This window comes from Colias croceus, chromosome 22 (genome assembly GCF_905220415.1).
Source record: "Colias croceus chromosome 22, ilColCroc2.1".
In the NCBI taxonomy this organism is placed as follows: domain Eukaryota; kingdom Metazoa; phylum Arthropoda; class Insecta; order Lepidoptera; family Pieridae; genus Colias; species Colias croceus.
Window position 1 is genome coordinate 1,960,155 of NC_059558.1, and position 65,841 is coordinate 2,025,995.

At 32.6% G+C, this 65,841-nt stretch overlaps 3 protein-coding genes and 2 non-coding genes across 6 annotated transcripts; 4 read left to right on the plus strand and 1 right to left on the minus strand.

The window, feature by feature from the left end:
* Positions 1-20,637: 20,637 nt before the first annotated feature.
* On the plus strand, positions 20,638-45,934 carry LOC123701745 (zinc finger protein 568-like). Of its 2 annotated transcripts, XM_045649262.1 has the most exons (16): positions 20,638-20,823; positions 21,478-21,609; positions 32,961-33,231; positions 33,268-33,599; positions 33,932-34,054; positions 35,183-35,310; positions 35,952-36,026; positions 37,463-37,592; positions 39,026-39,144; positions 39,519-39,567; positions 40,244-40,266; positions 40,358-40,463; positions 44,093-44,215; positions 44,876-44,986; positions 45,564-45,679; positions 45,826-45,934. In XM_045649262.1, the coding sequence occupies exons 1-16, from the start codon at positions 20,716-20,718 to the stop codon at positions 45,926-45,928; spliced, it is 2,049 nt and encodes a 682-aa protein (XP_045505218.1). In that variant the 5' UTR covers positions 20,638-20,715; the 3' UTR covers positions 45,929-45,934. The 2 variants fall into 2 exon arrangements, with proteins under 2 accessions (XP_045505218.1, XP_045505217.1); XM_045649261.1 differs by having other exon boundaries at positions 32,961-33,599.
* Positions 45,935-48,460: 2,526 nt separating this feature from the next.
* LOC123701707 (PSME3-interacting protein) lies at positions 48,461-53,650 on the minus strand. Its single transcript, XM_045649214.1, has 7 exons — positions 53,383-53,650; positions 52,783-52,881; positions 52,058-52,178; positions 51,310-51,418; positions 50,863-50,957; positions 49,751-49,871; positions 48,461-48,640 (listed from the first exon to the last, which is right to left on the minus strand). The coding sequence occupies exons 1-7, from the start codon at positions 53,477-53,479 to the stop codon at positions 48,557-48,559; spliced, it is 726 nt and encodes a 241-aa protein (XP_045505170.1). The 5' UTR covers positions 53,480-53,650; the 3' UTR covers positions 48,461-48,556.
* A 685-nt stretch (positions 53,651-54,335) lies between these two features.
* Positions 54,336-55,373, plus strand: LOC123701708 (guanine nucleotide exchange factor MSS4 homolog). Its single transcript, XM_045649215.1, has 2 exons — positions 54,336-54,568; positions 54,922-55,373. Exons 1-2 carry the CDS (start codon positions 54,428-54,430, stop codon positions 55,156-55,158), a joined length of 378 nt encoding a protein of 125 aa, XP_045505171.1. The 5' UTR covers positions 54,336-54,427; the 3' UTR covers positions 55,159-55,373.
* A 2,230-nt stretch (positions 55,374-57,603) lies between these two features.
* Positions 57,604-57,676, plus strand: Trnav-aac. Its single transcript has one exon. It is a non-coding gene; the product is annotated as a tRNA-Val (tRNA).
* Positions 57,677-60,443: 2,767 nt separating this feature from the next.
* On the plus strand, positions 60,444-60,516 carry Trnav-aac. Its single transcript has one exon. It is a non-coding gene; the product is annotated as a tRNA-Val (tRNA).
* The last annotated feature ends 5,325 nt before the right edge of the window (positions 60,517-65,841 follow it).

Below are 65,841 nucleotides of genomic sequence, written 5' to 3' on the forward strand. Positions count from 1 at the left end.
GTATATGGGCTGATGATGATGATGATGATGATTTTTTAGTTTTTTAAACTATTTGTATTTACTGACACTGGTGTTAAAAAAACATAGAAATAAATAAAAAGTATTACCACGCATTACGACAGACTCAAATATTAGCTTGTGCGTGATGAAGCATCAATGCCATCATAATTAAGTCGAGTGTTTAATTAAATCAAAGCTTATCAAAATATACATTTGTTTACTTAATAAAATAATTGCGCAAGCAATCACATTAAATCCTACTAATATTATAAATGCGAAAGTTTGTATGGATGTATGGAAGTTTGTTACTCTTTCACGTAAAAACTACTGAACCGATTACAATGAAATTTAGCACACATACAGAGGGTAACTTAGATTAACACATAGGATAGTTTTTATCCCGGAAATCCCACGGGAACGGGAACTATGCGGGTTTTCCTTTGCAAACGCGGGCGAAGCCGCGGGCGGAAATCTAGTTAATAATAATCAATGAGCGAACGCCTCGTTGCGACATCGAATTGTGATGTTTGAATTAATGTACCTAGGTAGATAGAGTAAATACAAGTTTTTATAAGACAATCATAAATAAATAATAAATCAAAATAAAAAAATACAATTCAAAGTGACCCATGCTCCTAAGATAGTAAGATCTGTTTTTCTGTCTTCCATTTATTATTATCTATACTTTGTAAATTGTAATCTATACTAATATTATAAAGCTGAAGAGTTTATTTGTTTGTTTGTTTGAACGCGCTAATCTCGGGAACTACTGGTCCGATTTGAAAAATTCTTTCGGTGTTAGATAGCCCATTTATCGAGGAAGGTTAAAGGCTATATTATTATCATCACGCTACCACCAACAGGAGTGGAGCCACGGGGGTGAAACCGCGCGGAGCAGCTAGTAATATTACAAAGCTGAAGCATTTGTTTGTTTGAACGCGCTAATATTAGGAATTACTGGTACGATTTCAAAAATTCTTTCGGATTTAGATAGCCCATTTATCGAGGAAGGCTATTATATATGTATATAATAAGACTAACAGGAGCAGAACAATTCGGGTAAAACCGTGGGGCACTGTTACCCGCGGTTTCACTCGCGCGGTATAGTCTATATAAACTATATAAACTAAACATTCATACTGGATGTTTTTGCATTGAAGACTAACAAACATCCATTCATATATCTTCACAATAATTCGTGGTATTATATTAGTAGGATTTCACATTAGTGCTGATTTACACAGGGTCAGTAGACGAGTCAGTCGCGGCGCCGAATTTCGGCGCCGCGACTGCCTTTGACTGTTTACATAGACTTCAAGCCTCTGTACTGACTTCAAATCTGTTTACACAGGGTTTTTTTTCGGGTCAGCACTGATTTGCCTCGAATTTGTAGTCAGTTACTGACCCTGTGTAAATCAGCACTTAGATTCAATACTCAAGAATTATTACAACTGTTTTTCAGAAGCTCCTTAACTACATTACATACATAGGAATATTACCTACATATAAGAACGTAACCCTCAAATTCCTAAGTACGTAATTCGCTTTAAAATCATCTTTAAAACATTAGGCTATAGGTACACAATAATAATAATATATAAAAAACTTGTGAAAAACAAGAGCAAATTAAAAAAACTCAATCTTTGTTTCAAATAAAATTCGTTAACATTAATTATCCAAAATCCATTGGACATCCAAATTGAATTACATAACTGAAATATTTATGGCATTAATATTCCAAAGAGAAAATGAGATTATAATTTTATTAATCGCAAAAGATACGGATTAAAGGTTGGTTCTGAAATGTTGTGGACGCTTTGACCGTGGAAATATAATTATATTTTAAGTGTATTTATAAGTATGTACTATAGTTTTATTGTAAAACTGTGATCTACGAGTATGTATGGTTCTAATAAATATTAAGTTATTTTAAGAATGACTTAATATTTCAGTTTATGGTCATCACTATCACTACATAGTATAAAACAAAGTCGCTTTCTCTGTCCCTATGTCCATTTGTATGCTTAAATCTTTAAAACTACACAACAGATTTTGATCTGGTTTTGTTTTTATGGATAGAGTGATTCAAAAGGAAGGTTTTAATATATAATTTATTAATTTTAGACAAAGCGGGCGAAGCCGCGGGCCGAAAGCTAGTTCTTAATATTTCAGTTTATGGTCATCACTATCACTACATAGTACCTATAAAACAAAGTCGCTGTCTCTGTCCCTATGTACCTTTATATGCTTAAATCTTTAAAACTACGCAACGGATTTTGATTTGTTTTTTTTTAATGGATAAAGTGATTCAATAGGAAGGTTTTAATATATAATTTATTAAGTTTTAAACGAAGCGGGTAAACGCGCGGGTGGGAAGTTCATATTATACAATAGAGTCAGTAAAATGTTTGATAATAAGACGCCTCTGGATATCCTACTACTATTATAAAGGCGAAAGTTTGTAAGAATGGATGTATGACTATGGATGTTTGTTACTTTTTCACGCAAATACTACTGAACCGATTACAATGAAATTTAGCACAAATATAGAGGGTAACTCGGATTAACACATAGGATAGGTTTTATCCTGGAAATCCCACGGGAACGGGAACTATGCGGGTTTTATTTGAAAGCGCGGGCGAAGCCGCGGGCGGTAAGCTAGTATTATATAAAGAAAGAAGTCAGATAGGTAAGTCAATTGAAATTTGAAATTAAGGCTTCCTCTGCTATAAATAATTTAAGCAATTTAATTTAATTTTCACACAGCTCTCTTGTTACATTTTTAAATCAATATCTATAATATAAAAATGAATCCCAAAATGTGTTGGTAAGCGCATAACTTAAGAACGCCTAAACCGATTTTGTTAATTGTGTTTTTTATTATATTCCTTGAAGTACGAGGATGGTTCTTATGTAGAGAAAACGTAAATATGTACCACGGGCGAAGCCGGGGCAGACTGCTAGTATTAAATAGTTTTATACGTAGCAACTATTTTGTAATATTACATGTGCTGACTGCTGAGAGCTGCAACTTATCATGATATAGAACATGATATATAACAATATATATACAACATATAGTCTAGAGTGAATAGGCTTCTTCTAGGCAGGCGTGCTCCTTCATAGATCACATCACCGCTTTACATCAGGCAGGATAGTGGTCAAACGCCTGCCTATCATGTATAAAAAAAAAAATATAGAACAAGAAAATTCGTTGATATAAAAGAAAATCAAAGTACATCACTTTCCGTCGCAAGAAAACTGATCAAACGTCTATCTAATAACCGAACTAACCTAGATCATTTAAGGAAAAGTCAAGAAAAACCTGTCAATTTCACAGTTTAGGTACTTTACGCGGGTCAAAATGTCAGTCAGTAAGAATGTTACAGGTAAATAAATAAAGAATAAGCGGGTTCTGTACAAAGATCGAATCAATCAGTATCCCTGTTAAAATTGTTTTTGTACAGTAATCACGTGTTTGTGGGTTGTGGTTCGTCTTTCATTGCAGTTTCATGATTTGATACAATTAAACAATTACATTCATTGAAAATGCGTATGTATTAATAAATAAATATCAGTAATTACTTACCTATTTATTGCCAATGAAGGCATATTCTGTTTCAAAGTACAGCTATCTTCCACTGAATGAGTTTTAGTCAAACTTAGCAGTGTTGTAGCTCATGTACCAATGTAACAGCTAAGCTACAGAAATAGTAGATTGAGCCAGTGGTTTTGTACGCGTGAATTTTGTGCCGCAAAACACAGCTAGTACCTATGTGAAATGTCGGAACATATAGATAGGGAGGCGAGGTAGCTAAATGGCGTAATTCAACGGCGACGTCGAGACTTATCAAAATCGAAAGAGAAAATAATTTCGAAAAGAAAAGCTTCTATGGTAAAAACCATTTTAGCGGTGGGTTTGGCGTGTACGGATTTTCAAAAATGTAAAAAAAAAAACAGTTACTTGGGCATTCTCGAGCGCGTCAGATATTCATACTACGTATGCCCCAAGTGCCTCTGATAACAACGGTATACTAATCTGCCGGTTTGCGTGGTGGGGCTAGGCATATAAATTCGTCAAAAATGCACAAAAAAAAAATTTACTCGAGCGCGTCAGATTTTCGGAAGGGGTGTTAATTAGGCCCCAAGAAAGCTCCCCTTAAAAAAACTGACGATTACGGCATGACGATAAGTTACGATGAATTTTTGAAAATGCAGAAAAAAAAAGTCCTTTTGAAATACTCGAGCGCGTCAGATTTTCATGGGGGAGGTTTATCTAGGTATCCTGAAAGCATATTTTCTTAATATGATAAAAATGTTGGTGGGTTCTCTTAATCTGACCGAAAAAGGTTTGTGGGTTTCTTTTTTTTAATCATCGTTATTTCATATCAATTTTTCTTACCACCCTCAGTTTTCGAGATATACTCAAAAAAACGGGAGTTTGAGTTTTTATGATGCTTCAAGTAAAAAAAAATTAAACTTTGGACAAAAATGAAAAGAGACCTTTTTTGTAAAATAAAATTAAGTACCTTTTTTGTTTATTTAAACTTTTTTTTTTGAAAAAGTAAAGTTCGCGACTTATATGCTGCAACGCGTTTTTCGGAAGACGAAATGGCTCCTCCAGACTTCCGGTCATGCGGAAACCGGCAGATTTTGTGTTTTTAGTAAGTTTTAGATTATATTCTTCATCATAAAAATAAAAAAAATCGCGCTCGAGAATGCCGGGTTAACGTTTTTTTTTACAAGTTCGCGACCCTATAACTCGGCGGCGTCAAGGACTTATGGTCAGATTAATTAAATTTAGTCTTAAAACACTAAAATCAACCCCCAATATCTTAATCTGACGCGCTCGAGTATTTCAGACTATCGATTTTTTTTTACTAATCTGATCGTCTATCCTAGGCGCGCGTCACTACATATAGAGCTAAATAGTGAAAAAGTTTGTTCTATTAATCTCTCATATCTTAAACTGCCACGCTCGAGTATTGCAGAAAATTCCCCTCTTCGCCTCCCTATCTAATAATATTTAGCTAAATAAAGAACAATAAAGTCGAAATACTCAAAAATATCTAATAATTTATTATAGTTATCGTAAATCCACAAATAGCACCATAATACATAATATGTTTGGTGTGAATACTTACAAAACGTTGATCAAAACAAAAACGAACTCAAACGCGTAAATAAATTAGGGATTAATGTACGCCAAATATATTATCGTCGTTATGAACTATTTCAAGATCTTTAGTCTATTTTATGATAAATATCTGATCAACCGAATTCAAGTCTACGGTAATGAATAAAAATAAAACTTTAAAATCTCTGATAATGCTGCGTTTATACTAGTGCACAACACGAAATTGTTATCAAAATCTTTTTCAATTAAATAAAATATAATAATTGGATCCACATCTAGACTTGGACAACTTTATTTGACTAATTAACTTCACGTATTAGTAATCATTGAAGAATATCTAATCGAATCCATATACCTATAACCTAGCAATACCATAGCAATACAGACTATTTTCAAAATACCTAACTACTTAATATGCATTAGGTACCTACTTCAAACTTCTTCCCTTGCATAATTAGTTAAAAGACTTGTACCTACTTAATAAAAACAGCAAATTGAGTATACCGATGTTTTCGTGGCTTTAATGATACCTTTACACCAGCTTTACGTGTTCGTTATTCGAACGAAAAATTCATAATAGTATGAATGTTGTTAGTATTATCACAAGTAGTTATATTACTAACCACTGCTCACACATTCGAATTTCACTTGATTAAGTCTGAAAAATCGCCTCTATAGGTAATAATTATTATGACACTCAACTCTCAAGTCAAAGAGCGAATGTGCACAACATTCGCTCGTTGTTATTCGCGTGTACGTGATTCGCTTCGCTATTTTCACGAATATGTAAATGCACCACAACCTAAATACAACAACGAAGTACGACTTCCCGTGTTCTTAGTGCGATCAAAGCATTGATCGACAGGTTTAATTTTAGCCGCACAAACAAGCTGAGGAATGCTAGTTTCACTTCCTTCCTCTTCTATTTGGCGGTCATTCAAATGGATTGTGATTTAAATATTGTTTTGTGTTATTCCACATTATAATTGTTTGTGAATCGATTAACAATTGCCCGCGGCTTCGCCCGCGTTTTCACAGAAAAACCCACATAGTTCCCGTTCCCGTGGGATTTCCGGGATAAAATCTATCCTATGTGTGGTTTTTTCGTTACGGAATTTCTCGATTCGGTCTCCGCGCTCAAGGCAAGCGATAGAAGCTATGCAATAGCTTAAAAATATATAACGACATGCTTCATCGATGACATATTGTATACCTTCATGGGCCCTCTTCACATTGGGCAGCATTGCAATAAATAATTGTCGATGTTTGCCACCATTACGGCGATTATCAATAAAAACCTACAATGACGGACGATCATAAGCATTTAGGTTCTATACCATAGAGGAAAGTAATATATCGGCTCTATTCTATACTATCGTGATTGCCTCTACTCGCCCAATGCTGCAAGGAATTTTACATGATGATCTATGATGTTCTAGAAACTACTGATAAATCTCTTAAATTGTCTCTTCCTTGGATTACCTTTAAAGTATAAACACAATAAATAAGGAAACGAATTTGAAGATTAATTAGAACCTTATACACATGTAACTAGCTGCGCTCCGCGGTTTCACCTGCATTGCTCCGCTGACCGCTCTTGTTGGTCTTAGGGTGATAGAGAGGGTGGTATAGCCTCTCACCTTCCTCGATAAATGGGCTATCTAACGCCGAAAGAATTTTTCAAATGGGACCAGTAGTTCCTGAGATTAGCGCGTTCAAACAAACAAACTCTTCAGCTTCATAATCATAACATTAGTATAGTTAGAGTGTACCTACCTTATAAAAATCAGCATTGAAAAAATTGTTTTTGCAATAATTATAAAAACAAAAATTTTCATACATCCACAATCATTGGATTATTCGTTACCTACATTTCGACCTCGATGTTGATAAAATTAACCTCGCATAAAATTGAAAAACGAAATATTTTCACATACATACAATTCCCGCCCAGTTTGACCCGCGTAAATTTGATTATTCGTTTATTATGCAGATTTATGGTCAGCTAATAACTTCGTAGCACGCAATTTTGTTACCTTTCACCTTTGTTTATATAAAAGACCATGTAAGGAGTGAGGCCTAATGAACCGTTGTAAAAAGTGTTCAGGCTTAATTACTTACTTATGGTCACCAACACAACATCAGAAACGGCACACTATCGCACACACGATTTCTGATTATACGTTAATATAATATTTTATTGTATTTATTTATATGGCATGATTTAACTATCGTGAGGGAAAAAGAAGTATATTTTACGTATAATATAATAGACTACGTAGTCTAAAGCAAAATTTGTCCCTATAATATGATTAAAACGTTGATAGTTTAAAACTATGCAACTAAATTTTATGCGTTGTTTTTAACAGATAGAGTTAGGCAACGTGGGCAAAGCCATGGACGCAAACCTAATTTATATAAAAAAAACAATATGTTATGTACTACAAGCACTATAATGCAGATGATATTATGGTGATATTTAAGTCTTACTGCGTACTGGGATTTCTTCTCGTACCTGTCGTCCTATCGTACTGATTTCACGTATCACGATGATACTAATTAACGTTGTTTTCTTATCACAATACAAATTTTTCAATTTTTTTTTCTACACAAAGCCAGAGTTTACTTGCTGCAAAATTACAAATAACTACGCAGAATGTAAAAAGGATCACCCCTCGGTCATTCGAATTTCGAACCTCTCTTCATTGTTTATTTTTTTTCTTCGTGGCCAGTCCAGATAGATTTTATATCGAACACAATACCTACTCACTAAATAAAAGCATATTTTCCTTCCCGCGCAAACTGACTTATACCTTACCATTACTTATACTTGACCATAAAAGTATTTCATATTGTCACATTACCGCCTACATATTATAGCAATGAATGCTTCAGCCGTTCATGATAAATGCCCTGAATCTTTTATACGGTTAAATTTAATAATCCATAATTTTCCTGGCAACTTTTAACAGATAACAGATATTACACATTCTATTTGGCAATTTTAAAAATAAACGCCTAGTTACTTACATAACTACTATTAAGATTTGAAAATTTAAGTACCTACAATAATCTAGAAAGGTATGTAGGTTCACATCTACATGTCAAACATCTTAAGTGCATTATTTACCCAATCCATTTACTCCATATTTACTCTGTCCCGTTCAAAACTTTGTTTGTTCTTTACTTGTTCCAGAAAGAGGTAACATAATTTACCGTCAACATTCGAATTTCGAATCGTCTTGAAATCTTGTACCTATTTCATTCAGCCAATGAAAATCTTTTACAGTTTAGTATTTTTTTATTAAAACTTAAAATCACGATTAAAATCAAATTAAGTATACAGGTTGCATTTTAATACGAAATGTTATTTTAATGTATACCCAATGTTTTAAAACCACTATAAAATTATTCTGGAGATTTCTAGACTTAGCGATGACATTTGACAGCATTCCCGCAACAGAACGCAAGGGAATTTAAAAATATCATACGACCTGGATTTTAAGTGAAAATCCTGCATAGAGCTCGTTTTCTGTCACCTACAATATGATAATTCTGATATTTTCACTATATTTTCGCTTTATGAACAATGATATTATAATATTATATACAAACAAGATTTATGAAGCAAAGTTTTTATCGTACATGAGTGTGCAAATTGAGATAAAAAATGCTTTATTCTTTTTTCATACCGCTTAAATATTTAACAATCAATGTGAAAATTGCGGAAATTATACCTATACTCTCACTTAGTAGTACCTAGTGTGCTGTGTGTGTATATGTTTTGGGCACGCCGAGTTTCTTACGATTCCTTAATCGGAGCAGTGTTGATATTCATAGGGAATTTATTAATTGAAATATTCATATAATTGTGAAACTGTCGTCTAGTCTCATTTTTTACTAAAGACAAAGCACCGTTGAGCCACCAATGTACCAGAACTCTATAGGAAATTAATTTCTAAGTACCTATGTATGTACAAAAAGCTTTGTGAAATAAGGCCGCAGTGCTATTCCTTCTACATGCTAAATTTTGTTTAATAGCTTATAATCTTTTACTGTGTCTATGTTTAAAACAGAATAAATAAACTGTTATATTACCCATTTACTCTATCATCTATGGTCACATAACATTATTTAATCCGTGCAACAATGCATTCCACGAGGCACTGGCTCATTAAGGGCTTCGTGTGACAGCATTAGTTGTAACTTGCAACGTCTGGCCGCAGCTAACATATTTTAACTAGATTGTTTTATTTTTATAGTAAAGTGTAGGTATGTTTTAAAAGTAATTTTAACGCACTATCACACACTTAACACTTAATATTTTTTTTTTTTGTACCATTTTTCGTAATGGTATTTTTATGAATGAAATTAAAAAATGCGATTTTGTTAGTTCAGTAGTTTTTGATGTATTCGTAGCGGCTTGATTAATTTTCAATCATTTTATAGTTCGTTAAATACCAGTTGATAATTTGAACCATTAAGGTTAATAAGAGAATTAGATTGTACCTACCAAAAGTGCTCCGAAAAACAATAATTTCACTAGACATGGTACCATCAAGTCAATCCATCATACAGATTACCTGAATTTAAGCAGTCCATTCATTGTATAAACTGACATTTGGTAGAATGTTTTAACATTTATACACTGGCAATAAAAGAAATTGTTACAGATAATTTATGCTTCTAGCCCACAGTTATAACCCGTTTTATATTCTACTATTTGGTTAATAAAATTTCAGATTGTGGAGTGAGGAGTGGCAACACTGATTTACTTTTTAATTTATGTTTAAAAAGAGAACATGTTTGAATTTTGTAATCTTATTGATTAGAGTATATATATAGGCTTTGGTTTCACTTATAGAACGTTAGTTCAATTTTTAATGGCACATTTACATATTCGTGCGAATGTCGAGGCGACACAAATGCACATAATATTATGTAAAAAGTGCACTCGCTAGTTATAATTCCCTTTGACATTCCCATGAGCAGTTTTTCGAGCACAATTATCTAGGAAAAGTCGAATGTGAACACTCGTATACGCATGTTAACATTTTGAATGGATTTAACCACTGAGCCATACCACCATCTTCGCAAATTTTCATTTTACTTAGTTCAAAATCTATTAAATTCGCTTATTCAATGCATATCTAATTTTAATTTTAATACATGGCTCAGTAGGTATTGTGTGAACGAAGGGTGCATTTACAGTGTCTTAGTTGCTATCTTTCATTAGCACTTCCTTACAATAGTAGAATAGGCCGCATGTTAGACGGGATACCCTTTTCCAAAATAACTCTTCTATCTGCTACTAACATTATATAAACCCATTTTTGTAGATGATCTGAAAGAAATACATATATAAATTATAGTTATAATACAAATAATTACAAAACTTTTAAAACGTAATGTTAACTCTCGGAAGCTCTTAATAAAATACTTTATATTTATCACAAATATAGATTGAACCAAGTATATATAATATTATGTGAGTCAGAAAAAAAAAGCAAAAACAAAACTAACGAATGAGTATGAAACGTTTTTCGCTCTTCGCTCTGTTCTGGCTTAGCTCAAAAGCATATATTTAATAGTAGCTAACGCTAACAAAAGCTAACTGTTTGTTAAACTTTCACGAAACCACGAACTACTTATAAATAAATAATTAAATCAAAGCCAGTGACTAAACTAATGATACCAACGTTTAAAGCCAGTGACTAACGTAATGCAAACGTTCCGAGATAATCGATTAACTAATTCAACATCTTACGGGATTTCAGGAAATCTCTATGGATTTGATGAAATCCTCATTTCTCACGAGAAAATATACAATGAAAACTGAATTAGATAGATGGAAAACAGATATAAAAAGACTTTTATTGCTGTATGGAAATTTTAAGATTTACACGCTTTTATTTGGTTGAGCTGATTCATTTCTTATTCTTTTAGACTGGGTGATTTTAGAACTGATGATATGAATCTAATATTTTTTTTTACACAACAGTAAGTGATAAGAGACATAATTACGCAGTACTGCCATAAATTAACAAAACATTAAAACATTGAAACTTAGTTTGAGTAATTACTATTTTTAACGTCGGAACAGAATGGCTGAAAGTAATTAATATAAGTTAGAAACGATGATGAATCATAATGTTCCTTTAAAATAGTGCATGAAGAACTGTATTAGATTAAAAGTGCAGATAAATAAAAACAAATTACCATTTCAGTCCATTTGTTACACTAGAACACTCGTTAAAAATGAAAATAGTTAACTACCGTATAAAACGGGAAAAGCTATTTAAAATTGTTGACATTTGCATCATAAAAAATATACAAAACATTTGGTTCCACCATATTTTAGTAATAGTTAAAGTTAATGTCAAATTAAACAATAACAGTAACGGTAACTTCAGTGACTGCGAAATGGATTGCACCAGCGTATTTTTTTATCAGTCTCAAGTCAAATGTTATTTCATTTTGTATTTGACGACTCTGACAGTTATTTAACGTTAGGTAACAAGATTTCTATGGGTAACAATCATGTGCACGAGCGGTTACCTATAGTATGAAAATTATGAAGTTATTGTCAAATGGTGCAATTCATATTTTAACTAACCGTTACTTTAACTTGTTTGTTATTGCTAAAGTATCATTGTACAACCCAGCCTAAAACTGCCACATAAGCTACATTTAATTAGCGAGGATGTGTATGTGTGTGTTTGTTACTCTTTCACGCAAATAATATCTACTGAACCGATTACAATAAAATTTAGCACAAATATAGAGGGGTAGCTTGGATTAACACATAGGATAGGTTTTATCCCACGGGATCGGGAACTATGCGAGTTTTTCTCTGAAAACGCAGGCAAAGCCGCGGGCGGAAAGCCGTTTATATTACCTAATTAACAATATCAATATCTGAAGTACAAAATCTAGGATTAGAATAAGCCATCTTGTTATAATAATATTATCTGTGGATTGTGACGATTTTATTGTCCTTGTTTAACCGACTGCTGTCAAAACTTTGGCTAACGAAGTTGCCAATGTACAGGTATGGATCAAATTTTGTATAACAGGGCCTGTGACTACGCTTAAATAACGGTTTAAGCGTAGTCACAGGGAACTCAAACTCAAACATTTATTTATTCAATTAGACTTCTTTTAGGAGCACTTTCGAATCGTCAATACCTACATATTTTTAACAATTACCACCGATTCGGAAAGCAGTGTCTATGGAGATGAACCGGCAAGAAACTCCATACACTGACTGCAGATTTACAAAATCAATTGTAAAATTTAGCTTTCAATCAATTTCAATTAAGTACAAGATTGGAAATAACAATGAATTCCGGAATGGCGCGAAAGGATGCGGGTTCGAGTCCCGCCTCGTGATCGAATTTTTTCTATTCTTTATAAATTTATATTTATAAAGCATTTGAATGCCATAAAACCAAAAAATATAAATTCAACAATGAATTGGTAAAAAATTGGTAACAAAAAGTTTATCCATATTTCACGCTTATAGTACGAGTACGAGTAGTATTTTACTAAAACCTCTTTTATTTACAAAATTTATTCGTAACGAAATCCGATAACATTATTGAGTCTACTTAAATTTTTGTTTTCTTGTGGTATGAATGAAGCTTAAATATAAAATATTATAATTTGGGGCCCTAAAATATTAATGATACAATCCGCCCCGTGTCGTCTAAAGTTAACTAGTGGAAATTGCCTAACTTCAGACGCTGTTTTAATCAATACGGTAGACATTCATGGGTTTTGTTCATGTGTGTTTAAATAGTTATGTATTTAATTAATAAACAGTGGTTTCAATAATATGGCCTCTTTGGTAAAATAGTTGCGTTATTAGGGTAATTCAGAGAACTTAGGTTAAATAACTTGTGAAGAATAACAAATATAGTTATTTTGGCCTATCAGGACACGCCACCTTTTTTATTGTAAAGAAAAATGATCAGTTCATTCTCAATGAAAACATACCTAATATGAAATTCATCAGCCTCCCACTAAAAGAAAAATACTTATAAAGTATTAGGTAGGTATAAACAGTAGTAGGTATAAACATGGTCTTATAGTTTTAAATAAATATAACCTTATATTAAAGGTAGTTAACTTTTGGAAATATTTTAATATTAACGAATAGTTAGATACCTATGTATTTACAACATTTTTGTTTACCTTGAAATATAGTCCAATATAAACAGATATGAGATAACATCATGCTATCAACTAATATAGAGAATTGGGATTTATTTATTTGTTCTATATAATCATTTCGAACACTTTACATTCGGTTTTATGAATTGTTCGTAGTGTATTGATAAGCGAATTAATGAATTTATTGCAAAATGCAATTTTATCTATCTACGTTATTAGCAATAGAAAATGAAAAGTATACTATAAGTAATTAAAATAAAGGCTTATAACTGATATGTATCGATGATTATAAATATAGAAATAAATATATTATGTATGTAGTTTCACTAATAGGTACTAGAATATGTACCTACTAATAACAAGCTACCTATGGGAACTGTTTCCTTGGTTAGGCATCCGCCCCGGAATGGCGCGAAGGATGCGGGTTCGAGTCCCGCCTCGTGATCGAATTTTTTCTATTCTTTATAAATTTATATTTATAAAGCATTTGAATGCCATAAAAACCAAAAATATAAATAAGTTATTATTATTAATACAAATTGGTGGTAAAAATTATTTTTTTATTATGGTGGTAAACATAGCTTATAAATTCCTTATTGCCTTTATAAATTCCTTTAAATTCACAAAATTACTAGAAAAATTTAATATTTTTAGTTTTAACCCAGTGTGATTGACAAGAACTTTTAGCGTGAATGTATTTTAAAACTAGTAAAAAAAAGTCCAACGTAATATTTTATAGTGTCTGTCAATCATTTTTTCTAATAAATTAATGATAGGTATTCAGTTTGTATGTTTATGTAACGATTTATTAATTACCTATTGTTTTTCCATTAGAAGAAAAAAATGTTTATTCAACACCACGCAAACACAGACAAATAAGAGAAAACAATAGTATAAACAGATGAATCTAGACTAGAACCACATTAGTAGGTACTAAACGTAACAAAACCATCTGTTTTAAGAAGAAAGGTATCAAAATATTATTATTCAAAATGAAAAGCTGAAGTCGAGGTTTTTAAAATTTTAAGAGAAATTGCATATGGAATACCTACACAGAATAGGTACCTAATAAGTTCTAACGTACCCAAAACATAATCTATGAAAATTTAATCTATCAAAGGTAAATTCAAAATGCGCGTGAAAATCAACGTCTTACCGTCTCCCACGCATAGATATGTCGAAAGAGCATTTCTGTTTATTTGAAAATGTCCGTACTCACCTTTGTGTGTTGATACCTAGGTATCATCCAATAAACAAATAAAATTTGTTTTAACAACTTACGTTTCCTTTTGGTTATTTTTACTATTTTTTTGAATCTTCTTGTGTTGTTAGGCTAGCCAAGGTTGTATAAGGATTTCCAAGTAACTTATACCTAATATTAGGTCTGTAACTTAACTCATCAATAACCTTTAAAAGTCTTCTTCTTCTCATAATTAATAGGTAAATTTCAGTCTAAAAAATCTTCCTTGACATTATCAAAACTTAGAAAGTTGATAACAGATTCAAATTAGGTACTCCAATAGTTATTACAGTTTTGTGGATGCTTATCGGCGGTGCTGATCTTTTTTTGGCTACCCTCGTTTGGCCGGTTAATTATGAAAAGAAAACTTAATAATTCTGAAACATTAAAATTGCCACTTATAAACCACTAGACGAACAATTTTTTTTTAAATAATTATTAAATACTAGCTTCCGCCCGCGACTCCGTCCGCGCGGATGTCCGTCTTCGCGTGGATGGTTGATTTCTCCATTTTGAGTAACTCTGACAGATATCTTATAAATATCTATTGGACCCAAATACGCCTATAATACGCAACGTGTGTTCGCTGATAAACAGAACAACGTCTATGGATAAAACTGAAAAATTAAGATTAATTTTTTTTTTACGTATTTTTCCAGAATAAAAAGTATCCTATTTTACGCCCAGGATAATAAGGTATAATTATACCAAGTTTCATCGAAATCGAACCGTTAGTTTTCACGTGATGTCTTCACATACAGACAGACAGACAGACAGACAAAAAAAATTTTAATCACATATTTGGGTTTGCTATTTATTTTTTCAATATTTTCAATGTTCAGAATTGACCCTTCTACAGATTTATTATATGTATAGATATTAGATGGCACGTCTATGAAGCAAATTATAATATTATAATTATCATACTAAGATTATTACATGAAACACGTAGTATCTTTTAACTTTGTAGCGTCTGTTGTAATATTGAATTAAAATGGCCGATTGTTGTGGTTTGTGTCACTGATTTCTCTAATTAAACTTTCAACCTGATAAAGGAATGCTTCGTTAAATCAGGTTTATATATTTTGAATTAAGTTTTACATAAAAATAAATATTGTTTAAACCAAGATGTTCTGGCTTTTTATTCGTAAAGAAGAAAATCGATCAGAGAAAAAAAATGCATCTTCTATTTTATCCGTTATTTCCTATATAAATTGTTTTTATTTTTTATAATACGTCACTTGAACTATTTTTATACCTACTAAATATTTCCTATATTTTCTCAAATAAGTGGACATAATTTTTGTAATAAAATAAAGTTGTAATATGTTACAAAAGTTAAACCATTACTCATTTCACGAACACCCCATATTCGCGCGTACATTCCATACGTCATGTTGACTGTTGTAGGTAAATCATTTCATGCAATTGCGATAATCCATTTTCATAATTCAATATTAAAATAATCGTGTAAATACAGATAGAGCTAAAAATTTAATCTCATTAGGTACAGTCACGTCGAAAAATCGTTCATAAATTACACTATCGTTTTGTACGTGATTGTACTTATCTTACTTCGTTTTCTCGCAGAGTAATGTATTTAGTAAATTTTGCTTTTGAGAATACACGAAAAAAGATCAATTATTATTAAAGTATTTGCCTATACGCATATTATATATTTTATCGTTTCGATTCCCGGATGTGGCAAGTATGTGACGCGCAATTTTCGAAAACCTTTGAATGTAATTTTTTTTTCAACAATTTGAGCTTTCCCTCCAGGAGGCTTTATAAAGTTCACTTCTATACATATACATACACTTACTAAACATAAAACACACTAAATAATAATAATTATAACAAGTCCATATGAAATCCACATTCCACTGAGCCAAGTGATCTTGCAATCTTGTAATCGAATAAAACGGTCGACTGGCCACTATGAGCGTTAATGTGTCGAAATTAAACGCTTTCAGGATTTTACTGTGTGAACTGGGAAGCATATTAACTAAAAATTAAGCCAATTAGAGAAACTGGACTGGATGGAACTGGAACATGTGATGAGATAATACTTATTAGACTTAGTTTAAGGAAAGACATCAAATAGGTAGATGGTTGGTTATTTTTCCTTCTGTAGGTATTGAAACTTCACTTAAATTTTCAGTACCTAACCGCCGATACAATTTTCCCATTCTGGAAGCAAAAAATATTATCAATCTATCCTTACAAAATATATGATTCAACTTTTTTATATAAAGTATCTTCAGTTTCACCATTTTTTTTTATTGCAGTTATTTCTATTTTATATATTAATTATCAAAAACTAAACTAAAAAATATATTGAAGGTACCTACCTATGTTACAATTTATAAATACGTTACGTATGGTCGGTCTATCACAATATTACCTACCCATAGGAAAATAACAAGCAAAGTGGACAATATAATATCCTTCAAGCTCAAGGTACCCTTTCGATAAACAGATCCCTCAAATCGGTCAGCTTGTGGTCATATCATTAACATTTAAATTAAATAGGTACTAACTTTGGACCAAAAGGCAGAGACGTCACTTTACTGTTGGAGCCCCTTACTGAATAGTACAGGTAAAGGTACTATTTTATATTGTGCTCATGACTTGAATGAATAAAGTCTTGTAGTAGTTTAGCAAAGAGTTTTTATATTATGATTAATGGACATGAGTAAATTCCATTGACATAGCAGATCTCACTTTATAAAAAGGGGACAGTTGAAGATTATTCAATCATGGCACGAGATGTCTCTTTTTGTGCAAGATGAGCTGTTAGAAAGTATCAACAATCATTAGCGTAACAACTTACAAATTACAATAAAGTTTTTGGTGATTACTGAATACAGTATAATATTATTACCACATACTTTCCATAAAGATATTCGTAGAATTACACACATGTCAAAATATGGACAGATTCAGACGAATAATTCTGAGCCCCTGCAAATTCGGGGCCCCCAGCTTTTTGGCAGTTTGTCAACTTAGTGTTACGTGACTGACCAAAGGGTCGGACATAAAGGGGATTCTTAACCTAATCGTATTGGGAACCAATTATGCTTTTGCGATACAAAATCGATCAATTGAAACGACGGTCTTGGGTATTGTAATTAAGTAACGTTAAGAAATTATATGTTTACGTTTCCTATAAATATTTAGAATCGTACAAATAAACCGTACAAATAAGTTTGTACATTATGTGTTTCTTGAAAATATGAAAATATTTTCATAGACACACAGCAAAATCAAAATTCAAAACAATATTGTGTAAGTAGATTTTTGAAGTGAAACTTCTTTAGCCGCGTTGAGAATAAAATTTCAAGGTCGCGTAATGGCAATACCGTCACGTCACGTCATGGAATAAGTTGAAGATTTTAGTATTTTTTAATCTTGGCAAAAAAGTTTCACTTCTGACACGTGTGCTTGGTACGGTAAGCTCTAAGTATGTGTTTCAACGCGTACCCATTGCACAAAAACTGCTAAATTGAATGCAGTAAGATACCTGCAACTGACCTTTTACGGTGTCACTTAAAATAAAAGGGTATGCGATCGGAATTGCGGGCAAAAGCTATAGCACATAAAACTATCATAACTTTATATACAAACCATATACCAAATAGGTTCAGCAAAGGTCACTGCGGGCCCCTAAACACGAGTTATTAAACAAAACCCGATAAATTCCCCTCACCTACACTTACGGGCGTCAAATATCGTCCGATCAAAGAACTTGTGAAAGCTTCCGCCCTTTCAGAAGTGATTTACAGGATATTGCTACGTGCGGTGTTATTCTGATCACTGAATAATTCCATAAAATGTTTGTAGGTAATACTTTGCTGGAAATCTTATGATGATAATATTTTCATCGTGACAATGCCACCTTTTTTTTAAAGTGGGGAAATCTTCCCCGGGGAAGGCGCCGTGGGTTATGTTGCATTCTTACCGACGAAAACCCCACTGTGTTCCGTCGAGCCGCTATATGTAATGATGGGGCCGCGCGTATATTGGTTGGAATTCTTCCGCGACCGAGACAATTCCACCTAGTGGCTACCTATTTTTGATTTCATTACAGGAGATTGGTTACCTAGTACATTGTATTATTGGTTATATTATATTGGTATTTGGTACCTATTTGAATATAAAATATAGAATCTGTAGACTAGTGATATTATAAACTGTAGGTATTGAGTATTGACTCTCATCGTTTTTATTTACGCAGGGTATGGTATCACCTCTTTTAAATTATCTTCATAGAATATATAAAATTCCCGTGTCACAATGTTGAACACAAATTCTCATGTTTTCTGTGCATGTCCGGTAAGTCTGAGAATCAGCCCACATCTATTTTTCATATGTACCATGGGCGAAGCCGGGGCGGACCGCTAGTAATATTATAACATACATTAATTTAAACCACGATACAATATATACTTTCGTTTTGTAAGCGTTTTAGTATAGTCACAGAAAAATAACTAGTAGCTAGGTATAGTCTTATTATTATGTTTTAGTCTGTGGTTTTAGTATATCATACCAATCATCAGAATAAGGCGCCATAAATGTATTGTACATCCATTAATCATCAACTTGATGCCGATCAAGCATGACTTGTTGTTTTACTAGGAACAGGGTTAATCAACTAAAAATAGCGAAAGAAAATTAATTGGAGTTTTTCATTCGCTTTGCGGTTCAAATTTCATAATTTTATACACGTCAGCGCTTTTATATCAGCTCATAATTTAACCTATTGAAATATTCATAATATAACCTGCTGAAGTATTATTTGTATTGATTGTATCTCAATTCCATAATAAACGGGTACCATCATAAGGAAGGTACCCGGTCCTTTGGAAGGCTTACGTGGGGACACGGATCCAACACGCAGAGGCCCTTTAGAGAACTTTACTGTGTTGTGGGACACCAGCCGCAGCCTGCCCATGACTGCACTATAGAGATACAGTCCTAGGCAGTCCGCGGCCGATGTAGGACTATTTCAAGATATGGAAAAACAAAATAAACTGGACTATGGAGTGGGATGTTAAATTGGCCGGTATTTGGGGACTATTGGAAACTATGGCACCTGCCTTTCTACTAAAAGAAAGTAAAAATACGTTGGCAGGTGGTGACTCGCCCTCTCACTGTATGGGCCCCCGAAATAAGTCGCTGCAATAGTGCGACAAGGGGGCAACATATTGTGAGCAGCTAAGGGTGGAGAGGCGTCCTTGGACTTTAAACGACGATCAAGCGCTCCCTGAGGGTCCAGCATTATTATTATGTTATAATATGTTATGTATTATTAATTATAATAAAATATGCATGAAATAAAATTATTATGCGTGCATATTAGGTACTGTTTGGTACGGCCTTTATTTGAATGTATATTATTATTATCAGTTGTAAAAACTAACTTGTCGTGATGCTAAAAATGCGAAATATCAACGTTGAAAAATTTATATTAGCATTTTAAAATTACTTAGAGCCTAAGCTTATAATATTAAGGACATTAATATAGAATAACTATTGTATTGTATATTAAGGTATATTATTACATACACCCAAGAAGCTTATATCTAATACACTGGAGATTGCACTATGAACGTTGACTTGTCACGGGAAGGTATGACCTTGAATGACGCCTGGTTGTTCATCTCATCTCCAGTGTATTAGATTTAAGCTTCTTGCATACACCAAGACATACACAGATTACATAGAATAACTATAAAACTAGCTAAGAAAACTAGGTACAACTTCCATCAAAGTCATTTTCTAATTTCTTGATCACTTGATGCAAGTAACTTTCTATTAATACTTTTTATTAAAATTAAAAGAGTCAGGTTTGAATTTCAACTCATGATTTCTATAAACATACATAATATTATGTATATTTTTTAATTCAATTTCAATTAAACCACCTTAGTTTGTACTTTGATAATATTAAAATGGCATTATAAACTACCGTGAAATGGAATATTATAAATTATCTATGGATTGTTCATGTCAAAATGTGACATTGCATGGACATAACTATTTCTTCGCTCAAAGCTTTATTTACTTATATTTTCGGCATAAAGTAATAATTCAAAATAATAGAAAAAGCGAAACATTCATGTTAAATCAAATATAATAAAATACATTCTGATTTCTAAGAATGGCTAGTCTTAATATTTGTCGGATATGCCTTAGAACTGATATGAAAATGTACAACTATGATCAATACCTGTTAAAATCACATTACGAAGAAGTTATGCATTTAAAAGTAAGTATTGTTGTATTACTTTTAAAAAATAAATTATTAAAATTGTATTAATGAAGAAAAATTAAGGATTTCTTTCGAGAATGCTATTAAAAACATAATGTACATGATAAATACAAAGCCACCAACATGTTATAAAACAATGTTCTAAAAGTAAATATTGTAACAAGACCGTATGATTACAAATTGTTAAATAAGTATAATTTATCCTATATTAATAATATTATTAACATGTAAGGTTGTGGACATATTATAATGACTAGCTGCTCCGCGTGGGGGTGAACCCGTGGCTCCACTGCTGTTGGTCGTAGCGTGACGATATTATATAGCCTATAGCCTTCCTCGATAAATGACCTACCTAACATTAATAGTTTTATATATACCTAAAATAATTTTTCAAATCGGACCAGTAGTTCCCGAGATTAGCGCGTTCAAACAAACTCTTTCGCTTTATAATATTAGTATAGATTACGTTAGTTCCTCTTTCACAAGAAAAAAAAAATGAATTGATATAAAATATAAATACTTTAAAGCCACTGCCATGTACATTACATAACACATAAGCTATAGAAATTAGAAATACTTGCATTTACTCCCTGATTAGTCCAGGGGTGTAATGACATAGCATAGTTAATTTAATAATAATTAACATTCTAGTTAAAAGAAGAGGATGCGTTACCAAGGTGCTTCTGCTATGAATGTGCATCATTACTGCAAAAATTTCACAAATTCAAGGAGAAATGCTTCAAAGGGAAAAAGGTTCTCGAGGATATTCTATGTAGAGGCAGTGTAAGTTAAAATACAAACTAGTAAAAAATATATAAATCTATTAATAATATTATTAACATGCGTATATTGTTAGCTATACCTGTATGTTTATATATTATGTTACCAAGTTCTTTGAATTCTATTTTGATGGACCGATTTAATTCAAACTTTAGACACATATTCAGGATCTGTGACAATACTATAATTTTATGAGTTGTTTTTTAGTTTTTCTAAAGTAACTAATTTATTTCAAATTGCCTCTAAATTGATTATTGCAATAAGAACAGTTAAAATAATATGCATATTTTAATTGGTATTGTATTGTAACTGTTAACCAAATTGACTCCAATGATTTGAAAAAGAATACAGTTAATTATTAATCTACTGAATATACTTATTTCTAACAATAATTTTATAAGTGAAAAGCTGTAGGTATGTTATCAAATACCAACACAACATTCTATGTTTAATGGCACATGCATAAGAGAAAGTAAGATGGCATGATTAGTGTGAGTGAGAAAGAGACAATTGAAGTAGGATGTAGCTTATTGGCCACATTTCGACAAGCCCTCCACGAGCGCTAAAAACCTATCTACACATTTTTTAAGGTGATTGCTACGATCTGTTCCCAGCCAATGTTCCGCTAGATGGCGCTGAATTCTACATTTCTAGTTTATTTGAGTTTTTGCGTAATTGGAAAACCTTAAAGTCGTAGGAATAGTCATGGCGGTTACTGAATATTATATTTTATTGAAATATGTCATATCATTGCCTTAAAATCCACCCGATTCGGTAAAAAAATGCATTATAACATCTGTCATTGCATACAGGGTCGTTTACACACACAGACGTATACAAAAATGATAAAGATTTAAGTCTAGATGGCGTGAATCGTGAAACACAGACGTATACAAAAATTATAAAGATTTAACTCTAGATGGCGTGAATCTAAAACAAGTTTTCCATTTTTCTGTATGGGTAGACAAAACTTCAAAACGCCACCTGCTACGGTCTATATTAGGAACGATTAGCTTTCCGCCCGCATTAAAAAAAAAAACCCGCATAGTTCCCGTTTCCGTGGGATTTCCGGGATAAAACCCATTCAATGTGTCCAAGTTACGTTCTATATTATGTGTGCTAAATTTCATTGTTATCGGTTCAGTAGTATTTGCGTGAAACACACACATGATACACATCCTCACAAACTTTCGCATTAGTAGGAAGTAGGATTGTTATAAAAATAAAAGTTATATTTGTTGACGTAAACTATTTTGTTGTAATTTTGGGAAATAAATAATGTCAAAATTGATTACAATAAAACGCAGTTTTATTTTATTACATTACACTATTGTTTTTTTTATCAAAACATGTATTTGAAGTAGCATATACCTATGATATAATATTATGCTGATCCAAGCATTTTCACTCAAAACTTATATCACTAATGATTTGTAAAAGTAAATTATTTCAATATACATTTCATAACCAACAAGTAAGAATAATTATTCATACAACAACAAATCTAAAACACTATTTACTATGGAAAAAAACCAGGAAGGTGAAAAAGATATTTACGATTTCGACGCACTCGACTTTTAGTAAAATATAGTAGGTAAAAATTAAACAATGGTAATGTAAATTCTAAACAAACTACTACCAAAATACAATTAGAACAAAAATCATTTGACTTGTTTATTTCACCCAGAGGCCAGAGGCAGCTCGTGACAAAATTGTATAGGTGTTCACTTGAAATAAAACAACGAAAATACAATAGCGTTAGCGGGATGATTCATTACAAAAAAATGAGCACCACATTTTATAAATGTCTATAACACTAAAAATTACAAAGTACAGGCTATTTCAAAACGAATTCAATGATTATCAATAATTAGCAAAACACCGAATTTGCATTCGCGAGCGTAGGTATCCATAGTGTTTGTCACTGACGGTCACTGACCTCTATAACTTATAGTTACTTATACGTGAGAATCAAAACGCTACTTGCTACGGTTTATTATGAACGATTGTTATAAAAATAAAAGTTATACAATATACATATTTGTTGGCGTAAACTATTTTGTTCATCATTAATTTTGGAAAATAAATAATGTCTAAATTGATTACAGTAAAACGCAGTTTTATTTTATTACATTACACTATTGTTTTTTTTTTATCAAAACATGTATGTATTTGAATAGTTAGTAGCATATTATATTCTGAATTTCTGATCCATGCCTATTCACTCAAAACTAATAACACTAATGATTTGTAACAGTAAATTATTTCAATAGGTGTAGGTATTTGAACATTTCCCAACAAGACGTAAGAATAATTATTCGTAGGTATACAAGATACAATAACAAATCTAATACACTATTTATTATTTTATAATTTATTATTTACTAGCGGTCCGCCCCGGCTTCGCCCGTGGTACATGTTTACGTTTTCTCTCCATAAGAAATAAGAACCATCCTCGTACTTCAAGGAATATAATAAAAAACGCTACAATAAACGCTAAAAAATCGCTACAATAATTATATTTCAATTTTATCTTTTTATACCTAGTAGAACTGGCCGACGAATAAAAAAAATCGTATTAGAATAAATTTAAACAATAAATTACGGAACAAAAAAAGGATTGTAACTAACTGAATTAGGTATGTTTGTTTCTTGGCGCACCGTTTTCGACGACGCGACGCGCGACGTAAGCGTATAGGTATAGGTACCTACTTTGCTAAAACAAACTAATAAAATTGTGTGTCTGTCTGAAAATTCGGAAAAGCGTATTTTGCAAGTTTGTGATTACTTTGATAGTTTACCGATTTATAATAATTGTAATTGTAATTGTATAATATATCATTTGCAATGTGGTGAAATTTCATAAAAATCACGGGCCAATTTTTTGTTTTGAATCCCACCGAAAATATAATTGCGTTATTAGAATAATTAATTACTATACCTACCCACGATCAATTATTACATTTAACAATATAGTCACAGAATACATAATAGTAGAAATAGTCTCAAATGCATACTAGAGAAATATTGCAATTTGATTCAATTAAAATGCATAGCATACAAAAATAGATTCACAACACAAGAAATTCCGCGCGCAAATCATAGCGCGTGTCAATGAAATCAAGAATGTTTTATATCAAGCCGAAGACGACGCGACGCCGAACAAAAGTACCTACGACGGACGACCACGCTTCGAGTTGCCAAGTTACAACAATAATGAGTAATAAATTGTTTACAAAAAAAAACAAGTTTTCCATTTTTCTGTATGAGTAGACAGAACTTCAAAACGCCACCTGCACCTGCCGTTTGTAACGATTGTTATAAAAATAAAAGTTATATTTGTTGGTGTAAACTATTTTATTGATCAATAATTTTGGAATTTAAAATTGTCAACATTGATTACAATAAAACGCAGTTTTATTTTATTACACTATTGTTTTTTTATCAAAACATGTATTTGAAGTACCATATAATATTATGCTGATCCAAGCATTTTCACTCAAAACTAATATCACTAATGATTAGTAAAAGTAAATTATTTCAATATACATTTCATATCCAACAAGTAAAAATAATTATTATTATTCCTACCTACAACAACAAACCTAAAACACTATTTACTATGGGAAAATAACCAGGAAGGTGAAAAACATATTATTATTATTTACGATTTCGACGCACTCGTCTTTTAGTAAAATATAGTACTTAGGTAAAAATATTATTATGGTTTTGATCACAGACATATGTCTGTGGTTTTGATTTTAGCTACTAGTATCAGAAAGCTGCGTGTTCAATGCACGTCGGGGTCACACAACTGTGGAGGAAGGAAGGTGGAATACCTCCATCGAATAAGTGAAGTTTCTCGACATACCTAGGTACTCGATTGGCCGGCCGGCCTCTGAGCACCACATTTTATAAATGTCTATAACACTAAAAATTACAAAGTACAGGCTATTTAAAAACGAATTCAATGATTATCAATAATTAGTAAATCACCGAATTTGCATTCGCGAGCGTAGGTATCCATAGTGTTCGTCACTGACCTCTATAACTATAAGTTAGTCAGTGGTGTTTGTTTATAATATAGGAGTGGCAACTGGCAACGTCGCGCCGCGCGCGCAATTGCTGCTGTCATGCGATGCGGCAACGTTGCATGAGAATCAAAGTTACGCTACCTGCTACGGCTTATTATGAACGATTGTTATAAAAATAAAGTTATACAATATACATACATATTTGTTGGCGTAAACTATTTTATTCATCATTAATTTTGGAAAATAAATAATGTCTAAATTGATTACAATAAAACGCAGTTTTATTTTATTACATTACACTATTGTTTTTTTTATCAAAACATGTATTTGAAGTAGCATATACCTATGATATAATATTATGCTGATCCAAGCATTTTCACTCAAAACTTATATCACTAATGATTTGTAAAAGTAAATTATTTCAATATACATTTCATAACCAACAAGTAAGAATAATTATTCATACAACAACAAATCTAAAACACTATTTACTATGGAAAAAAACCAGGAAGGTGAAAAAGATATTTACGATTTCGACGCACTCGACTTTTAGTAAAATATAGTAGGTAAAAATTAAACAATGGTAATGTAAATTCTAAACAAACTACTACCAAAATACAATTAGAACAAAAATCATTTGACTTGTTTATTTCACCCAGAGGCCAGAGGCAGCTCGTGACAAAATTGTATAGGTGTTCACTTGAAATAAAACAACGAAAATACAATAGCGTTAGCGGGATGATTCATTACAAAAAAATGAGCACCACATTTTATAAATGTCTATAACACTAAAAATTACAAAGTACAGGCTATTTCAAAACGAATTCAATGATTATCAATAATTAGCAAAACACCGAATTTGCATTCGCGAGCGTAGGTATCCATAGTGTTTGTCACTGACGGTCACTGACCTCTATAACTTATAGTTACTTATACGTGAGAATCAAAACGCTACTTGCTACGGTTTATTATGAACGATTGTTATAAAAATAAAAGTTATACAATATACATATTTGTTGGCGTAAACTATTTTGTTCATCATTAATTTTGGAAAATAAATAATGTCTAAATTGATTACAGTAAAACGCAGTTTTATTTTATTACATTACACTATTGTTTTTTTTTTATCAAAACATGTATGTATTTGAATAGTTAGTAGCATATTATATTCTGAATTTCTGATCCATGCCTATTCACTCAAAACTAATAACACTAATGATTTGTAACAGTAAATTATTTCAATAGGTGTAGGTATTTGAACATTTCCCAACAAGACGTAAGAATAATTATTCGTAGGTATACAAGATACAATAACAAATCTAATACACTATTTATTATTTTATAATTTATTATTTACTAGCGGTCCGCCCCGGCTTCGCCCGTGGTACATGTTTACGTTTTCTCTCCATAAGAAATAAGAACCATCCTCGTACTTCAAGGAATATAATAAAAAACGCTACAATAAACGCTAAAAAATCGCTACAATAATTATATTTCAATTTTATCTTTTTATACCTAGTAGAACTGGCCGACGAATAAAAAAAATCGTATTAGAATAAATTTAAACAATAAATTACGGAACAAAAAAAGGATTGTAACTAACTGAATTAGGTATGTTTGTTTCTTGGCGCACCGTTTTCGACGACGCGACGCGCGACGTAAGCGTATAGGTATAGGTACCTACTTTGCTAAAACAAACTAATAAAATTGTGTGTCTGTCTGAAAATTCGGAAAAGCGTATTTTGCAAGTTTGTGATTACTTTGATAGTTTACCGATTTATAATAATTGTAATTGTAATTGTATAATATATCATTTGCAATGTGGTGAAATTTCATAAAAATCACGGGCCAATTTTTTGTTTTGAATCCCACCGAAAATATAATTGCGTTATTAGAATAATTAATTACTATACCTACCCACGATCAATTATTACATTTAACAATATAGTCACAGAATACATAATAGTAGAAATAGTCTCAAATGCATACTAGAGAAATATTGCAATTTGATTCAATTAAAATGCATAGCATACAAAAATAGATTCACAACACAAGAAATTCCGCGCGCAAATCATAGCGCGTGTCAATGAAATCAAGAATGTTTTATATCAAGCCGAAGACGACGCGACGCCGAACAAAAGTACCTACGACGGACGACCACGCTTCGAGTTGCCAAGTTACAACAATAATGAGTAATAAATTGTTTACAAAAAAAAACAAGTTTTCCATTTTTCTGTATGAGTAGACAGAACTTCAAAACGCCACCTGCACCTGCCGTTTGTAACGATTGTTATAAAAATAAAAGTTATATTTGTTGGTGTAAACTATTTTATTGATCAATAATTTTGGAATTTAAAATTGTCAACATTGATTACAATAAAACGCAGTTTTATTTTATTACACTATTGTTTTTTTATCAAAACATGTATTTGAAGTACCATATAATATTATGCTGATCCAAGCATTTTCACTCAAAACTAATATCACTAATGATTAGTAAAAGTAAATTATTTCAATATACATTTCATATCCAACAAGTAAAAATAATTATTATTATTCCTACCTACAACAACAAACCTAAAACACTATTTACTATGGGAAAATAACCAGGAAGGTGAAAAACATATTATTATTATTTACGATTTCGACGCACTCGTCTTTTAGTAAAATATAGTACTTAGGTAAAAATATTATTATGGTTTTGATCACAGACATATGTCTGTGGTTTTGATTTTAGCTACTAGTATCAGAAAGCTGCGTGTTCAATGCACGTCGGGGTCACACAACTGTGGAGGAAGGAAGGTGGAATACCTCCATCGAATAAGTGAAGTTTCTCGACATACCTAGGTACTCGATTGGCCGGCCGGCCTCTGAGCACCACATTTTATAAATGTCTATAACACTAAAAATTACAAAGTACAGGCTATTTAAAAACGAATTCAATGATTATCAATAATTAGTAAATCACCGAATTTGCATTCGCGAGCGTAGGTATCCATAGTGTTCGTCACTGACCTCTATAACTATAAGTTAGTCAGTGGTGTTTGTTTATAATATAGGAGTGGCAACTGGCAACGTCGCGCCGCGCGCGCAATTGCTGCTGTCATGCGATGCGGCAACGTTGCATGAGAATCAAAGTTACGCTACCTGCTACGGCTTATTATGAACGATTGTTATAAAAATAAAGTTATACAATATACATACATATTTGTTGGCGTAAACTATTTTATTCATCATTAATTTTGGAAAATAAATAATGTCTAAATTGATTACAATAAAACGCAGTTTTATTTTATTACATTACACTATTGTTTTTTTTATCAAAACATGTATGCATTTGAGTAGTTAGTAGGTAGCATATTATATTCTGAATTTCTGATCCATGCCTATTCACTCAAAACTAATACTAATGATTTGTAACAGTAAATTATTTCAATAGGTAGGTATTTGAACATTTCCCAACAAGACGTAAGAATAATTATTCGTATACAAGATACAATAACAAATCTAATACACTATTTATTATTTTATTATTTACTAGCGGTCCGCCCTCTTTTTATACCTAGTAGAACTGGCCGACGAATAAAAAAAATCGTATTAGAATACAATAAATTACGGAACAAAAAAGGATTGTAACTGAATTAGATAATTAGGTATGTTTGTTTCTGGGCGCACCGTTTTCGACGACGCGACGCGCGACGTAAGCGTATAGGTATAGGAACCTACTTTGCTAAAACAAACTAAGTAATAAAATTGTGTGTCTGTCTGAAAATTCGGAAAAAGCATATTTTGCAAGTTTGTGATTACTTTGATAGTTTACCGATTTATAATATGTAATTGTAATTGTAATTGTTTATTATATCATTTGCAATGTGGTGAAATTTCATAAAAATCACGAGCCAATTTTTTGTTTTGAATCCCACCGAAAATATAATTGCGTTATTAGAATAATTATTAATTAATTAATTAATTACTATACCTACCCACGATCAATTATTACAATATAGTCTCAAATGCATACTAGAGAAATAATGCAATTTGATTCAATGCATAGCATACAAACATAAATTCACAACACAAGAAATTCCGCGCGCAAATCATAGCGCGTGTCAATAACACTCATCAAGCCGACGACGACGCGACGCCGAACAAAAGTACCTACGACGGACGACCACGCTTCGAGTTGCCAAGTTACAACAATAATGAGTAATAAATTGTTTACAAAAAAAAACAAGTTTTCCATTTTTCTGTATGAGTAGACAGAACTTCAAAACGCCACCTGCTACCGTTTGTAACGATTGTTATAAAAATAAAAGTTATATTTGTTGGTGTAAACTATTTTATTGATCAATAATATTGGAAAATAATTGTCAACATTGATTACAATAAAACGCAGTTTTATTTTATTACACTATTGTTTTTTTTTATCAAAACATGTATTTGAAGTACCATATAATATTATGCTGATCCAAGCATTTTCACTCAAAACTAATATCACTAATGATTTGTAAAAGTAAATTATTTCAATATACATTTCATAACCAACAAGTAAGAATAATTATTATTATTCCTACCTATAACAACAAACCTAAAACACTATTTACTATGGGAAAATAACCAGGAAGGTGAAAAACATATATTTACGATTTCGACGCACTCGACTTTTAGTAAAATATAGTAGGTAAACATAATATAGGAGTAACGGAGTAGAGTATACTAATTACTGATACCTACTTTGATAAAACAAACTATTTGTTTGTCTGTCTGAAAATTCGGAAGTACTTTGGTAGTTTACCGATTTATAATAATATTGTATATATCGTTGTTTAAAAAATATTCAAAGTTCAAACACAATAAAATATGATATACTGATTTATCACTGGTTTCAGTGATGAACTGATGAGTCAATGTTAGCCACTATACTTTCGTCATACGTGTGTATGATTGATGTGATTTGCAACGTGGTGATATTTCAGAAAAATCACGGGTCAAATTGTCCCACCGAAAATATAACTGCGTTATAAGAATAACTATACCTACGATAAATTATACATAATACAATATAGTCTCAAATGCATACTAGTGAAATATTTTATTTGAATCAATAAAATAAAAAAAAAATAAAAAATAATAATAATACAAAAATAAATTCACAACACAAGAAAATCCGCGCGCAAATCATAGCGCGTGACAATGAAATCAAGAACTTTCGAGCCGACGCGACGCGGACGACGAAGGAGCCTAACAAAAGTACCTACAATCATAGGCGGCTCGTGACAAAATTGTATGGCCGTGTTCACTTGAAATAAAACAACGAAAATAGGTACCTACAATAGCGTTAGCAGTACAAAAAAAAATGAGCACCACATTATAAATGTCTATTTATACACTAAAAATTATAGAGTATTTCATAACGAATTCAATTATTATTTAGCAATAATTAGAAAATCCCCGAATTTGCATTCGTGATCGTATTCATAGTGTTTGTCTACACTAATATTATAAAGAGGAAAACTTTGTTTGTTTGTTTGATTGTAATGAATAGGCTCATAAACTACTGGACATTTTACCAATGTTTGCAAGTTTGTGATTACTTTGATAGTTTACCGATTTATAATAATTGTATACTTATATCATTGTTTAAAAATATTCAAACACAATATGATATAGGTACTGATTTATCACTGGTTTCAGTGATGAACTGATGAGTCAATGTTAGCCACAATACTAATCACTTTCGTCATACATGTGTATGAACTATGATTGATGTGATTTGCAATGTGGTGAAATTTCATAAAAATCACGGGCCAATTTTTTGTTTTGAATCCCACCGAAAATACATATATTACTAATTGCGTTATTAGAATAATTAATTACTATACCCACGATCAATTATTACAATTTACAATATAGTCTCAAATGCATACTAGAGAAACATTGCAATTTGAATCAATTAAAATGCATAGCATACAAAAATAAATTCACAACACAAGAAATTCCGCGCGCAAATCATAGCGCGTGTCAATGAAATCAAGAATGTAATTTTATATCAAGCCGACGACGACGCCGAACTAAAGTACCTACAGTACCATTTACCTTCAGTGTACAATACAGTTTACAGACCTACGACGGACGAACAATAATGAGTAATAAATTGTTTACAAAAAAAAACATAGTTTCTAAGGTCATTAGTTTTATTTTATTTTATTGTTATTTTCTTTGAACGATTGGAAATGAAATTACTCAATTTTTACACAGAACTTTGATTTATTAGAATTATGCTCATTATGTATAAGATAACGAACGCGAATGCACGACATCTAGCGCGTCAATGTCTAAACATCGCCTTTCGTTTAGACATTGACGCGCTAGATCTGTAATAAGTATATAGTCTATGCGCTAGATGTCGTGCTTTATGTCGTGTTTCGCTTGGCAAAAGTCACGCACACTACTGTAGAAGTGTCAAATTTTTCCGGTATTTTACTGTTGTTTTTCTAAGTAAATATTGTAAATTATTGATTAAAAAGGTCGAACGCGCACACATTTCATTATAGAGAAGTGATAAAATGATTAGTTTTAAAGAAATAGTGTCTGTGTTAAGTGTTTAGAGGTAATCAAAAATGTATGGAGGGACGGTCGGAACATCCACCTTAAACACTTTTATTAGCTTCACCTGTATATTTGTATGTAACTGACTCTTTTAGACTCAATTTGACCCACTTTAAATGGACAGATTTTACTAAAACTTTGTACATGAATCAAGGATTGACGATATAATAATTTAATGAGTTTAAGCATGTTTTTTATTATTTTCAATCTGCGTTATTTATTTCATGTAATATTGTGGTAATAATAGTTTAAAAAAACTAAAAAACACGCTTTTTATAGAAAACTGAACTAAAAAATAGAAAATTTTATCAAATTAGTGTATTGTCATCGGTCCTCAATAAATCTACAAAGTTTGAACGAAATCTGGCCGTTTAAAGTGGGTCAAAATCGCGCCCAAAGAAGTCGGTTACAAACAAACATACAGGTGAAGCTACTATAAAGCATGTAAAAAGTGGACTCAAATTTTATATCACTATTAGCTGTGCTCCGCGGTTTCACCCGCGTGGCTTCGCTCCTGTCTGTCTGAGCGATGATATATAGACTTAGAATTAGCTTTCCAACATGGAAATAATTTTTCAAATCGGACCAGTAGTTCTTGAGATTAGCATGTTCAAACAAACAAAGTAATATTAATATAGATAGATTAAAAGTTTAATATTAGTATAGATTAAAGTTTCTTTGTATTTTTATACAGTTTATTTCTTATTTCAGATAACTTATGAAGCAGTGGATGTATTGGACAGGGCATATCTTAAATTATCCCACTTGGGATATAGTCATGATAGATGGGGAACCACAAATAATGTAGAGGACATAAAAATTATAGTCCCTAAACGTGAAGTTACCACAGATACTCAAGATTTAGACTTAGATAATATTATACCAGTTAACAAAGTCGAAATCTTCACAGATTATGAAAATTTCACAGATAATGAAAGTATCACAGATTATGAATCGGATTTTTTTGAGCAAATGAAAACAGATAATAAAAATATTGCAGATAATAAAAAATCCACAGATAATAAAAATATTGCAGATAATAAAAAATCCACAGATTGTAAAAATATCGCACATATTGAATTTGATTTGCCTGTGAAAATGAAAACAGATACCAAAAATATCAAAGGCTGTAAGAAGAGCACAGATAATGAATTGAATATTTCTCAGCGAATGGAAACAGACGATATAGATTCAGATATAGAAGATAATAAAGAAAGAGTAAAAATTAAACTTGTGAGAAAGAAAAAAAAGAAAATGGTAAACAAAAAGTGTGGCGCTACAAAGATTAGTTTCATATATGAAAGTGATAATTGGAGGATTATTACTTTGACAGAAGAGGAAGCTATGAAGGTAACAAAATATTTTCCATTCTTCTGTGTTTTGTTATTTTTTTTTGCCAGTTGATATATTATGTGTTAAACCGACTACTCACCTACATGCAGCAGGGTCAATATTGTAAGTGCACCTATAATTGGCTTCTTAATTGTGATGTGTACATATTCATTTTATTTTCTTTTCTTTATTAAAGAATCACAAAAGGTCGTTACATATTGTGTACTAAGGCTAAATACAGTTTTATAAATATAAGTTGGCGTATGCACAACGTGTTATATGTTGAAATGAAATGAAATAATTTGTTTCCACAGTTTACACTTTATTTATTTATCTAAATTCTATTACAGGAATTTAAATTGCGCGGTGAAGAGCGAAAATATATATTGGCACCATACAAATGCACCGATTGCTTGAAAGGCTTCCCGAGAAAGGATAATTATATACGACACGTGGAGTATGTACATAGAGAGGTATGTGTTTTCATCGACTTCAAAACAGGAACTTTTCAGTTTTGTGATTTTCACAATTCTACCATAAACTAGCTGTGCTCCGCGGTTTTACCCGCTTCTGTTGCTGTTAGCGTAATGATATATAGCCTATAGCCTTCCTCGATAAATGGGCTATCTAACACCGAAAGAATTTTTCAAATCGGACCAGTAGTTCTTGAGATTAGCGCGTTCAAACAAACAAACAAACTCTTCAGCTTTACAATATTAGTATAGATTAGCCCGGTAATGACGTGAAAATCCTACAAAGTTCGTCTTTCTTGTCGCTATAAACTCAAAATTGCTGAATCGATTTTTTAAGAGGCCGTATCGATTTTAGAGTGATTTTGACTTGTTTTCTTTAGGAGCTCGTTTAAAAAAACTAAATTAGTAACAATGTGTTATAATATCTTAAATTAAAGATTTGTTCCATATCTAAAAAGGGTCCGAGACAATTTATTGACAATTCATTGTCCAGTTTGTTTAATAGCCAATAACCTGAGGCGTGTTTCAATTTTTTTCGATTTATTACGAGAGAGATTACGAGATAATAAGGTCCTATAATGTTTCCACTTTAAGCGCTGCAGCCTTCGCTACTCGACTACACGATGATCGCGTTCGAACGTTAAAATACCAACTTTCGTCCAGCGCAATTTTATATAAGGGCTCTAAGGAAGGTTTTAGTATATAACTAGATTTGCGCCCGCGGCTTCATCCTCGTTTTCAAAGATAAACCCGCATAGTTTCCGTTCCTGTCGGATTTCCGGGATTATAAAGTAGCCTATGTCTTATTCTGGGTCTTCAGCTACTCACATACTTAATTTCATTGTATTCGGTTCAGTAGTATTTGCGTGAAAGAGTAACAAACATCCATCCATTCACATTCCATCCTCACAAATTTTCGCATTTATAATATTAGTAGGATTTGGTAATTTATAGACTACACAAGTATTAAGTTAACGCTACACAAGAAATAAATATTCTCAATTCGACTGTTTGTTTTTTCTAGTTTATTTGAAATCAAAATAAATGAATTTTATCCAGTTCTGACCAGGTTTTTTCTTAATAATTATTCTAGTAACAAAACTGATATTTCTATATAATATTTTACAGTCGAAAGGCAAGCTGGTGTGCAATTTTTGCAAAGCGCGATTCAGATTCCCTTGCTACATACGCAATCACATGAAAGATCACTACACCAAGTACGAATGCGCCAGATGCCCTGTTGTTTGTATGACTGAGTGAGTATACACATGCTTTTGGCTTAGTATAAAGAGAAAATAAGAATTGTTATGTATAACTAGCTGTGCCGCGCGGTTTCACCCGCGTGGCTCCGCTCCTGTTGGTCTTAGCGTGATTATATATAGCCTACTAGCTTACCTCCCGCGGCTTCGCCCGCTTTCTCTAAAACGATTTGAGATTTAAACTATCCTATCTCTCAAGTTGGATCGAATAGCACATGGTGTGCGAATTTTATTATAATCGGTTAAGTGGTTTAGGAGTCCATTGAGGACAAACATTGTGATACGAGATTTATATATATTAAGATAGCGTTTCTCGATAAATGGGCTATCTAACACCGAAAGAATTTTTCAAATCGTACCAGTAGTTCCCGATTAGCGCGTTCAAACAAACAAACAAACAAACTCTTCAGCTTTATAATATTAGTATAGATAAGAAATCTTACTTTGCGGGCCTTGAGCGCGGGGACCGAATCGAGAAATTCCGTAACGAAAAAACCTCACGCTCCTCACTCCGACGGGCGGAGGTGTGGCTTGAAGGCATAGCATGCAATAGCGCAACCGCCCCAGTCCCCGAGTGACACACGTCGTTTTTTTAGTAAAATAATAAATTGAATTCATTTAATCTATTTTATTTTTAGGCAATCAGCACTGCACCATGAAGACTCTCACAGCGGACAAGTTAAGAAATGCAAACATTGTAATGTGGAGTTTAGGTAATTTATCACTAGTTACATAGTATAAAACAAAGTCGCTTTCTCTGTCCCTATGTCCCTTTGTATGCTTAAATCTTTAAAACTACGCAACGGATTTTGATGTGGTTTTTTTTAATAGATAGAGTTATTGAAGAGGAAATGTTTAGTGTATAATTTATTAGGTTAAAGGCAAAGCGGGCGAAGCCGCGGGCGGTAAGCTAGAATGATAATATATTAAATGTTTAACATAAAATAGCCTATTTTTTTTTTTTTTTTTGGTAACGGGGAGGAAATCTTCAAAAGATACTCTCTTTTGGGGGAAAAAAGAGAGCATGTGGGATTCTTACCCACTAAAACCTCCTCGACGGCCTAACCCAAAGCTTGGTAGCGGGGACTCCGGGATCTCTTGTAGAACGCACCAGAGTTCCCGCAGCTATATGCCAGACTATGTGGCTTCCCTGCCTCTTTATCAATTACCCAGAGTGGGCAGGACAGTCACAGGACCGGGAAGATGATATAGGCGGCTCAATGCCCCCTTGAACCGCCCTCGGAAAATAGCCTATAGTATAAATAACTATAGGATTGAAGTGTTCCTCTGAAATTTGATACATTTGTTCTTTTTCAAGTTCTACTTTATGCTTTATTTATCCATACTATATTATTATAAATGCGAAAGTAACTCTGTCTGTCTGTCTGTTAATCACGCCTTAACTACTGAACCAATTTGCATAAAATTTGGTATAGAGATATTTTGATTTTTTTTTTTTAATTTCAGAGACAAATACTAGCGCATCCTAAAGGATCTCTTTCGAATTTTCTCCGTTAAAAAGAATCTATTGTCACTTTTTAGCCTCTTAATTATATCCAGACACTTAAATTATACGATCGCAGTGTTGCGACATCAAAGAGGGACAAAAATTGTGGCATTTATATTATTACTACGCATTTATATATATAATAGCTTTCCACCCGCCTTAACTAATGAACCAATTTGCATGAAATTTGGTATAGAGATATTTTGATACCCGAGAAAGGACATAGGTTATATCCCGGAAATCCCACGGGAACGGGAACTATGCGGGTTTTTCCTTGACTGCGCGGGCGAAGCTGCGGGTGGAAAGCTAGTATTATTATAATCGGTTAAGTGGTTTATGAGTCCATTGAGGGCAAACATTGTGACACGATTTATCCATACTAATATTATAAATGCGAAAGTAACTCTGTCTGTCTGTCTGTCTGTTACTCAATCACGCCATAACTACTCAACCAATTTGCATGAAATTTGGTATAGAGATATTTTGAAACCCGAGAAAGGACATAGGATAGTTTTTATCCCGGAAATCCTACGAGAACGGGCTTTTCTTTGAAAACGCGGGCGAAGCCGCGGGCGGAAAGCTAGTATATATAATATATATATAAGATTAAGTATGGACGTTAATAATATTAACATGTTGCAGACATTCGTCCACGTTCTACACGCACTTACGAACGCACAGAAGCGACCACGTGTGCACGTCGTGCGGCGAGTCGTTCGTCAGCGAGATCGGCCTCAAGCAGCACCGCAGCGCCAAGCATCGAAGCAACACTGTGCGTATATACACACAGACACACGAACACACAACTCGCACACACAAACACGCAAATCATTTTATGTTAACGCCTTTATAGTAGAGCCATTTTAATAGGCAACATTTGACAGTTCAACAAAATTCAACAACGTAACCTAGTAACGACGACATAGAATAACATGATATTTCGTATTGTTAGAACTGCACATTTGCTTAACTTTTTTCAATTACGATTACATATTTTTAATAATAATGACCGATACGTTAAGTAATTTAAAGATTTGATTTTACTGATAAATCATTCTAAACATAATAAACAATTTCTGATTTAAAGAACTGACGTCGCTACAATTTTGTGTCATTAAACCTTTTTTCTTTTTAAATACCAGAGACGTAACTCTAAAAATCGAAATCTGACATCTAGAATCGAATGCATTGATTACTTGGGAATAAAAATCATCGTAAATTATTGACATACGTGTTTCAAGTTCGATTGACAAATCTTTCAACTCCGTATCGATTAATTCACTTTAATCGATGTTTTTAAGCAGGTTACCACCCTATGAAGATGAAATTGATAGACGTCAAATGTTGCCTATTAAATTGGCTCGACTATAGTACACCTACGCATTCGCTTGCGGCAGCGAAACAACGAAAGAACTGTCAGCACTGTGGCTGGTTTTCGCATATGATATGTCTCACTCTAGCACATAGTTAGATGAAATAGTTGCGTCCTTGTCAGTATTGTTTCGCAAGGAACTGCGAAATGGCCATTACACAGACGCATACGTTTCGCTAGTGATGTTTCGCATCGCAAAGCGTCAGATCGCGTTCTGTCGGTGAGGACAGATTTTCGCGACATGGATCCCGAAAATACTGAATTATTTTTTCATTCTATTCGAGATTATCCCGTATTATACGCAATTGGACACGAAGATTATAAAAATACGTACAAAAAAGAGGTAGTATGGAGAAAATTTCAAACATGGAGAAAATTACAATGGCATATCATTGCGAAAAAGTGACGAAAACGTTGCTGTGTACTAGCGTGCCGCAGATATTTCGCTACAGCTACGCTAAAGGCGTAAACACTACAAAAATCTAGCCAACACTGGGTGTAAACGTACGAAACATACATACACATACGCTTTGGAATTTATATAAAATTAAAGTTTAAAACAAGCAGCTTTCCATAAGACTTAATAAATCTCAGAGCTCCATAATTATGGTAACCCCAATATTTCTTAGAACAATTTATTTCAATTTATTACAAAAAATGGGTAAAAATACTGCCGTGATACGAGACAATTAATTAATAAAAAGACATACAGATAATATTGCAATATACTCATTTATCTAAAAGTATATTTAATGAAGCTATAAATAACCAAACAAAAATTAAAAACTACCTAACATTAGAAACTCAAAACACCACACATTTACATTTTGCAGGACAATTTTGACGACGAGGATGAAAACACGTTTTGTATTCGTTGCGACAAAAACTTCGACACTAGGAAGGCGTATGAGGAACATTTCATACATTCTGTACTACATGCCGATGAAGGAATGTGAGTATTATCTATACTTAATATTATAAAGCTTAAGTTTGTTCGTTTGAACGCGCTAATCTCAGGAACTACTGGTCCGATTTACTGAAAAATTTTTTCGGTGTTAGATAGCCCATAATTATCTAGGAAAGCTGTAGACTATAATACATCACCACGCTTCGACTAACCCGAGCGGAGCAGTAGTATATAGCAGTCAGGGATTACATTATCCAATGATGAAAGATTTTTTAAAAGTGTACAGTAGTTCCTGAGATTAGCGCGATTAAACAAAAAGACAGTCTTTTGATAGTATAGACATTCTTTTTTTACTTTATAGGCCTTTACAGTGTCAAAGCTTTTTGATGTAATGTATAAATAATGAAATTTTGTTTTAGCGACGATTCCCAGCCGAAAAATGTAATCAGAAAGCAAATACTGGAAAAGGTAAGGCAAATCATGAATTAATTTTTATATGGATTTGGACAAAATTATAGTTTCAAGTTTTCCAGACTTCATGCACTTTGTGAATATAATTATTATTAACCAGTAATTTTTTGTATTTTAATAATTAGTAGTCATATTATAATTATTAATTATGAAAAATTGATTAATTGTAAACGAATTGCAATGAAAGAAAGAAAGTTTTTTAATACAGAAGAGAGGAGGGTTGTTGGAAACACTAAAATAATTATTGTAAACTAGCAGTCCACCCCGGCTTCGCACGTGGTACATGTTCACGCGTTTTCTCTCCATAAGAATCTCATACTTCATGGAAAATTATAAAAAAAATAAACGAAATCGGTTCAGCCGTTCTCGAGTTTTGCGCTTACCAACATTTAGCGATTTCTTTTTAATATAAAATATAAGATATCTTATAATATATATATATATAAATCTCGTGTCACAATGTTTGTCCTCAATGGACTCCTAAACCACTCAACCGATTATAATAAAATTCGCACACCATATGCAGTTCGATCCAACTTGAGAGATAGGATAATTTAAACATGTAGGTACCACGGGCGAAGCCGGGGCGGACCACTAGTATACATATATATTTTTTTTAAATATAATAATATTATGTATAATGTTTTATTTTAAAATAAATAATTGATTCCAGGTTAAAGGTGCAATTAGTAGTAGGTGAGTGGTTAACATAATAATAATTAATTAAAAAAAAAATACAAAGATATTTTATTATTATAATTTTTTTATTAAAATATTGCAATTTCAGTGACACAGGTGCTATTCGAAAACCAATTCGAAAACCGAACACAGGTGAAGCGAATCGAAAGTGGATGGGATTCAGGCGGAAGAGGAAACCGACGACTTGTCACCAGGTGGAGAAATATAGTTTTTAATCTATACATATTGTTAGTCGTAACTTTTAATTTAATATTTGTGTAGATGAATAGCAATTTTCAATATAGTTGTCACTATTTCCGAACGAAAAAGGTTTCAAATTTATACAACCGTTCGGTATATATTTCCGATATCTGTGTCAAGTTTGCAGAACTTTTGGAATTTTTTTCACGACCATACAGCAAAAAATAATTTAATTGCAATTTTAACAATGTTCCGGACTGCGGACAAGGTTGCAAAATGAGATTTATTGTCGTCCCAATGTACCATTCACTTGACCGAAATTTGAAAACTTTTGGAATTATTGTTAAATTTTCGATTTCGATGTATGAATCATATATCAAACTAGCGGTCCGCCCCGGCTTCGCCCGTGGTACAGTCACGAGCAATAATATATGCCTAGGGGGCGATGTGCAAAAATATCTGTCACTAGAATAAATTCAATAATATCTGTCTGCCCGTATACAGCAAAAATATCTGACATTAGTAGGCAACATAATAAAGTGGCATCAAAATAATGTGACGAAAATGTACAGCAAATAATTGTGACAACCTCTCACGGCATAAATATGTGACATCAACTAGATGGCAATAATATCTGACACAATTTCATATTTCTGTATTTTGCATCGATTCCTCACAAAAAGCATTTAAATATGTGATATCAACTAGGAAGCAATAATATCTGACACAATTTCATATTTCTGTATATTGCATCGATTCCTCACGAAAAGCATAAATATGTGACATCAACTAGGAAGCAATAATATCTGACACAATTTTATATTTCTGTATTTTGCATCGATTCCTCACACAAAGCATAAATATGTGACACAAACTAGGTGGCAATAATATCTGACACAATTTCATATTTCTGTATTTTGCATCGATTCCTCACGAAAAGCATAAATATGTGACATCAACTAAGAAGCAATAATATCTGACACAATTTCATATTTCTGTATTTTGCATCGATTCCTCACAAAAAGCATTTAAATATGTGATATCAACTAGGAAGCAATAATATCTGACACAATTTCATATTTCTGTATATTGCATCGATTCCTCACGAAAAGCATAAATATGTGACATCAACTAGGAAGCAATAATATCTGACACAATTTTATATTTCTGTATTTTGCATCGATTCCTCACACAAAGCATAAATATGTGACACAAACTAGGTGGCAATAATATCTGACACAATTTCATATTTCTGTATTTTGCATCGATTCCTCACGAAAAGCATAAATATGTGACATCAACTAAGAAGCAATAATATCTGACACAATTTCATATTTCTGTATTTTGCATCGATTCCTCACGAAAAGCATAAATATGTGACATCAACTAGGAAGCAATAATATCTGACACAATTTCATATTTCTGTATTTTGCATCGATTCCTCACACAAAGCATAAATAATAAATACCTATGTGACACCAACTAGGTGGCAATAATATCTGACACAATTTCATATTTCTGTATTTTGCATCGATTCCTCACGAAAAGCATAAATATGTGACATCAACTAGGAAGCAATAATATCTGACACAATTTCATATTTCTGTATTTTGCGTTGATTTCACACAAAAAGCATAAATATGTGACATCAACTAGGAAGCAATAACATCTGACACAATTTTATTTTAATTTAATATTGAATTAATGCAAAATATAAATTTTATTTTAACTACGTTGTTTTAAAACATTATTACCGTATTAATTAATATGTGCCGTCGTTGTATACTACATATTGTATGTCTAGATATTATATCCTACTAGCTTAACACCCGCGGCTTCGCCCGCGTTTTCAAAGAAAAACCCGCATAGTTTCCGTTCCTGTGGGATTTCCAGGATAAAAGCTCTCATAAGCGTTAATCCAAGTTACCTTCTATGTGTGTGCCAAATTCCATTGTTTTGCCTTTTATTTGTGTGAAAGAGTAACAAACATCCTTACATGATACGAACTTTCGCATTTATAATATTAGAAGGATATCATATCATGACAAAATTAAAGTATTCATATACTTATATGAATACCCACTTGGGTAGATCTATTTTATTTGAAGGTTCAGTGTAACCTTCGTGTATTATTTAGAAATTGTTTTGTTATATTTGACGTTAGCGGCGTTTGACACCTTTGACACGATTGCTCCGTTATTCATTTTCTTTTACCTATAATATTGCTATTATTTTATTGAGTATCGAAAATTATGGCAAGTTAACATAATTCATTTAAATAAATTATCGTAATTTCATTTAAATAAAAAATATTTACAAAATATAATGTGTCTTTTGTTCATATTCTTACCCCAGCAAAATACAAAACACTAATTCAATAAAAAACGTTTCGCCTTTTTAAAATCCTATCCAATTTTATCCTACTAGTCCTACTATAATCCTACTTACTATTCTACTAATCTATTATTATAAATGCGAAAGTTTGTGAGGATGTGTATGTGTGTGTCTGTTACTCTTTCACGCAAATACTACTGAACCGATTACAATGAAATTTAGCAGACATATAAAGAGTAACTTGGGTTAACAAATAGGATAGGTTTTATCCCAAAAATCCCACGGGAACGGATACTATGCGGTATTTCTGTGAAAACGCAGGCGAAGCCGCGGGCGGAAAGCTAGTGTCACATATTTATGCTTTTTGTGAGGAATCAATTATATTTTACAATACAGAAATATAAAATTGTGTCAGATATTATTGCCTCCTGGGTGACGTCACATATTAATTATGCTTCGAGAGGTTATCACAATTATTTGCTGTAACATTTTCGTCACATAATTTTGATGCCACTTTATTATGTTGCCTACTAATGTCAGATATTTTTGCTGTATACGGGCAGACAGATATTATTGAACCCGTTCTTATGACAGATATTTTTGCTAATCTGCAAATGGTAATATATTTATGCTTCTGACTGTACATGTTTACGTTTTCTCTACATAAGAACCATCCTCGTACTTCAAGGAATATAATAAAAAAAGAATTATCGAAATCGGTTCAGCCGTTCTCGAGTTATGGAATTACAACGAAAAGTGGCATTGATTTTTATATATTAGATTAAAGCTATTTTTTATTCTTTTAATTATCATATATGGTTCCCTTATTAAATCCAGCCGCAAATGAGGGTTGCTGGCTGTTAATCTAGTCGATATAATATATTCTCCTCATTATACATGTACATAAAATTTTGGTTTCATCAAAAAAACTATGAACGCATTAGTCCTGCGGTGGGATCTTAGACTAATACTATTGGTTATTTACAAACACATTCCTCGCACATTATTGGTTGTAAAACACCCTTATTGTTGTTTTATTTTTATTATGACCAACTCACATCATTAAAATCTATACTTAATATTATAAAGCTGAAGAGTTTGTTTGTTTGAACGCGCTAATCTCAGGAACTACTTGGTCCGATTTGAAAAATTATTTCGGTGTACGATAGATTATCGAGGAAAGCTATAGGCTATATCATGAGCTATAGGCTATATCAAGACCAACAGTAGCGGGGCACTGCGGGTAAAACCGCGGGGCATAGCTAGTGCTTTATAAATGTGTTTCTAACTAATTATTATTTTTTCGCAGTGTGGCAAATTTTTCGCAACGCAAAATGAGTGTTTGAAACATCATTACAAAGAACACCCGCGTACTTCTTTCTTCTCGCCGAGTGAAAGACACATTTGTGAGATTTGTGGCGCTTCGTTGGCGGTAAGTCTTTTGACGTGACAACGTCTTATAATTCGATAAAGCCGGCTGCACGCACGAGAAAACATGACTCATGCGGCGTTACCTCGCTCTGAGGCGTTCCATGTATGGCTTTAAGTGCGAGCGAGAGCGCGGAACGAGCGACAAAGAAGCACAATCGGCCTTAAGACGTTGTCACGTTCAACTATCGTCAGTAAATCGACTTTACAGACAACCAATTTTTTTGTAATTTTTTTTCTCAAATTTAAATTATTTTTATTTGCTAGAATGTTAATTGTTAGTTTAATTAGTTTCATATATAATAAGTTGTAATACCAACAATATTATGTGGCCAGTTGAATTTATTATTTAACCCGCATTTGTTCCCGTTTCCGTGGGATGTACGGCATAAAAACTATTCTATGTTAATCCAAGTTACCCTCTATATGTGTGCCAAATTTCAAGAAAGTAGTTTCAGCAGTTTTTGCGTGAAGGAGTAACAAACATCGATGCATTACAAACTTTCGATTTTATAATATTAGTAGGAAGGATTTTAAGCTTTTTTTGGAAAAAAGACGATCTTTTTTTAGCTTTTTAGGAAAAAAGACGATTTTTTTTTTATTTCTAGACATATTTTTGGAAAATTATGATATTTTTTTATTATATTTTTTATCGATTTCACAGCCGGGAAGTATAAAGGCCCATCACAACAGCCACACGAAGCAAATATTGCACACTTGTAACATTTGCGGCCGGCAGTTCGCCGCTAGCGTTTCTTACAAACGACACCTTTTGGTATGATTATTTATCTATTTAAACTGACTACTTGACTGACCGATTGGCTTGATTGGTAGTGGCCCTGCCTTCGAAGCCAGAGGTCGTGGGTTCGATTCCCATCCGGGGCAAATATTTGTGGGATGAACATAGATGTTTGCTCTGTGTCTGGGTGTTAATTATCTATATAAGTATTTATTTAAAATTATATATGCATGTTTATCAGCCGGCCATGGTTTCCATAACACAGGCGAAAGCTTATAAGTATAGGATCAGATCGTGCAGTGTGTGAAAAGTGTCCTAAAATATTTATTTTTTATTCTATAACATTGAGCTACTTTGTATGTACTTAGTACACTTTTTAATCGTCATACCAGTTTTAACATTTACCACCTGGCATTGACTTGCTAACTACCTCCAATATTAGTAATAGACTACTGTACTACATACTTACTTGTAAATGAATTTTAAACTATTGCTTTTGTATGAATACATATTATATAAAAAATTTCCTCATATATTAAATAAATACAAGCACATTGAATAAACAAAAAAAATATACATGTATTTTGATGTTTTTTTTTTTTGTTTTTTTTAGACGCACACAGGAGAAAAGCCATACCCATGCACGCAATGTGGGAAACGGTTCACGCAAAGCAACAGTTTGAAGCTCCACTATAATACTGTTCATCTCAAACAACCGCATCCTAAAAGGTACAGCCGTTTTTCATATGTATACAATTTTAAATACATTCAGTTTTATTTTTGCAAAAAAAAACGTTCAATTTTGTTTATTTACTAATAGGGAATGTTCCTTTTTATTTTATTGGTTTTTTTTTAATAAAAAAATACTCTTTCAGGAATAGGAGAAAGAAAAAGGAAGAGTTGGAAATTACAGTTGAAGATCCAGACAAAATTAAAAAGCCGAGAATGGAAGTACTGAATTCATTATGGTGCTCATAAAATTGGCTAGAGAACAAATCTATTGGAATATTATACAGCTGAGGTGTTTGTTTGTTTGAACGCTTTAATCTCAGGTATAAGGGAAAAATTCTTTCGGTGTTAGATAGCCCATTTATCGAGGATTGCTATAGGCTATATCATCACGCTAAGACCAACAGGAGCGGAGCAATGCGGGTAAAACCGCGGGGCACAGCTAGCGTGATGTAATATACTAAAATATATTATACATTTTAAATATGACTATCGTATTGTTAATAAGAACATGAATTAGCAAGTTTTAGCCTTTAGGCTGGTTGCAGAGCTTGACCGACCGTCAGTGCGTACCGTCCGCGTCGGTCCTGACGATACGCATCAACAATAGTATGACTATGACCACACCCCGGACACTCCATACAAAATTATCGTTTTGACAGTCACACTGTAGAGACTGCAAATGTGTGTGTTAACGCTTTATGGTTGGCACATTTTTGACTAGCGTAAAAAAAAATTCGCGTTTTTCTGATGAAATACATCCGTAAACAGCACAATATCTAACCATTTTCTACGAAAAACGATAATCACAAATCCAAAATAATAAAATTACTTTAAGTCAATTTGATTAATGTTGTCAATCTTCGTTGCGTATCGTCCCTGTAGAAAAATATGGACCATTTTATGTCTGATCGTGCGGGGTGAGGTAAGTGTTTAATTTTGGCGGGAGGCGGAGAGTGTCCGTTCTGTAGCGTTTAGCTACTATTATGTATTCTGTGCTATGACACTAATGCGCATGACAATACGCGTGCGAATGGTCGGTCTAGCTATGAACGGTTTTATGAATTTCCATACATATGACAAGCGCGACTGACGTACGCACTGATGGTCGGTCAAGCTCTGCAACCAGCCTTAGGTAATTGTGGAATAAGAATTTGTAAATATTTTTTAAGAGTAAGGAATTTTATGTTTATAGAAATAAGAAAAGCGCCATCTAGTCTTTAAGATGGAAAGTATGGATTTTCAATACATATTATATTATGTTCTATAAATTTTTTGTAGAAAATTGAAAAATTGCAGATTTTTTTTTCACATACATATTTTTGTGACAACTAAAATTTTAAACTAATATTTTATTATTTGTAATACCTAAGTGTGCGCCTAGTTATAGTATATATTATATTCTTTTTTTATTTAGTTAATAATAATAAAAGTCTTATTAAAATGTAAAACATTACAGTGTTCATTTAACTGTTTCATATTATGTTTATCATTTTTGTTCTTTCAACTAGAAGGCTGGACTGATTTTCGTGAAATTTACAAGTAACAATAAACCATAATTTGATTAATGGCGGTTTGTGTAATAATAGGTATTTATTCTTGTAGAATTATGTGTGGCATGTGATTTTTATATTGCAGTAAATACATAAATACATTCTCAAAGTTGTTTTATTCCTTACCCAAACAATACATTATTTCTTCATACATCCTCACAAACTTTCGCATTTATAATAAAATATATAGATTAATTATAAATTAATGTATTATTAATTATAGATCATAGTCGATAGAGCAAGAAAATTAAAAGAAAGCAAGAAAATTAAAACGACTATTTTACGTTCAAAGCATAGAAAGAGAGAATGAGTCAATAATTTTTTTGATTAAAAGAATCTACAGTTCATTAGCTTTAACTATAAAGTAGTGAATTCGAATATTATACTTCATTTTGCACGACAGAGACACATAGATTATATTCTGAGATTTTCTCTCTTACCAACGTATTCGAGCGCTTTTACTCAATGTTAGCTACGCCCTCATCCAATAATTTAATTTAAAAAAAAGACATGTGGCACTCGGGGACTGCCGCGGTTGCGCTATTGCATGCTATGCCTTCAAGCCACACCTCCGCCCGTCGGAGTGGGGAGCGTGAGGTTTTTTCGTTACGGAATTTCTCGATTCGGTCGCGCTCAAGGCCCGCGATAGAAGCTATGCAATAGCTTAAAAATATAATATAGGTTTGTATAAGGGTATTGTAGTAAGTATCAATGTTTATTGTAATCTATCCGTTTTTAAGTACCTATAATCTGTAAAAATACGTTATAGGCACGTTAGGTACTCGGGCAGTTCTTCCAAAGAGAATTTAAACCACTACGAGTTCTTCGTCCTCCACGCACCTGAGCAAACATATTATGTTGTAAGAATTTTTTGTATTTTTTCTAGTTCCAAATCTGCAATAATGCCACCATTTCACTATCTACAAGCGACTGGCCTTCTTATTTTTATTATCATCTCTCGGGCTCCTTTGATACTTTTAGCACAGACTAATAATAATTTACAACCACAGACTAATAATAAGGTGGTTACTTAGGAGTTAGGATCATTATCTATCTAATTACGAATATAAAGATGAGGAGTTTGTTTATTTGAACGAGCTCATCTCAGTAACTATTGGACCGAATTCAAAAATTATTTCACCTATAGTTACATGACCCTTACTGTTATCGTTAATTGATTATAAACGTCGTTTCAAAAACAGTGAAGTCGTTAAAATAAAACACATCATAAAACTAAAACACGTGTATTTTATATTATATTTATTGCGGGAATCAAAATATATTACAAATACATAGATAATTCTAAAACACTTAATACTAATGTTTAACTCTTAGAATCATCCTTTCTCTTGTCGCTCGACTCCGGTTTCCGTCCAAGCAAGTCTCTTCTACCGCAGCATTTGTCGTTCTGAAAGAAAACATATAAAATTTAATTCACATAACTATTAGTACACACCCAAATTATTTTTGTTTTTATTTTCACATGCAAATTTATTTTACCGACTCGGCAAGATCTAGTTATACGTCGCGCGGTTGTTTATGATCGCTCGGCAAAAATGGAAAGGGCATGCGCAGTTTTCAATTTTAAGGTCTCTATGACATTATGGGGGGGGGGGGTTTATTGGAAGGTTAGTCGTTCATCTATTCCCGCGCTTTGTTCACGCGTCTCGTGCCTCTTGAGTACTGTTGCGCACAGCAGTGTTATCGCGTTACTAATACGTAGCAATAAAAAAAATGATTAAAAATAAGAAGAATTAATGGAAAGGAAGATGAATTAATGGAAGGAATATCACCATTGTCGGATGAATAATTTTCGTGTGATTTTACGTATTAAATATAATAACTGTTTACTTTTGTTTTTTAATTTTTCTTCATTTTTACCTACTTGTAAGATAAATTACAAGTAAAAACTAGTGTTATCAACTTATCATAAACTAGCTTCTACCCGCGGCTTCGCTCGCTTTTATTAGCCTATATCTGTCTCCAGGGTCCCAACTTTCTATGTATCAAAATTCATCAAAATCGGTTTGGCCATTTAAGCGTGAAGATATAACAGACAAACAAACTCACTTTCAATTTTATAATAATATTAGTATTTACATTTAGTATGTTAAGTTACTAAAGTTCAAAAATACGAAATAAAAAATGTTTAATAACAAGCTAAGATTTCAGTGCACGATTGTACACATGCGCCGATTGCCCCCACTACTTACCTCGAGCGATCTAGAATCATCGCGCGAGTTATACTTATTCAAAGTAAAAATACAAAATATAACTGTAACAGTATAACTTTTAGGCTGGTTGCAGAGCTTGAACGACCATCAGTGCGAACTGACGTCGCGCTTGTCATATTATGTATGGAAATTCATAAAACCGTTCATAGCTAGACCGACCATACGCACGCGTATTGTCATGCGCATTAGTGTCATAGTCATACAATTGTTGATGTGTATCGTCAGGACCGACGGTACGCACTGACGGTCGGTCAAGCTCTGCAACCAGCCTTAATATTCCATACCTCATCATTATCAGAAGAATCATCGCTGTCTGTAGTGCTATCGGAGTAGTGTCCGAGCCCGGGCAGCACTCCAACACATCGCATAGCACCTAGTGTTTCCACGTCTTCTATTTTTGGTGCACTGAAAGTTACACCAAATACAATTATTTATCTTATATATTTATTTATTTGGTGTGTATGTATGTATTTCACTGAATGTTCGACAAGGTTCGACTGATTTATATGATATTTTTTGTGTCTTGAGGTGTTTAGTGAATCTATAATCTATACTAATATTATAAAGCTGAAGAGTTTGTTTGTTTGAACGCGCTAATCTCGGGAACCACTGGTATGATATATAAAAATCTTTCGGTGTTAGATAGCCCATTTATTGAGGAAGGCTATAGGCTATATAATATCATTGCGCTAAGAACAACAGGAGCGGAGCAATGCGGTTGAAATCGCGGAACACAGCTAGTATACTATATGCCACAAAACACCACTACACGGGATATGGCATAACACTCTTTATTTAGTAGTTCGTTACGCTCTTTCGCTAAATGTATGTCAATTTGTCATTAGCCCATTTATCGAGAAACCAACAGGATCCTAGCCATGCAGGCGAAAGCGCGAAGCGCAACTAGACTATAATATAAAAACGAATCGAAAAATGTGTTGGTAAGCGAATAACTCAAATAGGGCTGAACCGAATTGGTTAATTCTTTTTTTATAATATTCCTTGAAGTATGAGGATGGTTTTTATGGAGAGAAAACATAAACATGTACCACGGGCGAAGCCGGGGCGGACCGCTAGTTTAGAATAAAATACATATACCTTCGCCGTCGCTTGCACTTGGATGAAAAGCAATCATACGAAACTGTCTAAATCTATACTAATATTATAAAGCTGAAGAATTTGTTTGTTTGTTTGAATGCGCTAATGTCAGGAACTATTGGCCCAATTTGAAAAATTATTACGGTGTTACGGTGTTACGATTACGATTTATCGAGGAAGGCTATAGGCTATAATATATCATCGTGCTGAGACCGATAGGAGCGGAGCAATGCGGGTAAAACCGCGGAGCGCAGTTTGTAAGTGATAACATATTATAACTATAAATAAAATATTATACCTCTCACTGACAAGTCCATTTTTAGGTGGTGTGGGTCCTTTTTCCTGTTTCTGTTCCCCTTCCATTTCACTGGCCTTCCGTTTTCTTACCACTACCTGGTTAAAATAAATAATTAATTTAAAAAAAGGTATCACCATGACTATGCATATTATGACTACCTATATGACTATATAGTACATAAAAACTATTATGTAAATAAGAATTACGATCAGCCGACATTTCTTACATACTACAGTGTGGCTAGTGTGAGTTTGATCGAGTTACTATCGCTTCTGCGTCACAGCGAAATTTGTATGGGGAATCAAAGCTTCCCCATACGTCCGCTAGGGGCGCTGTTCGATTTCCCATACTAATTCGGATTCTTAATAACTTACACACTTTTTATTTGGATTTTTAATGTAGGTATCGTGCAATATTATCATCACTATTGAAAATTCTAATTCTCACCCCTTGAAGTTTATTCTTCTGCGTGTTTGTCTGTGTGGACCTCGTGGGCGCCAGCTGGGCTCTTAGCCGAGTTATTTCTTCACTTTCAGCCAAGTTCGACACTCGCTCTCTGTAAACAATATTATTTTATTTATTTATTATACACTTCATAATGTATAATAAATGGTCACATTCATTAGTGAAATAGAACCTGGTTTCTTTTAATTAGTGACTAACTATTAAGAATAATTTATGATACTGAGCAGTTTCAGTGTTTTTTTATTTAAAAAATGATAAATCACTGATTACATTATTACAACAAACTATGAGAAGAAAACAGTGAATAGGCTATACCACTCTGATCAGGCATGCTAACCAATTGGACCACATTTGCGCTTAACATCAGGCAAAAAAGTGAAGTCCCATGTCCCCCTAGTGGGGTAAGGGGCAGATGCATTATACATCTGTTTCACTGATCGATTTTCTTTAGGGACAAGTAGGTGATCAGCCTTCTGTGTCCTGCCAGACCAAGACATTTTTTTTTTCTTTTTCTCCACCGGGAATCGAATCCAGGACCCCTCGGTTCTACGCTCACGCGTCAACCACTTTACCAAGTAGGCGGTCAACATCAGGCAAGATCATGGTTAAATGCCTGAACAGTTTTTGGATAAAAAAAACTGCTCAATTTAAATCTTCAAGAGTTGTATGAAACATCGAAAACATCCAATAAATTACCTCATTACAAATTTTAACAGCATATCAATAATACCTGAACTCCTGCATTTCCTTATGCTCCTCAATGCTGATCTGCTGCGCTACCTCCGCCTTTGTCCTTTCTACCAGGTCGAGGAAACCGACTTCATCGTCATCTAGGCCTCTGATCATGTTCTCTGGAAATTAATAAAATTTATATAAAATTCATTAATTTCCATTTATTATCCTTAGTTTAATAATTTCTCAATATTTAGTATTTTCTAAATCTAAAACAGTCACCAAATCGAGAAGGTAAATACCTATGTGTTTGTGATTTTATACAAATTATTATCGTAAAATACGGTTGTAATGAGCATTTATGTTTTTTTTTTATGTCAGAGCAAGCAAAGGAGCAGGTGGGCCACCGGATGTTAAGTGGTCACCACCGCCCATAAACACTTGTAACACAAGAAGTGTTACAGGTGCTTTGCCGGCCTTTAATTATGTGATTTTAATTTATGTGATTTTAGTGTGTGATGTGAGGTAACTTCAGGATTTTTTTTATCGGGCAATCGTGTTTTGGAAACAGTCATCCCATCACACATATGTTCTGTAATACATATTAGAAATTTCAGTGCGAAAAAACTTCAATATTTTCAATTATAGCTCATAGAAAACAGTCCATTTTGCCGTTTTCACCTACAAAGGGCCCTTACTGAAATTAAAAAGCTACATGCATAAAGTACTATCAACAATGTATAAGCCTAATACCTAGATAATAAGAATAAAATTAATACGCACTTAGCTTATGTGCCTCTTCATATTCTGCCTCCTTCTTCATGCGTTGCTCTTCCAAACGCTGATACAGTGGCCTCGTGTCGTACGGCTCCTCTGGGGCTTCTGTAATAAAAATTCAAGTGTCATTACAAAAATTGTGTGTTTGTATACTGAAATCTATATAAGTCATAAGTAAAATGGTGCAACTAACTTTAATTCTAAGTAATCAGTAATAAAAATATTTTGGAATTAAATACTGTAAAACTGTTTATTATAGGATGTTGAATTTACCCAAATAAATAAGAAGAAGGTAAGAATAAATTTTACCGAAAAGTTCAAAATTATATCGAAAATTGTAATACCGTTTAAAGATTGTGGATTGATTTTATTTACTTCGTTATCAAATAAAAACGATGCACTAATCTTCTTTTAGAAATTTATAAATATCATAATGCTGAAATACCTACATCAATACCTATTTCTAAACAAAGCAAATCTATCGAATCGAAATCGGCGATAATTCAAGCAATGAATTCGTCGTTTATGTTTAATATTGTTATATTAATGCTAATCCTAATGATACGATATGAAACGTAACCTTATTTGATTGAAAAACACTGATACCTTGAGGCTGATCTTCTGTACGGACTTTTTCCCATTCCTCTTGACGCCGTCGTCTGGCTTCCAAAATTTCCGATTCAGATATAAATCCGGAACTCATTTTTTACACGTTTGGCGCTTAGAGATAATAAACACTTGAACACAATTCTAAATAAACACCTTTTAGCTTATATTTAAGTTATCTCGATCTCGTTAGAATGGTTAGAAATAATTTTTATTTTATTTTAATTTCAATAATTAAATCACAAACGTTCTCTTGACACTGACAGCAACTAATTCCAATGTCAAATGTCAATGTCAAAATCATTTTTTTTTCTATAAAAATACCGGCAAAATTGAAAACTGATGCTGTATACTTACTTACTCATTCGTACGAATAGCGAGGTGATTAATTACTATTAAAACCTGTGATTAAAACATAATATTTACCTCACTGGATATTGGCGCGATTATGTTAAGGTAAATAAATAACTCACAATATGTCATCAATAAAAATAATTATTTTAAGGAAATACCGTCGATTGTTATTAGGTACAGCTTTTAGAAAGTTTTGTTGGAAATCCTTGACTTGACAGCCTTGCTGTCCGACAGACTGTCGGACATTTCTTACGGAAGTTTTCGTGCAGATGGAAACGCGGCCTTAGTATCATTTAAACATAAGAGTAGTTTTAAATTTCTAAAAAACAAACAATACATTAACAGCGACGCTGGTCCGTGTTCTTGGCTTATTATACGAAATGGTAAGTTATTTTTTTTTAATAATGTAAACTATGATAAAATATTATGTTTCATTTATTACATGAATTATCCATGAAACTGAATACTACCATTTTTTTAAATTTTAAGCGAGCTTGCGGTTACGCCACAGGTTACGCACAAGGTTACGCACCCAATTTCCTTTTACCATTACTTTAGAAAAAAAAAGTGAAATTGACAAGTGACAACTGACATTTGACAATTTGTTAGGTTATGTTTGAAGTTGTGAAGCTGAAAATAACCAAATATTTTTATTGTTTTTACTAAATATTTACAGCAATAGTAATTAATTATGTCTGAATCGGACGCTATAGATAATAAAGAACCCCATAACGAACTTGTAGAAGATGGCACTAACAAGTTGTTAGTCAGATGTAAATTTTGCGGTTCAAAGATTTTAGACCGGAAATCGGGAAAATATTTGAAACAAGAGGTATTTTATTCTTTCCATTTCACTACCTTTCCCTTAATATTAAACTTAATATAAAGCGTAAATTTAGTCATAAATATTAGCCACCGCATACCGCTTTATCTTGGTTTAACCGGGAACGGCGCTATTTTCCAAAGTTTTCCTATAATCCTTGCTTTCCGTTAAGTTTGTTCAAATTACTCCTTAGTGTAAACGAAACTACAGTTATCTATTTTTTTATTATTATCTATTTAATTGTTTTCTATTTCCGCTTTCTAACCTTCATATAAATAGCTAAATCTTCAATATAAAATATTATACTGACCACTGAATTTCCAATATAAAATATTATTAACACACTAATATAATGTTTACAGAAGGACCTCCCTCTAATGGAGCAGGATAAGAACTCAGACGGACAGGTCCAAAGCGAAAAAATAGATGAATTTTATTTTGTCGAAAACATGTACACTTTTGAGAACATTGGTTTTACACACACAGTAGATAATTATAAGTATTTAAGTTGTGCGGATTGTGACGCAGGCCCTGTTGGCTTCTATGATATGAACACTAAACATAGTTATGTCGCTCTGTCTAGAGTTAAACATGAATAGGTTATAAGTAACGTTAAGTTAACGCTTTTGCAAGTCTGAATATAGAAATCTATGTGAAATTGTGAATTTTATTATTTGTCAGTCAATAGTGTAAGGGAACTTGTGATTTTCTTATGTTCAATTTATGATTAATCCCTCAGCCCCCGGAATCACAGACACAATAGAAAATCTATTGTCGTGGTCTCATTGGGCCGCTCGGTGGTCAATGGGTTAAAGGAAATAAAATGGAATATTTTCTTTCAGACCCCACAGTAAGAAATATTATTCTTTAGCTGTTTGCCATGACTCTGGAATTTGCATAAATAAATAAAATAGCTTATGTCACTGGCAACATTCAATTTTTTTTTAAATGTTCAGAGATAGGTACCTTCTTATTAGTTTACTAGATATATGTAAACAATTTTGTATTATTTTTTTGTTAATGTGGTCAGTGATTACTTTGAACAGCTACACGTCTTGATTACTTAATAAAGGATATTCATTATTTAGAGTATTTTTTTCTGATACCTATACAGGGTGTCCCACTGTTGGTATACTAAGCTCAAAGGAGGTTATAGTTTTGCATACGCTAAGTTCGTAAAAAAATACTTATTAAATTCCAGACGCATTTTTTTTCCAAATAGATGAATTCTTAAAACTCTGTGTACACCCATAATAAGCAACCCACCCAACTTTGCCACCCGCACGTGAGCTATCGTTTAAGATTATGTTTTCATAGACAAAATGCTCACATTAGCGAAGCGGTATATGCCGATTGCCGCTGCGCGAAACTAGAGAAGAAAACATGGATTTTCAGGAAAAATTTAGCAAAAATTTTTTGACGTAATTTTGTTGTTTAAGTATTTTTTACGTGATCAGTGTATGCAAAACTACAAGTCCCTTCGCGCTAAGTATACCAATAGTGGGACACCTTGTATATATAAAAGGATATCATAAGCTGTAAAGTTATTCTAACTTGCATTTACTTTTTTCCATTTCATGCACCAATAACATTAACTAAATTTAAAAAGAGATGAAATTCAATTGCAATAAAAATTTATGAATATATAAAAAAGTTTAAATATTTATTATTTTTATATTTTATATTAAATTATGTATAAGAAGCATGAGGTGGGACCTATGCATTTTGTGAAAATGTATCTAAATTAAAATGTTTATTATATAAAAAAACGACGTGTGGCACTCGGGGACTGCCGCGGTAAAGCTATTGCATGCTATGCCTTCAAGCCACACCTTCGCCCGTCGGAGTGGGGAGCGTGAGGTTTTTTCGTTACGGAATTTCTCGATTCAGTCCCCGCGCTCAAGGCCCGCGATAGAAGCTTTGCAATAGCTTAATAAAAAAACGTTTTATATTGTATAGAATATAATTTAATCGAGAAATCAGAGTTTAAAAAATATTTATATTTCTTAATAAAATTTAGATCTGCAAGAAAAATAAACTTGTGTTTATAAATCGTATTATATATAGCATTTTATCTATACTCTCTGCTCATTGTATCATTCCAAAGCTTATCAAGTGAAATTCAGGTGAAAACATTATTTATTACTTTTTACAATCAGTAAATAAATGTGTTATCACTGCTTTTATTGACTTTTATTATATACCTTTTAATAAAATAAAAATGTATTTTAGTAGTTATCTAAAATTTTATTACTTACTTGTTAATTTTATGGAAAAATGAAAATGCAACCCACTGTAGTACCTATATATACATTTGTATACCTACTTCAGTGGTTGTATACATAAGTACATATTATGTAATTATGTATACATACTTCAAGCAGTGAATTTGATTTTCTAGAAATGTACCAACTAATAAATTAACAACAGCATATTCGTAGTTTGTTAAAGACGTTGTTCTGCCCTATTGCCCCCTTATAGTATTTTCGCTCCATAAGAACTTTCCTTGAGCACAGAATACATAATAGTAGCTAAACGCTACAGAACGGACACTCTCCGCCTCCCGCCAAAATTAAACACTTACCTCACCCCGCACGATCAGCCTAAAAATGGTCCGTATTTTTCTGCAAGGACGATACGCAAACGCAACGAAGATTGACAACATTAATCAAATTGACTTAAAGTAATTTTATTATTTTGGATTTGTGATTATCGTTTTTCGTAGAAAGTGGTTAGATATTGTGCTGTTTACGGATGTATTTCATCAGAAAAACGCGAATTTTTTTTTACGCTAGCCACAAATGTGCCAACCATAAAGCGTTAACACACACATTTACAGTCTCTACAGTGTGACTGTCAAAACGATAATTTTGTATGGAGTGTCCGGGGTGTGCCTTGAGTGTAAAAAATTGCCAAATTGGATGACACGTACTCGGGTTCGCCTAGCATCAACAATCTGTATAATTTTATAATCTGTAAAAAATAAATGTTACATTATATTGTGGTCCTTTATAATGTACGGCAATTTCGATCCTTGAGTATCGGTTTCCGTGGTGTAGCGGTTATCACATCTGCCTAACACGCAGAAGGCCCCCGGTTCGATCCCGGGCGGAAACATACTTTTGTATTTTCCTATTACTTTTATTCACGTACCTATTTTTTAATACTCGTTGTTTGATTTAATTGAATTCATCAAAAATTGCACTAATTTTATTATATACAAAACAAGAATTAATTATTCGATTCCTATTTCCCAATGCTATGAAAAAGTTCTTCTAAGGACTGCGTAGGTAGGTACTGAAGAATTTAAATAAAACTAACATGCTAATATGCCTAATTATACAAATAATGCTAATAACAAATAAGCAATGCCTACGCAAATACATAGTTGGTACCAAAGTAATGGTTGATCTCACGGTTCAAAAGTCAGCATACATAACACATGTAGATAGCGGCTATTAAACGCGCTTTTCTATTTTAGCGCGAAATTTAAAATTGGAACATAACCGCAAATCTTAAATATATAAATCTCGTGTCACAATGTTTGTCCTCAATGGACTCCTAAACCACTTAACCGATTATAATAAAATTCGCACACCATGTGCAGTTCGAACCAACTTGAGAGATAGGATAGTTTAAATCTCAAATCGTTTTAGAGAAAGCGGGCGAAGCCGCAGGCGGTAAGTTAGTAATTTTATAAAAAAAAAATTACTAACAAGATTTTAAAACGAAATAATACCCATGTAATACCACAGAAAAAAGTTATACAAATTTTGTGGCAGTTTTCATATCATAATTTTTTCAAACGCTTTCATTATTTCTAATAACCGTCGCATTGTCTATGCAAGTTTTTTATATCCCGAAAATCGAAAATGATATTATTGTAAGTGGAAAGGTCTAGAATGCAGAAAGGTTGCAATGCGCAGTTCCGGGAGCAGCACGTTAAAAATAATTAGCTAAAATTAACATCGTTTGTATCTTTTTCGCTCACGATAGAACCAAGCCATTCTCTTTGACGTCTGCGTGTGTGCGTTAGGGTGCCGTGTTTGAAGATGGAATATTGTGTTGGTAACTCATCTACACCTTTTTACATATACCTAATATCATTGTTGACCACATACAAATTCCAAAACTTATAGAATAATCAAGAATCTCGTATTTATTTAGAAAAACCTTAGCTCGTTTCATGGCCACATAGAAAGCTAGCGAGTAACCTCGTTACTGCACAATGCGATTATTTCGATTTATGCATCTCCGGACACACTACCGGATCGTGAATAATTTACGTGGTTTTGTACTGAATGATTTGAAGGTAGATTAATTAATTGGCAGTACACACGTACATGTATTTAAGGTCCTACGTGTATTATAGGTAAATTAGTGTAAGTAAATACAAACTTTGCTTCTATATTAAGTACCTATAATATGTTTAGAACATTATTAGAGCGAAAGTTTTCTATTATCCTTCTATAAGCGCATTGAGGTATTAATATGCTTTAAAGTGATAATATTATTATGATCACTGGACTATATTGTATAATTTGAAATACTTACATATAATATTTTTTTCACGGAACTAAAACTTGATCTATTCAAATTAACTATTCATCAAAACAGTTTTACCGAAAAATATATTTGAGGCGGATTTTTTTTTTCAAATTTATCCGTTGTGTGTTCAAACTCAAATAAAAGTTTTGATATTAGGTAATATTATAATAATTAATAATAATTATACTTACTTAAACAAAACATTAATTTGACAAAGTAGCAAATTACCTACGACTAAAAACTGACGGACTGCGCACCGTGCGTTATCATTTATGAAATTTCAATGGCTATTTTAAAAGTTCGACTATCGTATCACCTTTTTTGCATTTAAATATCATTCGAAATAAAAAAGTGTTTATCTTAAAAATATTCATATACATTCCAGTTTCGATGAAAATTGAAAATAATGGTAACTTTTAAAAACTTATAGGATCGTTGGAACTTTCAAGGAATAAAATCGGTGATACCTAAGTAGGTACATAAATGGTAAAACTATGTCATGACGATTTAAAGTGCTTCTAAAAGAAGTCTAATTGAATAAATAATTAAATAAATGTTTGAGTTTGAAATGTTTTAGTTTGAGAATAAATACTACGTACCTATATATAGGTACGCACTTTTACTTGTAAGCAAGTCTAGATAGTTGTGCCTAGTGACATAAAGCCTATGCTGGGTCAGTGACCTGTATAGGTAGTATTTGGCCGGAAATTGAATCCGAACCACGCAGCTTTTAGTTTAAGACCTAGGTTATAGTGTGTATCCGTAATATGTAGTCTATAGGGCTGCAACCTACGTGTAAAATAATATTATTATGAACTAGCTTCCGCCCGCGACTCCGTCCGCGCGGAAAAATTAAGATTAATTTTTTTTCTACGTATTTTTACGGGATAAAAAGTATCCTATTTTATGCCCAGGATAATGAGGTATAATTATACCAAGTTTCATCGAAGTCGAACCGTTAGTTTTCACTTGATGCCTTCACATACAGACAGACAGACAGACAAAAATTTTTTTAATCACATATTTGGGTTTGGTATCAAACCAGTAACACTGCTATTTATTTTTTCTATATTTTCAATGTACAGAATTGACCCTTCTACAGATTTATTATATAGGTAAGTATAGAAGTATAGATTTTCCTTCACACTATGATTAATCGTATTTTGCGACGATATAAGTTTTTATGGATTTTGAATACATAGTTAGTTTTTAGACGTTGGGTAGGAAGTGTTTGTGATACTTACATACACGCGATAAGTACATACTAATAATAAATAAAAAATATTTTTTTCTAATTTGAGAAACATGGTTGTTTTTTGTTGTCACACCTACATCGGTTTCCGTGGTGTAGCGGTTATCACATCTGCCTAACACGCAGAAGGTCCCCGGTTCGATCCCGGGCGGAAACATACTTTTGCTTTTTGACAACCTTTTTCTAAGGCTACGTATATATTTTCTTCCTTTTCATTAAGTACTTGCTTACTTAAAATTTGGCCTTGATATTTCAACTAAAAAATGGTCCTTACTTTACGTACTACTACTAACACCCTTGAAAATAAAAATGTAAGCAAGTGATAGCCCTAATTAATTTCTTTATAATAATCGATAGAGTTGATCGAATTTTCGCCCCATAATAGGAAAGATACGTGATATGCTGTGACATTCGTATTGAGTCGGTAGAAATATTTTATCAAAGTTAATAAGCTGCTATTGGATGCCTGCATTTTAAAGCTTAAAATGTTTCCTGAATACTTTTTAGCATTATTTTAGTTAAATAACCTTGTTTAAAAATCTGCTTTTACTAACCATAAATAGGTATAAAGTATGAGATATAATAATTTGATTAACGAGGCAGTCAACTAACTAACACATACATATTAATTATTATTTACTAGCTTTCCACCCGCAGCTTCGCCCGCGTAGCCAAAGAAAAACCCGCATAGTTCCCGTTCCCGTGGGATTTCCGGGATAAAACCTATTCTATTTCCCGGGGTAAAAAGTAGCCTAGGTTTGTCCTTTCTCGGGTATCAAAATATCTCTATACCAAATTTCATGCAAATTGGTTCAGTAGTTAAGGCGTGATTGAGTAACAGACAGACAGACAGAGTTACTTTCGCATTTATAATATTAGTATGGATTATAGGTAGGTAGGTATTATAATGATGAAGCTCTGATTAATTATAAAACTAACCATTTGTTTGAAGAAGATTAACTTCGTTTGTTAGTTTCTTATTACCTACTGAAACAATTTACACAACACAGCAGTAGAAACATTTACGCGATACTTAGTGTTTGTTGTTACACTTTTACGTAAAATCTATATTTCAAGCTAGAACATAATAATATGGCTAGTTCAGAATGCTATTTGAGGGCCATGTAATACTATGTAATATGTATTATGTCATTGTTGTTGGTTTTCACTTCTCTGAAACGAAAGTTTAGTGCTTACAATACCAATTCTATTCATTTAAACATAGTCCTTATGTTTTACAATAAGTACTTATACAATACACAAATTATATTATTTTAACAGTTAGTGATAATATAAGTACATAGTTACTATGTAATGTTCCGGAACTTCGGGGTACCCAGACAAAAAGAATCAGATTTTTCCAGAATATTATCTACCTCTGTGCCAATTTTTATCAAAATCGAGTCAGTGGTTTGTGTTAAAAGCGTATCAGAATGATAGACAGATAGAGACTTTTATTAATTAGAAATTCAAACTTTTAAGATTACGATATGATATAAGTCTTGACAAATTGCACCCCTAAGGTATCTTTTGTAAGGGACGTATTGTATCTAAATTTCAATTAGGCTGGTTGCAGAGCTTGACCGACCATCAGTGCGTACGTCCGCGTCAGTCGCGCTTGTCATAATATGTATGGAAATTCATAAAACCGTTCATAGCTAGCGACATGCGCATTAGTGTCATAGTCATACAATTGTTGATGTGTATCGTCAGGACGGTACGCACTGACGGTAGGTCAAGCTCTGCAACCAGCCTTAGGGCTTTGATAGTCAAGGTACTGTCTGAAAATTCAACCAGGCCTACAATTTTACAGGCGGTAGATATATTTTGATATGCATAGAAAAAGATGAATTAAAACTTGTTAATTGTATAAATAGGCATTATAATCAAAAACTACGTGTCAGATCTGAATCAAAATAAAATCAAACGAAATAAGAATAAAAATAATCATCAATTTTTGTTATTCTACTAAAAATTACGAGGGAACACAAAATATAGTTGATAGACCTTTGACCATAAGGTTGATTGACGCCCTTTTTATGGAACTATATTCTAACCAAAATAATAATTGTACTCCGAGACTATTTGTATTTATATTTTATTTACCTACTTGTCTAGTATTACCAACATTCACACGCATCTTACCAAAAGTTACAACTGTATAAGATAGCATCTTCAGTTAGCGAGTAGGATTGCTAACTTTATTTATTGGTACATACGGTGTTGTGAAGATCTTATCAACTGGTCACGATCTTGGATTATATTGGAGTAAAGCTTTATAGTGAGAGTTGTTAGGTGTGAATAAATCACTTTATACTTGACTAGCTTTCCGCACACGGCTTCACCCGCTTTGTCTAAAACCTAATCTAAGTATACTATACTAGCTGTGCTTCGCGGTTTCACCTGCGTAGCTCCGCTCCTATTGGTTTTAGCGTAATGATATATAGCCATCCTCGATAAATGGGCTATCCAACACCGAAATAATTTTTCAAATCGGACCAGTAAGTTCCTGAGATTAGCGCGTTCAAACAAACAAACTCTTCAGCTTTATAATATTAGCATAGATTATATTATAAAGCTGACGAGTTTGGCATATGTATACCTAATCATGGCTTTTCAACTCTATATTTTATTCGAAACATACAAACCTATTCTATATTTCAGCCGTTATAGTGTAAGAGACGGATAGTTTTTCGCATTTACGTTTATAACATTTGAATTATTTTCTGTCTATCTGCTAAACCCATTTGTTTATTTTATTTTCAATCTTTATTTTACTTACGAAGGTTTGATCAAACAAGATCAAGCCAACCTCATTTACATTAAAATAGCATTAACTCATCTATCGTATGAAAATGAATTGAATTAAGTATTATAATAATTATTAAGATACCCGTAGATACTGTATACCTTACTGTATATATAGTATGTGTTCAAAAAGTTCTCTTTATAGTTTATGCAAATTATCGTGATTGACAGATCGCAATTAGTGCTTCATTAGAAATATATTGCTAAGTTCTAACAGCGAAGAATCTCTAACAGTAAAATGCAAACCTTTGATCTTTGCGTTATTTATATAGTTAAATTGGCTAAGCTATTATTAGCGAATTTGCGATAAATATATTATATTATGTATTGTAATAGGACATTTGTAATACTTTTGTCTAACCAAGAGCCGTTTTATTTTCTCGTTTTATGACTTTCACATATAGCCAAAGTTTATGTAAGTAATAGTTGCGAAAAGTTTAATGTCATACAGATTATATAATTTACAATGAATTCTACAAATAATATACTTAGTATTTATTTATTTTATTCAACTAGATATTTTTTGTTGATTTGTAGCGTCAAATTACCTATATTATGTAAAAAATCTTGAAAAATTAGTGGCTACGGACCGCTAGTTATTAATAAATAACGTTTTATGACTTTTTGCATTTAGCATGATAATCTTAATATTATGCGAATCTCAAATTAAAAATACGCAATGTTCATGCAAAGTTGTGGTTTTGTTCATTCAGTATATAACAATTAGTGACTTATACAACATGCTAATTGTTTACGTTTTTATGTACTTACATCACATTTCTTTCTCGTGTGTTTAGCATGAATGTTATTATATAACAAGCTGAATAAAAACGTTGCAAGGACAACCTAAACACAGCTAAATGGATATATTTACCTATACTTTAGGACCCCTTCTCAGACATATGGAATATACAAGAAAAAAAATGTCAAATATTGTTAAAGTCGTTTTAAAGGAGATTGAAAATACTGTGACAGGATAATTTAACACATAATGTTTACGCGCGAAAATATAGAATTTTTCGCGAGCCCTTGCCACCTACAATTACAAAACAGGGATGACAAGGGAGAGAGACATTTTTAATGATAACGTTGAGGAAATCTTCTGAAAAAAATATATGTACATAAGCTGCCTATTTCTTTTTCAAAACTCGTAAGTGAACAGTCTTATAAAAGACGGACATACAGACAATCATAATTATTATATGTAAGGTGTAGTTGGTGCCCTTTGTATGTAATCCTAGTTTATGAAATCGTTACAGCCATTTTAATTGCATGAATAATAAGTTTATCTTCTAATAATTTTACATATTATGGAGATACCATTTCGTTATATGCTAATTTGTTATTTTATTTTGATGTAAAGTTTCAGTAATAGGGTTCTCAAATTTTTTGTTACGGAATTCTAAAAAAGGATTCTCTTACTTTTTGGATTTTAGTCTTCAATGAAAGATCGCAACTAACTAAATAATTATGTAATTCTATCCTGACATCTAAAAACGAGCAGACACAAGTTTAATGTTAAAGCATTCAAATAAAATAGACATTTTTAAAAGAATAGAAGAAATTCGACCACGAAGCGGGATTCGAACCTGGGCCTTTCGCCTCATAAACAAACTACTGAACTATACACATTTAATTCAATAATCATAAACTTCAACCGCATTAATAAGACTTAATTCGGTTTATAACATAGAGATAATATTATGGTTTATAAATAAAATCAACGTCAATTATATTTTTTATAACACAATGAGTTCTTTGACCTTAGTCCGTCGTAACTTGTAATTGTATAATCATTCACTTTTAGCTGACAAGTTGAAAAATACCTATTTAACTAAATTTTTATTAATTGCGTAATATTTTGTGTCATGGTCAATACTGGGTTTGAAAGAAATTTGTTAGCTCGGATGTTACAATGCGGATAAGCGTGTTGAAAATTAAATTGTACCCAAAATTATAAAACAAAATGATTGAAATCAAATATTTTTTTGTGCCATTTTTCTTAAAGAAGATATCTAGAAGTACCTATCTAACGTAATTAGAATTATTCAGTTAATTTAAATGCCTTTATATAATTTCAATTTTTATAAATACATAATAAGTATGCTATAAAACCTGAAAAATAGGTAGGTAGGTAAAAGGAAAATTTAAAATAGAAATCTTAAATATACATGTCGATTAAAATCAAACAAAAGGACATCAGGAAAAATCAAACATAGAACCACCATACCTAGTACCTACTCATTTAGAAATAATCACAATTCACAAAAAAAAAAGAGTGTGTGTACCTACTTATGTACACGCGTTAGAAGTTATACTTCTTTGGCATATGGAAAAAAATACTAGAATATACAACTGGAACATAGTTATCAATTTTCATACCACCTAGAACTAACTTCATGCTGTTAAATTTAGGTATCGGTGTGCGCGCGCATCGTAAAAATTCACTCTCATCATTTTTCTCCATCGCGCCAAAAGAAGTATAACTTCAATAATCCAATTCTTCGCATACCTACATAATAAATGAAAAACTTGTTAACTACACACTTTTCTTTACAACTGTACATACAGCAAAGTTGTCCACAGTCATTAGATCGACGTAAAGCCATGCGTTTTGTGTTTTACTCATTTATTTCATTGAAAAAGGTCATCTTTAGTTTTTATTGCAACATAT

What these genes read in the sequence shown, in the direction of transcription:
- LOC123701745 (XM_045649261.1), top strand. Translation starts at nt 20,716, where the DNA reads ATGGCTAGTCTTAATATTTGTCGGATATGCCTTAGAACTGATATGAAA. An exon ending in CCTGTTGTTTGTATGACTGA is followed by an intron (nt 35,311 to 35,951) that starts GTGAGTATACAC and finishes TTTTATTTTTAG; the next exon opens with GCAATCAGCACTGCACCATG. An exon ending in TTTGTGGCGCTTCGTTGGCG is followed by an intron (nt 44,216 to 44,875) that starts GTAAGTCTTTTG and finishes TCGATTTCACAG; the next exon opens with CCGGGAAGTATAAAGGCCCA.
- LOC123701707 (XM_045649214.1), bottom strand. Translation starts at nt 53,479, where the DNA reads ATGAGTTCCGGATTTATATCTGAATCGGAAATTTTGGAAGCCAGACGA. An exon ending in TGAAGAGGCACATAAGCTAA is followed by an intron (nt 52,179 to 52,782) that starts GTGCGTATTAAT and finishes ATTAATTTCCAG; the next exon opens with AGAACATGATCAGAGGCCTA. An exon ending in AAGGAAATGCAGGAGTTCAG is followed by an intron (nt 51,419 to 52,057) that starts GTATTATTGATA and finishes TATTGTTTACAG; the next exon opens with AGAGCGAGTGTCGAACTTGG.
- LOC123701708 (XM_045649215.1), top strand. Translation starts at nt 54,428, where the DNA reads ATGTCTGAATCGGACGCTATAGATAATAAAGAACCCCATAACGAACTT. An exon ending in GAAAATATTTGAAACAAGAG is followed by an intron (nt 54,569 to 54,921) that starts GTATTTTATTCT and finishes TAATGTTTACAG; the next exon opens with AAGGACCTCCCTCTAATGGA.